Source organism: Nicotiana tabacum, chromosome 7 (genome assembly GCF_000715075.1).
Source record: "Nicotiana tabacum cultivar K326 chromosome 7, ASM71507v2, whole genome shotgun sequence".
Lineage (NCBI taxonomy): Eukaryota > Viridiplantae > Streptophyta > Magnoliopsida > Solanales > Solanaceae > Nicotiana > Nicotiana tabacum.
The window spans coordinates 150,675,710-150,735,625 of record NC_134086.1 but is presented as its reverse complement, the minus strand read 5'-3'; the positions used below and the strand labels follow the sequence as shown (position 1 = coordinate 150,735,625).

Below are 59,916 nucleotides of genomic sequence, written 5' to 3'. Positions count from 1 at the left end.
GAAATAGAAGAAGAATTAGCACCAAAACAGCAAGATAATGGTAATCAATGGCAGATTGCTAATGGAAGGTCTGCATCAAAAAAACAAATGAGAGCCAAAGGGGGAGAGGAAGTCAACATAGGCAATGCATTTAAAATACTTATTGACACTGCCCAGAGAATAATGTTATTCTCTGAAGAACAAGAGATGAGAAGCAGGAGGAGCAGACAAGGCAGTGAAGATAATCCCAAAACTAAAAATATAGCATGACGAACATTATAACATGGAATGTAAGGGGCATGAATAAGGTGTATAAGCAAAAACTACTAAAAAAATTCTGTAAGGAGAATAATGTAGCAATGATAGCAGTTCTGGAAAATAAGAGTTAAAGAAAGTAAGGTTGATACAATAATGAGGAAAATATTTGGAGACTGGAAGTGGACAACAAATTATGAAGTAGCACAAGGTGGGAGAATCTGGATTGTCTGGGATCAGGCAAGAGTGGAGTTTGAAGTCAAACAAATGCATGATCAATACATAGCAGGGCAGATAACTATAAGGCAATGTAACCGTAACTTTTTGTTTGTTGCAGTATATGGTAAACATAACATCCAAGATAAAAAGAGTATGTGGAATGAGCTCAAGGGGATAATGAATGGAGTAAAGTGGCCAAGTGTTCTAATGGGGGATTTCAATAGTATAATGTCCATTGAAGATAGAGTACAAGGTAACCCAGTACAAGATGTGGAAGTGAAAGACTTTAAATTTTTTGTAGAGGAGGCTGGATTGTCTGAAATGAGAACAATAGGGAGATACTACACATGGACAAATAACACAGTGCACAGTAGAATTGATAGAATCTTAGTCAATGCAGAATGGATACAAAAGTGGCCTCAAATGGAGGGGATCATCAAACAACCTGAATTTTCTGATCACTGCCCATTGATGATAACTATGGCTGAAGATATTGTACAGGTAAAGAGGCCTTTCAAGTTTTTTAACTGTCTAGCTAACCACCAGAAGTTTGAGGAAATAGTGAAGCACTGCTGGAGGAGGGAACATAGGGGCAACAAGATGCAAAAGGTTTGGTACAAGCTTAAAGCAATGAAAGGTGAACTGAAGAAGTTAAACAATCAGGAATACAGGAGTGTGAGGGATAAAATAAAAGAAGCAAAAAACAAACTGACACAGTTACAACAAACTATGCAATCTCCAAAGAATGATAGTGTAGTCATTGATGAAGAAAAGAAGACTAAATGGAGCTGGCTAAATGGATGGAAGTAGAGGAAAACATACTGAAACAAAAGGCTAGAGTCAAGTGGCTAAAAGAGGGGGACTCCAACACAACATATTTTCATGCTTGTGTGAAAAACAGACAGGCAGGGAATCATATTGGAAGACTTACAAATAATGAAGGGCATATACTGCAAAACACAAAGGAGGTTGAAGAGGAAATCCTACAGTTTTATAAAACATTACTAGGTACAGCAGCATCTGCTTTACCAGTAGTGAATCCAGATATAATAAGGAGTGGGAATATGCTGGGTAGGGAACAACAATTGCAGATAATACAGCCAGTCACAAAGGAAGAAGTACCAATAGCTTTGAAGGGTATAGATGATAGCAAGGCACCAGGGTGTGATGAATATAACGCCTATTTTTTCAAGAAGACATGGAGCATAACAGGAGAGGATATCACATCAGCAGTACTGGAATTCTTTGAAAGTATAGATTTGTGCAAAGCCATAAACTGCACTACTATTATTTTGATCCCTAAAGTGAAGAACCCAACAAATATCAAGGAGTTTAGGCCTATTTCCTGCTGTACAGTGCTATATAAGATAATTTCCAAGATCCTAACAACAAGATTACAGGAAGTCATGCCAGAATTAATAGACAAATGCCAAACTGATTTTGTCCCTGGGAGAATGATAGTTGATAACATCATCATGAGCCATGAGCTGGTTAAAGGCTATGAAAGGAAAAACGTATCACCAAGGTGTATGCTGAAAATCGATATGCATAAAGCTTATGATTATGTGGAGTGGATATATATAGAGCAAATGATGAAGTTACTGGGATTCCCTGAAAAGTTTGTAAGGTGGATAATGAAATGCATCAGTACTGTGCACTATACAATAATCATCAATGGGCAACCAACAAAACCTTTTGAAGCAAGGAGAGGGCTTAGGCAGGGTGACCCATTATCTCCTATACTATTTGTGATGGCAATGGAATACTTGAGCAGACTATTGAAAAACTTAAAGGGGAACAAAGAATTCAAGTACCACCCTAAGTGTGCTAAAGTCAATCTGGTACACTTAGGTTTTACTGATGATTTGTTACTTTTTTGCAGGGGAGATATACAATCAGTCAAGGAAATGCATCAACAATTCAAAACCTTTTCTGAGGCATCAGGACTAACTGCAAACTAACACAAGAGTTGCATATACTTTGGAGGAGTCGATCTTGTGAACCAAGGGACGATTATCGATATACTGGGATACATCAAGGGAGAGTTACCTTTCAGATACTTAGGGGTACCTTTAAGCACAAAAAAGCTATCAATTATCCAATGTGAACCTTTGATTGACAGGATGCTGAACAAAATACAATGTTGGGCAACAAAATTCCTGTCATATGCAGGGAGAGTTGTGCTTATAAAGAGTGATTTGACTGCAATTCAAAATTTCTGGGCTCAGATCTTTATATTGCCAAAGAAGATTATTCAGTTCATTGAAACAATATGTAGAAGGTTTCTATGGTCACGGAACGCAGAGCCTACTAGAAAGGCATTGATAGCTTGGGAGAAACTGTGTTGTCCAAGAGTTGCAGGTGGTTTGAACTTCACTAATGTGGAACTATGGAACAAAGCTGCCATTTTGCAAATTATTATGGAACATATGCAAGCAGAAAGAAAAGTTATGGATGCAATGGGCAAATGCTTACTACATAAAAGGGAATACAATATGTGAAGAAAGAAGTATTTTGAAAATGCTGGCTACACTGAACAAGAGGTGCAGAGGATAGATAGTTTCTCAATCAAACAAATGTATAAAGTCATGCAGGGGTAGTTTCAGAAGGTAAGTTGGAGGAAAGTAATATGCAATAACTATGGGCAGCCAAAATTGATATTCATATTGAGACTTGCAATTCTGGAAAGACTAGCAACAAAGGAAAGATTAGCAAGATGGGGAGTAAATATAGAGACCACATGTGCATTATGTCAACAAGGGATTGAAACAATCCAACATCTATTCTTTGAATGTGAAATGACCGGAACAATATGGCAACAACTGCTACATTGGCAAGGAATACAGAGGAAGAAGCTGAAATGGCAAGAAGAGTGACATGGATACAAAGAGTAGCAAAAGGAAGAAGTGGATGAGCAGCTCTATCCAGTGACTCTAGCTGCTGCAGTTTACTATATATGGCAGGAAAGAAACAATGTCATTTTCAAACAAGAAAAGAGAACAGCAGCAAGCATAGTCAGGAAGATCATTCAGAAAATCCACTTAAGAGTCACCATGTTTCCTAGGTTAGAAAGGACTATGACCAAAGCAAACTGGAACCCGGATACAATGGAACAGTGATAGTAGATAGGAAAGTATGAAACTAGAAGTGTAGAAAGACCCAAACTGGGGCTGCATGTCCAGTGGGGTGTTTGTTCGTTTGATTCTTGTACATACTTTACTTGGTAAATAAAGTCAATTAATTACCAAAAAAAAAAAATTGTTCCAACTTTGAAAACTTAAAAACCCATCAGTTGGAGTTCGACTTTTTTTACCTAGTTCTTCAAATTAGTTACTAAATCTAAAAGTGAAAAGAATATAAGAAGCTCGCTTCACAAGCATGTTCAATAAGTTCAGTTACGCCAAAAGTTGTACATGTTCTCTACCACTTATCATTGTCCCGTGCATGAATGGAGAATGTATCAAAATCTCATCAATATTTAAGCTGCATTCCCCTTCAAATATAAGACGAACCTCCTTAATTAATTAGTTTCCATCGGAATTGGCTATTTCAATTCAAAATAATTTAATTACCACTCTCTTCAATAACTAAACATGAAAGGTTTAAACAATTCAAAGCATTCGCTAAACTTCATCGATTTTTTTTTTATCAATATAAGATAAGTGGAAAACATAGCCATGTACTTCTAATGAAATATTTTAAAGATTCATTGATTTTGTTTTTGATGTTGGACATGAAAGTAAGGGAGGTTTAGATTTCATTGAAGTATATATATTAGTGTACAAAAGAAATTATCAACTCTATAATCTCATGCAAAAGAAAAGAAAAGAAAAATAAAGAAGGAGACGCAAGCAAAAGACCTATTAGCATAAAGACAGTTTGTCGATATACCAAATAAGTGTTTCACATTGAAATTGAGCTTACAATGTCACACTGGTTTTGTTCATTTTTTCCCCCGTTATTACATAAGATAGTGAAAAATATAGTTAGAGTCTCATAAATAGAATTTTCAGTTGATCCCCTTCAATGTTTAGTTTTAAAATTTACCAGACTTGGTTTCACGTTTTTAATATCGCTATATACCAAACAATACAATCACAGCAACTTTCGGGAGAGTCAGAAAAGATTTTACACGAGACATCATCCTTACCAACCAATAATAGAGTTGAGGAGATGTAGGCACGAAGCAAACATCTATAATTGTTAAATTATACTCGTAGTTTTTTGATTTATGAGACAATTTTATTCATGATCATTGAACTTTTGTGTTTGTTATCCAAAAGTCATTTTTCTTTTTTTGGTTAAGTAAAAATCATTTAATTTTTTGTTCATTACACAAAAGTCACTTTACTTTCTTTTGTTATACAAAAATCATTTTACTTTGCTCTAGTTATCACAAAAGCCACATTTTTACTTGAAAAGTCTATTATGTCCTTGATATTATATAAACCTTCATATTTATGTAATACCTTCTATATTATATACTATATAATATATTTTTAACTATGTATTTTATTTATAAATAAAATAACTTAATATTATTTTATTTATTATTTTTATAATATATTCGTATATTTAATTTTTTCTTAACGTTAATTTTTAAAATATATTAGTAGCATTATAAAACAACTTTTTTTTCAGCAATTCTTTTTCTTTTGAATTTAATTGACCGACAAAAGTTGGTCGGCCTTCAAAATACCGACCACGTGTTAATGGTCGCATTTTGGACGGTTATTGGCCATTACCGACCACCTTTGATCGATTTTTTTGGACGGTTTTTTCCGAATTTCTAGTAATATAATTTCTCAAATAACCAATTACCCAAGTAAATCCCCAAGAAAATATCCCTAGCTCAATTCACATGTAGTACCTAGGGATTTTCCTTCAGATTAACATATGATTTTTTTCTCATTTTCTTGTTTGTTTACCTGCGAATTTTCTCACGGAAATGTACTTGCCGATTTATTTCTCTAATATATATTAAAGTTACTGACAAATTTAATAACGCTACTAATATATTTTGAAAATTAACGTTAAGAAAAAGAATATATTATAAAAATAATGTTAAGTTATTTTATTTATAAATAAAATACATAGTTAAAAATATATTATATAGTATATAATATAGAAGGTATTACATAAATATGAAGGTTTATATAATATCAAGGGCATAATAGACTTTTCAAGTATAAATATGACTTTTGTGATAACTAGAACAAAGTAAAATGATTTTTGTGTAACAAAAGAAAGAAAAGTGACTTGTGTAATGAACACAAAGTTGGATGATTTTTACGTAACAAAAAAAAATGACTTTTAGGTAACAAACACAAAAGTTCAATAACCGTGGATAAAATTAACTCTTGATTTCTTTATTTTTTATTGTTAAAACTAAAGGATAATACGAAGACGTAACTAGACAGAATAAATTTAATTGTTAAATAATAGAAGGAAGCTGGACTTGGGAAGCATTACCAAAATTTGCCTTCTCCTTCTCTCTCTGTCTTCAGCTATAAGTCGTGTAGCAAATAGCAATACACTATGTTGATATTTGTTGAATTGTCTGATCAGCTACTCATTTAAAATCTTTAAACTATTAGAGATGGAATACTATGTGTATTTAACTATGGGGCCTGATTTTTTTCCCTTGGTCTGGGAAGATTTTTTGTTAAATAGTGGTAGTGAGACATGAATGCGAGACCTTTGTCTGCTGTGATCACCTTATATATAAGCTTAAACCGTTTGGAGGAACACTTATATTTTGTTCATCTATATTAACGAGCTGAAATAATCATGTTAATTTCTTCCAATTGAGTCTCTTGTATTTCCCTAGTCTTTGGGAATTTCATTATTCATCTAAATAGCAGGCCCTAATGGGATAAATTGCGTATTATAACAACTCTTCTGTCCTTTTATGCATAACGCATGCAATAGCAACGAGTTAACGAGGAATTCAATGCAAACCTGAAACGGTACCATTCAAGTGTAACTTTTCAGTCACTAAACTCCATTGCGAAAAAAGAAACTAGGAAAAAAAATACAAAATTCGTGATCACGAGTACCAGTATGAGCTTCTGAAAGTATTGTTCAATGTTGAAATATCAGCAGTCTTACTACAGCTAATTTATTGACTCTAGATGTATAACTTATTTGACAATTGGAGCTATAATTTAATAAGCCCCTGGTAACAAACAAATCATGAATGATATGTCGGGTAATAAGAAAAGCAACAAGCTAAGATCATAACCAGAAAACTCAGTAGAAAAAGAGTGAGCCCTTTCCAGTAACCCGTCTGGTAATAGATGTTGTTGGAGGATCAATGGTTAAATGAGCTGCATGGAAGAATGAACTGATGTACAAAATTCCTGCTAATATAGAAACGAAATAGAGGAGAAAGAAGAAGGGTCAGGTTTCTGGCCCGTTACAACTCAGAGTGCCTGTTCTTCTCTATCTCATTTTGGAACTTCTCGAAAACTTCTTCAAAAGGAGGGTCGCCTGGTCTTCGAAATAGTTGGTCCCCTATTTTAATCTCATATGCTTCTTCATGTTCTAGCAAAAACTCTTTTAACTGCAAAATGAACAAAGAAAATCTCACAAACTCCAGCATGCAGAATCTCATGTTTTATCACATAACTGAAGACACTTTCAATTATAGGAGAGAGCTAAACTGGCTCAAAACATGCATCAAGCATTTGGAGGGGTAAAATTTAAAGCAAACTGACCAAATACTTAAGGAGAAAAAAAAAGGGATTTGCATGTACAGATACCACATTAAGCAAAAGTTGAGCATCAAGTCAGAGAATATTGCAAAAGAAAGTAACCATGACAAACAGCTATAATACAGCACAGATTGTGATCATCCAACAATTAGCAACATTGTCACATTAATGTTACCATCCAAACAATGAGAAAAATGCTTCCTTTAATTCATTCTGTTTTCTTGATAATCATAATAAGAACACCAGAAAATTGCAGGATTGAAATTCCATAGCAGATTTGGAAGTAATAATAAGCAAACCACATGTTACATTTTGCATTGAAGAGTACCCCCTTTGAACAAAAGAAAAGGTTTTATTGGCATCATGCGATGAAATTGAATAAATGCAGGACGAACCTCAAGTTGCTTGATATAATCTCTAAAATGGAGTAATTTAATATCTTTAAAGCTATTCTCTAATGGACTAATTGATGTTTTCACCCTAACCCTCTCATGTTACACAATTTTTATGTGCTTACTGAGTTTCGAGGAGAAAGAGCTAATAGTTACAGAGAGTTCAGTGTTGACGTGAACCAGGTGTAACAAAGGGAAAGTGTGATCTTTTTCTTACACTACCTCACATTGTTCTCCTTTCCCTTTTTGTTTCTCTGAAGCTTCACTTTTCCTTTTACTCTTTTCAAATTCTCGAAATCGACCGATAGAGCTCCTCAAGTGATTGAGAAAATAAACGAAAAATTTTAGGGCTACATTTTGGAAATAGTCTGGGAAACTTGAGATACCTAAAATCAGTCTATTCTTCATATGTGCTGTGTATTAAGAGTGATTCTCTTCCATCATATTCTTAAGTGGTTAATGTTGAAAAACAGAACAACAGTTTACGAAACTTCCTAATAGTTTCAGCCTTTTGAACAAGCTCTTTTCTGGAAGCACCAATAGGCAAATTCAGCAGTTACAGAAGAAGACATCTGATTTAGGAAGTAAAACAAACCTGTTTTGTGTCTTGACCTTTTTCCATGGTGAACATGATCGTGCTCAAATCAACACCTATGAACTTTGTCTCAATAGCTCCAGTTCTTGCCAGATTGGTCCACCTCTTGGCGATATCAGAAACCGTATCCTGAAAATGATTTTAATCTAGACAAATAAGTTCTACTACCATGTACAACAATATGCAACAAGAGAATTAACATTGACATATCAATAACTAAAAAGTTGAGGAATCATTTTCAATTGGTGAGACAATTTTGTCTAGTTTGAGATTTGAATTAGCTCAGTCATAAAGCTCCTACCTTCTAGGTACAAGTTTTGATCCTTACCATGTCTTTCCCTTTACCTCCCACACAAAAAATCAATTAATCAATTGTATGGCTAATCCCAAACTTGTAGCGGCTAAGAAATCCTCTATATCTAGTCTCTGTATGAACGCATCTTTCATCAAATATTGTAGAATTTGTCTATTAAGGTAATTTAAAGGCTCTGTGGAACTAGAGATTCTCAATCGAGATCTCACATTTATTCCCTAAGCTACTCGGACTAGGGTGTGGGCACGGATCTGAGTGTCGGATTCGGCAAAAATTCTAGATTTTAAGATTCGGGGGTACAGATCCAGGTATAGATACGAGTGCGGGGATTCGGCTAAAAAAATTCAAAATTATAAAAAATAGAGCTATAAGTCCTAACTCAGAACACGACCCCGTGAAATCTCGATTTTTCTGGAACACAAAGCAACAAATATGAGACAAAAGTACAACAATATTGAAGGTATGCCATTTTGCATGTCTTAAATTTGTTTTATTTTTAATTTTGAGAAATCAAAATCTCAATTTTTCCCCAAATTTGTCAATGGACTTAGGTCAAAGTATCCGAAGTTAGTTGATTGAATCGGGGACGTATCCCGCTCCCGCACTTGCTCCCGTCCTGTGTTGAGACGGGTGCGGCACCAAAAATGAAGAGTCCGCCCAACTTAGCTTATCCCTGCATCAACATACAAGTTTCTAACCAGACACAATATAATATACGTGTAACAACAACTAAACCTAAATTAGGTACATGATAATAACAAATGTTGTGTCCTAATCTTAACTAATTGGTATCGCCGATATACAGATCTTTTAATTTCTTTGTGTCCTATTCTTAGCTAAGTACTCCATCATTGATGCCGAGATATTGTAGCTCTTTTGAGAAAGACCACCTTTTTCTAACCAAAAAGTCTAAATAGAAAAGAAAGGTCTCAGATCAACCATATTCAACAGCCAGTTAAATGCGTTCAATTTTAGCAAAGCGATTAATTTACTATACCATATTCTGAAACAAATAAGGATATATCAAAGCAGTAAGCAGTAATTAAATAATCAATTAACAAAGCATTCAAATTACGGTAAAAAGAGATACCGGAGTCCGACGAGTTCCAAGTTGGAGCTTAACGAATCCGAAAACGGGTCCTAGAACCCGCTTCATCATTTCAGCTTGGATATCCTTTGGGCTCATTTTGCTTACATCATTCGGCGGCGGATCGAATTTGGAGTTGGCGATTTCCTTCTTGTTGCCCCATTGTTCGTCCTCCTCGTTGTCTACGACGTCGTTAAGGTCGTCAGAAACGTGGATCCTGCGTTGTAATCCCTCTGCGAAACGGTGAAACCTTAGGGTTCCAGTGGTAACCAAGAATAGCAACAAGCAGATCGTGTAACAACATCTACGCAATTCCTTTAACATTGTACCACAGCTAATTAGGTGCTTGCATGTGTATACATTTGGGAATGGATTGCTGGACGTGAAGTGTGCATGTTAGATTTTAGATGTAAAATATTACTACGTCAAAGTTTTGTTAATGGCAATTGTGTCGAATTTCTCTGATTTGATTTTTACCCATACAATTATCACGACGGCTCAACTAATTTATCGAATGAAATGCTACAACACAATAATATATTATTAGAATTTGAACTTGGAACGTCCAATTGTTATAGTTATGTATGTATCAACCGCTTTACGCCTCCCCTTAGGACTTGGTAGGATTAATACATTACTTCATTTTGCAAGTCAAATTACAACTATTAGATTATAATTCGAATTAGAGTTTTTCTTTAATTATAACAAGACCTCCTTTTCTTTAACTTGATTGGATAGGTGATCCTTTGAACTTTGTTACGTATGTGAATACGTGACCATATGAAGGGATAAAATTTGGAGGGTGTGTTGCAATTTACAGGTTACAAAAGTTACATGAAAGATCTTTCTCTTACAAACACATACCATTTCTATTGAAATTAATCTCACCTTAATCATTTCAACAACTATAGTTTCATGATTTCATCGAAAGAGGGACAAGCAGGCACACATATTATTTCGATTGAGCTTAATGCCTTATTAATACTCCATAAAATAAGGTAACAGTTTAAAAAGTTTAAAGATATCGGCAAATGGCGAGGATTAGTAGCCAACCACTTAAAGGATCAAATCCCCAATTCAAAGGTGGATTCAGCAATGACCTCGGTTTCAATACAATTTGGTATTTTGCGACTGAATCTTATATATATACGAAAAACAAGCAGAGACAAAGTTTGATATATATTTTAAAATTTAAAATCACTACTTAGAACCTACAACGTCTAAATTTTAAATTTATTTGTGAGAATACACTTCGGAGTTAGAACAAGCCCCTGATTGGAACTTGAAAGTTTAAGATTGACTTCATAAAAATTTAAAAATAAAATGAAAGGACATTGAGATCATATATTATTAGAGGGGTCTGTACGAGGATGCTTACTTTTGAGGTTGAAGACAAATACATTAGTTTGGACGGCCGCTTGCTGCTATGTTTGTTCATTTTAAGGAAATCTTTCATTGCATCACATGGGATTCCTTTGATCTAGCCTGTTTTCTGGTGAAAAATCAAACGTATACAAAAATAAAATAAAAATAAAATGGCAAGTGTAATGACATTTCACATTTATGGATTTATAAAATGTTGTATCTACTTTTTTATACATTGAGATTGTAAGTTGTAGCATGATCTTTCTTCTTCTTTTTTTATGAGCTAAAGGTTTTGATTAAAAGGAATATCAGAAATCTGAAAATAATGTCCTCCACCCATCAATTTATGAGCAAAAATTGAGGTTGGTTATTTTACCTTGATGGAGAAGAAGTTGGTAAATTTTTGTTTTTAATTCATGTTAGAATCTCATTAAATTGATGTGAGACAGCATTTCTATTTTACATTCGTCTTATACCGACGTGGCATTGATCATGATAAAATATGATAGCATTACATTGATATATAGTAAAATAGAAGGGTATGTGATGAAATACATACAAATTTCTAATTAGTTGTATCATTGTTGTTCAATTTAATTATCCGGAATTTATTGAATCGACTATTTGAAACATTGAAGAATTAATTCAAATAGCCGCCCACTCAACCGGGTAAACTAAAATAGTCGTTGAAGGTATAATATATACATAATTTATGCATTATATGTGTATAATCATGTATAATAAATTTATAATCTATGTATATGATTAGAAAAGTACACAATAAATATAGCGTATAAAAATATTGATGCTAAATAGGTCAGAGTAAAACATTCATTACCTGAAAGTTTTCATTTTCATGTCAGATCTTTGATTGACGATAGAGGAATCCTAGTCAACCTTTAGTTACTTTAACTATGTCATTCGCAGGTGACACCACTGGTTTATTATATGGTAGTACCGGCATTAATATTTTAAATAAAATGAAGGATGAATATTAGTGAGATCATCTGTGTCCCCAATTTTCTTTCGTTATGACTTTTGTATGCAATCAAACAAAATCAGATTCTAGATTTAAACTTTGTGGGTTCAAATTCGTAATTCTAACATTATTTAACATATTTAATAATTTGTTAGGAAAAAATATAGGGTATGAACGAAACCTATAAATTCAAATGAATCCATATCTCTATACTAAATACGTCCCCGATTTTTTAAGCGGAAAAAAAACGTCCCCTGGTAAAATCCACGGTCCATTTCCAATTCTTGGTGTTGAATAAATGGCTTTTTTTTTCTTGCCTTATCCAAATGGCACCAATTTAGATCAAGTCATTTTTGCCCCAGAACAATTGACATGAACTGGCATTCGGCTGGGGAAATCCAAATGGACTGAATTTGAACATGGAAAATGTAAATAGTTTTAAATGGACCACCTCCAACAGCGACTGTGACAATTCCCTTTTTTGGTTCTAACTATATGTGGCTTATTCAATCTCTTAAAATTCTCTACATTTAAACTACAAAATGGGACTTCTTTTTCTCTCTCTTTTTGCGTAAAATGGGACTTGGGACGATAAAACTAGAAATTTGCCTTTGAGCATGCAGAAGAGGTGCATGCACTGATTGATTGCAATTCAGCCGCCATAGGTGTCCCACATCTGTATATGATCTACCATTCTACTTCCTTTTTTTTGGTTTCCTACTCAGTGTCAGTTATCCTCGTTGGAGCCTGCTTATATTCGGATTCGCATCGCGTATGGCCCCATTCGGGGGAAGCGCTACCTACTAAGAATTTTTTATACCCAGGGCTCCAATCCGAGATCTTTTGTTAAGGGAAGAGCAGTCTCATCCACTGGACCACTTACTCTTGGTGGTATCTACCATTCTACTTTGCTTGCATTTTGAGAATAAAAGTGATTTCTTTACTTTATTTAAGCACTCCTAAATTGTATCTTTTTTTGTTTTCTTCTTTTCTCTTTAACTCTAGGAAAGTGAATTTTAAAATCAAGTTAGTACATGAAAATAGTGAGTACTCATTGGATCATTTTCTTCATTGTTCTCAGATTTTACCATATATAATGTGTGCCATCTTGAGACTATTCCTTTTTATCTTTTATAATTCTACGAAAGCAAAAGCCCTCAACAAAGACATCCCATTTTAAAGTTCATTTTTATTAAGGATGTGACATAGTGGTATGAAGTAGGAGGAAACTCTAGAGATTAGGATTCAAATTTTAATAGAGAAAAAAATATTTGATGATTTTTTTTACCTGTCTAAGTCGTGATTGGTAAAGTTATATGAATATGTGTTAATGAAAAATAGCAGGTATCCAATATAATATTCATAGTCGAGATGCTCTCATACACTACCATTATAAGAAGGGAAAATTTCACATAAGAACAACCGAGCTCCATGCTTTTCAATTTTATAGCCTATATTTCAATTTACAACCAACTAGCCCAAAAATAATAGGCTAAGATTCAACATCCAACTCCAATAGGTTCTAGAAATTACTATTTAATTTTTAAAGAAGATTGCTCAAGCTTTTAAGTTCATTTTCGAATCAGTAACTGTGACTCAAATATTAGTTCAACAAACCAAATCTATTTAGATGGTGAAAATTAAATTTTTAACAAGCTTAAACATGTGGGTTTAAATTTCTAATTTGATTTTGTGAGAAATTTGGAGTGGGTGTTATTTAGACTTGTTAGAAATAGTATAAGGATGTTGTAAATAAAATTTAAAGTCATTTAATATAGATTTGGATTGGTTTTGAACAAGAATTGCAACTGAAAATCGTGAAAGAAGTTCGTCTACAGACGTGTGTATAAAGGTGTATAAAAGTGTATAATAGTGTATAAGATGTGTTTATACACTCATATACACTATTATACGAGATCATACATAATTATACAAAAAACTGACTTCGTCTTCTTCCTTGCGTCTTTTCTAAAATTTTACTCAAATCTACTCCAAATCACTTCAAATTTAAATCTTGAACTCCTTTTGATATTTTCAATCAATTGGAACAACAACCAATCCAAACAACTAACAAACTCAAAAAATCCTATTTTCGAAAGCAAAGCTTTGAATAACCTTCAATGGTGGACTTCTACTCTTCAATTTTCTTACATTGCAACCAGATGACACAGGGTAAGAAGCAACAATGGCGGACGACCCCTTGAAGTATATGTAGAAAATGTGAGAAGAATAGAGAGTGAAAGCAATGATTGTGAGAACACACATTTAACTCCATAGCTTTTAGAAGCAATGGATGTAAGAACACAGGTTTTGAATTTGCTAGTGCTTTCAAAATATGTACAATATGGGCTAAGTTGGGCAAAACTTAAAAACATAGGCCATTTTTTGTTATAATGTAAAGTCATGTGTATTTTCTTGTAATTCTTTCTTATAACAACTAATTTATACTGTATTAAAAGCACGAAGGTCCTTAACGAAATGTCGTTCGCTTTTTTTACCCTTTAAAAATAAACTTTACATTGGACAAAATTGTAATTATAGTTTAATTATTTACCTAATATGTAGGACATTAAGATAAGCTAAATTTTATTTATTAAATATTTTTCCTTTAAGGTATCTAAAAACACCTAATATTTAGGAATCTAAATTGAGTAAAATTTTACTTATAAATATTTTTTCTTATTTAAATCGTGTAAGAATTTTCCTCAAATTTGACTCTTTCATGTTTACAAGTTTTAACACTTTTAGAATTATAAAAGAAGACTTTTGCAAGTTTTGGCTTCGTTTTAATTTTTGTAGGAATCATTAGCATTTTTCAATGTTAATCCAAATTTTTACATGTGCACAACGAGTTTAAGTTGACTTATAAATTTGCTATTTTTAATATAAATCTTTTAATCATTAATGATGGATAACATGTAAGTTATATTTTATGTCAGATATTATATCATTCAAATTATATTTATAACGTTAAAACTTTAAAATTAACTAACATTTTGCTATTAATCTTTATTTATTTGGATTATTCGGAGGGAGTTCTAATATTTAGAAATTCAACATCAAACAAAATTTTAACTTATATAACTTATTTTCTTATCTGAATTGCGTAAAATAATCTTTCGTCAAATTCATATCCTAAGAAGTAAAGAAAAAATTTAAATTCAATTCCTTATTTATCAAGATCTAATAACAATCGTGAATATTGAATATCACCAAACTAAGTTGCACACACTTTAATAATTTTCCTTTAGATCAAAGAATAATCGAGAATATCAAGATATATTATCTTCTCTTTAAGTTGAAAAATTCGATCAAAATTATTATATCATCAGTTCAAATGAGAAAAGTGAGTTTGGATATAAACGACAAAGAAGGAAACCAAAAATAATAAAGTCAACAAAGAATAAGTAAAAAAATTATCGTTTGGATATAATATCGTTCGCTTTTTTCCTTTTATTTGTTAATTTCATAATGGACTAAATTGTTATTTAGGTTATTTTTCTAATATTTAGGAATTTGAAATCTTAATTTTTAGGAGTTTGAAATTTTAAAAATAGGTTGATCATTAATGCATTCTATATTTTAACTAAGTAAAAACTACTAATATATTTTAACTAAGTAAAAATTACTAATATGTAGCAAATCAAAATATATATAAATCCCTAGCCCAATATTTTGAACTTTATAAATATTTCTAAAATATAATACTTACCAAGTTGCCCCATTTATACCAACCACTTAATTTTCTCTTCATCTTCTAATTTCATAATGCTTATGAATGTTCTTTATAATGTTTGGTGATGAAAAGTTAGTATACTCCCTAATTTTAATGATGTAAAGGTTAAACCTCAAGGTCTTTAAAAGTATATCCTTCTCAAACCCATGAAAGAAAACGGTGAATAAGAAGATTTGTTGAAAAAGAGAATTAACTAATATAACTCTTAAGGTACATGCTAATTTTATCATCATTAATAATCTGGAACTTGTAGTAAAAAAATTTAGACTTTAAATGAGAGATAAAGAGACGTGATTGACAAGAGTCAATAACACTAATAATTCTGCAAATATGATGATCCAAAGTAAAATATTAGATAGATATTTTACCCTTTAAAAATAATTTTTTATTGGATAAAATTATAACTATAGTTAAAAATATAAAATTCTTGACGATTTCATACTAAAATATGAATAAAAATAAACGATTTTTTAAATAAATACTTGAGTTTTTAGAATTAATAGCAAAATAAATTCATTTCACTTCTTTTAAAACTATTCATATACGAAAAATTATTTTTCAAGTTGATAAAACTCATATGGTACATAAATTTATTTTTATAAGAAAAATATTGGTAAAAAGAGAAATTAGAGATAGAGCAAACTTGAAGCGACAAGGATAAAACATTAGAAGACAAAACATATTCTAAATGAGTTGTAATTTTTCATGATTCACTATAAAGAATGGTAACTCCCTATATTTTTTATACATTACTTCTTGTAAAATATTAACTCAACATTGGCGGAAGCTAACGAGAAAAAAATAATAGTAAGACATTTGAGGACTAATGTGATGACAGATTACTTTTTCTAATTTGTATTTTACAACTCAAATATATTATGTTGTATATATAAGAAAGATAGAGAGAGATTTTCTCAAAATCATATATTCACGAATATAGTATACACGCACAAAGCGCGTACCCTAAGACTAGTAAAATAAAAGTGTATGCCTTTCGGCGAACGGCAATGATACAGATGGCTTTATTTCTCTATATTTTTCAACACAAACGGCTTATTTAATTACTACTCCGTCAAGTCCACCTTAATTAATTTTTTGTTTTTTTTTTTGCCCACAATATTTGATTTATTCAAATATCAAGAAAGAAATAACTTTTTTTCTTTCAAAGTTATCCTTGAAGTAAAGAGTCTAGGAGTATTTGTTATATTTTTAATGAACAAATTAAGGTTAATATTGTCATCTTCGTTGTTAATTAATGATAAAAGGTGAATTCGTTAATATGTGTGAAAATAACTAAAAAAATCAATTAAAATGGAACCCAGGAGATTATTTTTTAATTCATTTGCTAAACTCATTCACATGGATGAGTCGATGACAATGGTGATACACATACATAGTTGTGAAATCATTCGCCAAATGGCATTTATGCCAAAAGAAAAACAAGTTACTCCCTCCGGTCCAAAATAAGTAATTTTTTGGCCTTTTTCTTGTGGTCCAAAATAAATGATTTTTTCAGATTTCAAGAATGAATTAATTATTTTTTTCCTATATTGTCCTTGGAGTAAAAAATAGAGGATATATTAATGACAAAAGGTTTCGCATTAATGAAATCTTGAAAATCGTTAATAACATTACTCCTACGTATTCCCTTAGATCACTAGTAGAATTACAAATTTACGAAGGAATCAAACCATTATTTAATTATAATTTCTTGTTTAATTATAATTAATGTTGAGCATTAAGGTTGTAGGTTAGGGGAAAGTTGTGAATATTTTTAAAGCACACTAGAGTGAAACTAGCCAGTTAGGAGTTAGTCTGAGGATGCTACTGCTCGTCTACTGATGCAGGGCTTTATCTATTGGTTATTACTATACCTTCCATCTATTTCGTATTTCGCATCTCTTATATTGCTGTTATTTTATTATGAGTCTATTGATGGTACTAATATATCGTCTCTTGTTACTTTCTTGAGCCGAGGGTCTCCTGAAAACAACTTCTCTGTCCCTCGGGGTAGGGGTAAGGTCTGCGTACATATTACCCTCCCCAGACCCCACTTGTAAAATTAACTGGCCGTTGTTATTGTTGTTTAATTATAATTTTCCACTACATTCTTTAAATATTTTTACTAGAACAACTGTGATTTTGTAGCTTTTTTTTTTATGTGAATTTCTAAATATATAAATTCTATTAGATTTGGTTAATCAAAGTCCATTTCGTTATCAAACTTAACCTGTATATATTCTGTGTTTTGTCATTCTTTCTAGACGGAGTAGTAGCACAAATTACACAGGAACAATATCATGTGAGCTAGCATCCAACAATTGAAGGTCGTAATGAAATGACTTTATCCTTAACTAGAAATTTCGAGTTTGAGTATTGAATATTTAATCGCTTTTGTTAGAGAGCATTTTAGTCTCGATGTGAGATTTTCTGGAGTGAATTCAAATTTAGTTAGGACTCAATACGAATACCGAACACCAAATGAAAACCAAAAAAATATCATGTGAGCTTGCATGTCTTTTTACAACTTGGCAATTTTGGTTGCTAGCTTATTTCATTTTTTTTTTATTCTGTCCTTAATACTAATTTTTTATATACCTAAAAGATTGTGGGAGAGAGGGTGAAAAAATAAAATAAAAAATAAAAAAAATACAGCAAAGAAGTCCGATTTGATAATCCAAAGGTTAGACAAATCTTTTCGTTATAAAAAGGGTGTCATATCTTTCAACTGTGAGGTACACAAAAAAAGCTAAGCTATATATCATAGCTTTAATTTTGTGAAAGGTTTCAAGTGCAATTTCTCAGAGCTGTTGAGAATTCATCAATGGCGGCTTTAAGCAGATTGCTGAAGAGATCAAGATACTGTAATAGTAATGTTGATTTCATCACCAGATTGTTCTCTACTCAGCCTTTAGTTCATACTCCCAAATTACAGCTTCCTGTTACTAACATCAAGACTGAAGTTTCTCAAGTTAGTGCAATTAATTAATTCCTTCTCTCTTTCTCCCTATTTTTCTACATTTATGCTCTACCTTTCGTCAATTATGCTTAGTATTCTTTCTCTGTCTTTGTCTTCTTATTTAATTTTTTGAAATGTTTATCTCTTTCTGGATTTTATGTATTTATATAGAGATTTAGCTGAAATTAGTTACTGGTTTCTGGCTGTGGCATTTGAGTTTCCTTTCTTGTGCTTGTATATATCTAAGTGACGTCTCATAACTCAGTGCTGAAAAGTTAACCTTCCGATCATTTATATTTTGATCAATTTATATATAGTTTAATTATTTTAATAAAACAAAAAATAATTCTGATTTGTAACTTTAGTCGATCATCTTTTTCTTTTCTGTATGAGAAATAATGACCATGAAAAGGGTGGGTAAGGTAAAAGTGAATCATTAAACTAACGATATTTTCGAGGAGCCCTTGGTTGTACTATTTGAATTGCTTGTTTTTATTTTCTATTTTTTTTTATTTTTCATTTTCCTTATAATATTCTTTAACTTTAAACCTTTGGGACTTAATTTTTCTTTCTATTGGTAAGATGTTGCAGTTTGATTCGGTACGGAGTGTAAGAAAAGAAAAGAACATTTTTGAAACTTATGGTCTTATGAGCTCAAGGGGTAAACGTTTTGTGGATATGGATATAAAAGCTTCTCATTGAGAAAAATGAAGAGTGTAAAGTCGCGGCCGCGCTCCATTTTGTGCGGTCCGTGCGACGCCTACCGCGGCCGCGGCCGCTTTTGTGCGGTCCGCACAGCACTCAACGCAGGCGCACTAATTTTTGTGCGGACCGCGTGAGTGAGTTCTGGGGCCTACAACCCCTGTAGACCTGCTACAGCTATGATTTTTTGCAAATTATTTCCAATTTTAGAAATCTGTTATTCTTTTTGGAACGGATTAATAAAGAAAATGTGTCGTCTAAATTTAAACAGTGAGAGTATTAGACAAATTATGAAATAAGGATGTATTTCTAGTTTGCTCAAGTTCTTATTACATGAAGGTTTTCCTTTTCAAATAGAGAACCGTGGATTAAGGAAAACAACGTAAAATATTGAGTTAGTCTGATTTGATGGGAACTATAATTGGGATCAAATTATTCTACGTTATTTGAGATTTGATAGTTGTCAAGCTTCAAGATTGACCGAAGACTAAACTATTGGATTAGGTTGACACTTTTGTCAGTATGTTTTGTAGGCACTGAAAAATCAAAGGGATGGGATATAAACAGCCTACCCTAATGCAAGCTTCTTGATTTTTAGTTCTATAAATAAATTTTGCTTTATGAAGTTGGGATGATACTCCCTTCACAATAAATTTATACATTTATGTCGGTTTTGAAATATAATAAGATAATTTTTGGTTGAAGTTGAAAAAGAAAGTACCTGAAAATGAAGTAGAAAAAAAGTAATTGAAAGTTGAAGTTGTATTTGAACATAAATTTCAGTTGAAAAGAAAGTTGAAGTTTTGTGATTGAAAATCATTATTTCACTTGAAATACTCCTCGAGGGAGCTTTAATTTAATATTTCATTTGTATTTGAAATACAAATTATATTGAGCTTCAGTCTGAAGCTCAATGATTTGTAAATAGTGATGGCCAAACTTAAGCTTGCAAATATTGATTTCAGTTTACAAGTGAAGTCATGATCAAACACTCCCCAAATGCTTATGTGATAAATTGACATAGTATTAAATTTCAAATTTCAGCTAATTGGGAAAACACCAATGGTTTATCTTAACAAAGTGACAGAAGGATGTGGAGCTCACATAGCTGTGAAACAAGAGATGTTTCAACCTACTTCTAGCATCAAAGACAGGTATCTTATCTTCTTCATACTTTTCTCCTGTCTATGTTGAGTATTTGTTCGTAACTGGAATGGATCTCATTTGTCTAAAAACTGTATTCTTGTTTGTACATCACTTCTTTGCTTCCACTCTGTATTAAGAAAAAACAATTCTCTTGTATTTGCACCAGACCAGCATTGGCGATGATCGATGATGCAGAAAAAAAAGGCTTAATATCACCTGAAAAGGTAAGTAAATGCAATTCTATCCGGATACTAGCAGGAGTATAAGAACTTGGGACACCGCATTTTTCTCTTATCGTAACATATGATTGTATAAATATTTGTCAGTGCGTAGATTTTAAACTTGACGACTAGTATATGTTATCTTTGACCTACTTCTTGATTATATTTAGATGACATTGATTGAGCCAACATCGGGAAATATGGGGATCAGTATGGCATTTATGGCAGCAATGAAAGGCTACAAAATGGTTTTGACAATGCCGTCATACACAAGCTTAGAGAGGAGAGTGACAATGAGAGCATTTGGAGCCGATTTAGTCCTCACTGATCCAACCAAAGGAATGGGAGGCACTGTTAAGAAAGCTTATGACCTTTTGGAATCTACGCCTAATGCCTTCATGCTTCAACAGTTTTCTAATCCTGCAAACACTCAGGTATTTTGAAGAAACCTTATTTAATCCTATGTTCTTTGTTTCACTATAGGATTCTCAGCTGTTTCACGTTGAAAACAGATTCATTTTGAGACGACTGGTCCTGAGATATGGGAAGAAACTCAGGGTAATGTTGACATTTTTGTCATGGGAATCGGAAGTGGAGGCACGGTCTCTGGTGTTGGACAATATCTGAAATCCAGAAATCCTAACGTCAAGGTAAATCTATACTATCAATGTACTTCTGATTGGCTATGTTCCAGAATGAGTTAAGAAATTTAACTTATATATGCTGGGGAGTGTAAATAATTTTACACTGTCGATGTATTTTAATTTGTTTTATCAAGTAATCTGCCCTTATTAGTTTTTATACACGTCAATACATAGAAGTTAAACTCATAAGTTAACATAACTTCAAGACTATATTTTCTTCTCGTTTGCTAGATATATGGAGTTGAGCCAACTGAAAGCAATATACTGAATGGTGGAAAACCAGGTAATTTTACTTTCATCTTTCAATTTGTCTGTGACATCCTAGTATTTATGAAGTACTCAAATTACTGCATGCTTTTATAAAATTGATAATAATCTTTAAATGACCACCAATACAGGTCCTCATCACATAACAGGGAATGGGGTTGGATTCAAGCCGGATATCCTGGACATGGATATAATGGAGGAAGTTCTGATGGTATGTTAAATTCTTTGTTAATCTGTTTTCTTCTGAAACTGGAAATATCAACAGAATTATGTGATTACCATGTATTCCATTGAATAACAGCTAAGTCATTCATGTAATTGTACATGATCTGTACTTGCTCATGTATTGCAGGTTTCTAGTGATGACGCCGTAAACATGGCTAGGGAGTTGGCAGTCAAGGAAGGGCTCATGGTAAAGTTCAAGATAAATGCATCTTTCTTTTAAAAACCTAGAGCTAAACAACTTGATCAGTACCAACTTGATCTTGTTGCCCCTGAAAACAAACATGCATGAACTGTTTGATTAAGTATGTGTCCGGATAGTCCAAAGTCCCGATCACTCTCATTTTGATAAAAGTATGATAGATCTTTCCATTCTAAACTACATAGTAGTATTCATCTATAGAGTAAATCTATGGTGATTCCTTTATATCATGTAATGAAAAAGCTTATCTCAATTGTATAGGTTGGAATATCGTCTGGAGCTAATACGGTAGCAGCTCTTCAACTTGCTCAAAAACCAGAAAACAAAGGCAAACTCATAGTGGTATGAATATGTCTCAATACTTTTTCTTTGCACATTTTTCAGAATTTATTACTTTGTTGTAGATGTAACTTATTCATTTTCAATTTCAGACTATACATGCAAGTTTTGGAGAGAGGTACTTGTCATCAGTTCTGTATCAAGATCTGAGGAAAGAGGCAGAGAACATGCAACCTGTTTCAGTTGATTAATGTTGCAATTTTACTTATGATGATTATATAGTTGAAGGCTCTGCAAGAAAAATGTATTATTTTTCTAAATAATGTTTATGCTTGATAATTGTTGATGATTCACCTTCCTGAATCCAGAATCCTGCTTATGCTCTGCTCTTGTTGTTGCTGTGTCATAGTATAGAAATCAGTTGGCAGTTAGTTTTAAAAAAAAATTATGAGGACTGAAAAGCAGGACAACTATGTCCTCAATCTTCCTTAGTTATGAATCTTATAGGCAAACAAATCCAGTATTGGTCATTTTTCCACTAAACATGTTAGAATTGACATGGAGTATCACTTGGCTATGGATAATCTTAAGCTGTCTGATACGGGCTGGCCCGGTCCAACCTAGCCCAGTTCATGCGGCTTTGGCAATTGATGGGCTAGGTTGGGCCGGCCCAATGTTTCGACGGGTCTTAAAATGATCAACCTAGTCCAGCCCCGCTTTGTGTCACGTTTTAACTTGTGCCCACTTTGCAAAAAAAAATTGCAAGCTTACCCGCTTTTTCGCATAACTTCAGCATACGGGGCTGAAGTAGCAAAGACAATCACGTAAAACTTCAGCATTCTAGTAGCCGGGCTTGAAGTTTTTATTTTTGTAACTGGCGATCTAGAGCTGGAGTTTTTGTTTTGTAACTAACGAACTTCAGCTCTAGAGCTAGAGCTGAAGTTTTTGTTTTTGTAATTGACGAACTTCAGCTCTAGAGCTCAAGTTTTTTGTTTTTGTAACTGGCGAAGTTTTTGTTTGTAACTGGCGAACTTCAGCTCTAGAGCAATCTTTATTTAAACAACTTTTGCTTAGGTTTGGCTTCTCTACATTACTTAGGGTTTAGCTTCCACACAAACTTCTGCAAAGTATAGTTCCAAACTATAACTATATCAGCTAAATATTAATATCCAAAATGAGTTAGAATTTGAAGGGTCGTGTTGTTAGATTATGGCACATTCCAGGCCGCGAGAAACCAAAAAATTCTAATTTAATTGAATTAATTATTCAAGATGAAAAGGTGCATACTATTTTACATATTATTTTTTTCGAGTTGTGATGTATTTTCTTCAACTTATACGCCTTACTAACTTAAATTTCTTTTCAATTTTTTTATTGTAGGAAGATCGAATTCATGCAACTATTGGGATTTTCGTACTTTCACTACAAGCATTAGGAAATGTAAGGTGTCTTACACATAATTAGGTTTTCAATTTTCCAAAATGTTAGTGACAGGGGTTCACCAGAAATTCTTGAGTTTTTACCCATATTTTTTTGTAGTGATAAACCTCAATACAGAGGACAACTTCTGAAAAATGCACTGCAATATGTCATGAGCATTTGCTACAAAAATGTTCCCTTAGGCACGTGCTACATATTAAGCAAATTGTATAGCATCATTATTTTTTGTGGAACATTCGGAAGCACCAAAATTAGCAGTGATTTTTTAAGAAAAATAGTGTACATCTTCTCAGCTCAAACACGAATAAACATACAAAAACTCCAAAATTTTACAGCTCATCCTACTGGTAACTTAAACTTTTTCATAAGACTAATTTGCTGTAAATTTGGAGCAGAAGTACAACTGCCGAACTGTTCAATTAAAAAAAATTGACCTTATAACTAAAGCAGCATTGCTTCTGGAGATAAATACTAGTTTGTTTTGTAACTTGAAGAAGAAAACGAAGGAGGAGGAGAAAGGGGGCTGAAATTATTTAAAAAGTGGGTACAAGTTAAAAGTTTAAAAAATAAATAGGTATAGGTTAAATGGGGGCGACCAAATAAGGCGCCCCGTGCAATTTTTACAGTCTTACGTGGGTCACGGGCCCCCACGGGCCGGCCCCTCATTTTTAAAAATTATTTTTTATATTTTCAAAAAATTCAAATTTTAACCTAAAATGCACTATGTATATATATATACAGACACACACACTTACAAGTCTAAAAATATACTTGATGGATGGAAAACTCTACAAAACTTAATAACTTTTGACATTATTCCAATAGATTACTATAAAACACAAAAAAGGAGAATAATATTTCATTCATTAAAAGTCAATACTCAAAATAAACTACTCAAAAATCTTTTCAAGGTACTCATGGCATATCTAACACCAACAAATTATCTTCATCAAGTACTTTTGAATAATCTTTTGAAACAAAGATGTCTTAACATCTTCATTTTCATCTAAATCTATAATTATATGTAATGTTAATTAGTTAAACAATAAGAAATAACTAAAAAATTAAGAACAAAAAGTATTCAAATTAAGATAAAAAATATTACCAGTTTGAGATTAAGCTACCTTTCTTATTATTTTTAGTTTTTATTTTTTTTATATTTTTAATTAAATACGCTTATTAAGCCCACGGGCCAACCCAGCCCAGCCTCAGTCAAGTCTCATGGACCACATGCTTAATTGGGTCGGACTTAAAAGCCTCGTTTTTAAATGGGTTCCAAAAAATTTAGCCCAGCCATATTAAATTATGGGTTGGGTTGGGTCGGCCCAATGGGCCAAGCCAATGTTGACAGCTCTAGATAATCCAAAGCGACTGGAACATATGCGATACTTTTTTCTACAATCAGACTTTTCTATAACAACATCTTTATATAACAGTCATTCACTATAAAAGCCAAGTTTTCCTCATAACCCATTTTTTAAGTTATATTTTACCTCTCTATAATAACTTTTTACCTATAACAACAACAACCATATTTATATCAGAATGATCTTTGTAAAATGACTCCTCTATAATGGCCATATAGAATCTTTAAGATTACTATAACAATTCTAAAAATATGCACACAATCGTTTCCATTAAACAAAGTTTCTATCTTGCATAAGATTTAAAGATTTGCATATGATATCTTTTCCATTGGGCAAATTCTAAAAAAATATTTAGGTAGAAAATTTAACTGTCAAGCTTTTAGATTGTCTTCAAGGGAAAATTATTAGATACCTTTTTGCTGAAATGGACACGAATCTTCGCCAATTCAAGTATTATATCACTAGTAAGAGAATAAAATCTACGAAATAAGCTACAATTATAAAGTTCTTCCATCAATCTTGAAATTAATTATTTTTTAGGTAGCTTTTATATGTCTACCTTATAGCTTAAATCTTTATACTTTTAGTTATGAATTTATTAATAATGTATTAGCTTTCTTCAATATTTAACTAGTGAAATATGCATATCTTTTGATATTTTAAATTTGAATAATTTTCTTATCTTTTATATGTAACATTAAAAAGAAAAAATAATTGATTTTTGGATAATTTTGATCTATAACAGCCAATTTAAACGTCAAATGATGTTATAAGTGTATAACAACCATCACTATAAAAGCCAAAAAATATCTGAACAAACGAGGTTATTATAAAGAGGGTTGACTGTATATATGGGGGGAGGGGGGGGAAGTACACGGTTAGCCACCAATATCACATGTATTTACTTTTAAGCCAATGTTTAAAATGTCTTTAGTCTTTAGCCACTGCTTTAATAAACTTTAACTGCTCGAACGAAAATATCCTTCTGCTAATGTCTTTTGAACATAACTTCAAGACTTCACGACTACATGTCCTTAACTTTTGAACTTGGAACTCTAAGTTCTGGACTTCAGGACTACATGTCCTTAACTTTTGAACTTAACTTCAGGACTACATGTCCTTAACTTTTGAACTTGTAATTGTAAGTTCAGGACCAAGTGTCCTTAACTTTTGAGCTTGTTAGACTAAGTTCAGGACCTATTGTGCTTAACTTTTGGGCTTCTTAGCCTAAGTTCGGGACCTATTGTCCTTAACTTTTGAGCTTGTTAGTCTAAGTTCAGGACTTCAGGACCTAATGTCCTTAACTTTTGAACTTGTAAATGTAAGTTTAGGACCTATTGTCCTTAACTTTTGGGCTTCTTAGCCTAAGTTCATGACTTATTGTCCTTAACTTTTGAGCTTGTTAGTCTAAGTTCGGGACTTCACGACCTATTGTCCTTAACTTTTGAACTTGTAACTGTAAGTTTAGGACCTATTGTCCTTAACTTTTGAGCTTGTTAGTCTAAGTTCAGGACTTCACGACCTATTGTCCTTAACTTTTGAACTTGTAACTGTAAGTTCACGACCTATTGTCCTTAACTTTTGAGCTTGTTAGTCTAAGTTCAGGACCAAGTGTCCTTAACTTTTGAACTTGTAATTCTAAGTTCAAGACCAAGTATCCTTAACTTTTGAACTTGTAACTGTAAGTTCAGGATTCATAACGTAGCAGATAACCAAACGCTATTTGTATATTTTCACAAAAAAAATAAAAAAAATAATAATTGCAATTTACCTATAAGATTGATGTCAAATGAAATGCAAAAAATTCTTCCAAAATCATCGTAGTTTGTTATTGATTGTTCCAATAAATAAAACCAAAAATGGTAGTAACCTATACTACAAATTTTAAGAATGTATATCTGTATCGATACTCTGAACCAAAGCACTTCTATCCAATAAATGAACCCATAACGAGATCAACATTGCTGAATGAACGTAACATCGTTTATGTCTTTTGATATTTCTTAATTCTCGTCGATATAGAAGCAACTTGGTATTAGTTATGTTGTGGCGTGATGAATATAAAATATTCATATATTATATACTTAAAATTATACTATTTTCAATAAAGTATTTATATAATATTTCGATTCTCTATATTTTCTAACAATGTTTTGCAGGAGATAAGAATGCTATTAATTAAGCAAGAAAATGACAGAAACAAGAATGTCGTAACATATTCACTCCACAATGCAAGAAGATCACGACGCATCTTCTTCGTGACGTATCTTCCTCGAGATACATCTTCCTCAAGATGCATCTTCCTCAAGACATATTCTCCTCAAGATGCATCTTCCTCACTTGAGATCACAACACTTCAAGAAGAAATGTACTTCTATAAATAGAAGGCAACTCTCTGTGTATGAAGCATCGCGGAAAAAGGAACAAAAGAGCCACTTTATTTTCTAAAACTTTGGTCACTTATTCTTTCTTGTTCTTCTTTCGTTACTTATAATTTTCAGATTTCCTAGTAGTATTAGCAATATAGGCCATATTATAGAAGTCCTTTCTTTTTCAAATACTCGATAATGGAGTAGTGTCTTTTTGTTGGGATAGTTGATAAAGCTTGATATATATATATATAATAGTTTTCTCAATCTTATTACATACTTATTACATATAGTAGGTGCTGGGGTGTTAGATTTTAAATAGTTTTCTCAATCTAGCATTCCAAATCTTGATTTTTGCTTACTTCAATTTTAATTCTCACAGAGGAATTGTTATAAGCAATATCATTGATTTTGTAGTAAAAATATTCTCACGAAATTTTTACTACCTCTTAGCACAATTCAGGCAAGACACATATTTCGGTCTTATCGTCATTAGTCGTAAGTCAGTTAATAATATAACCTCAAGGAGTATTATTAATTGTTTACTTTCTAGTGAGCAAAACATAATTGTATTAGCAATAAACAATTATTCATTAGTGAAATATATGCAGAAATTGAGATTTCATTATAAAAATATCGTCAAGTGAATTCAATGATTTCCAACACTTTTTAAATATAAATTTTCCACAAGTTGTTTTTGTTTAAGTAATTTACAAATTTAAAATCCTACTCTTTTCATCAATTTGGTTCTCTCAAATAGTAGCTAAAACATTACAAGTTTGTAGCATAGTTTTTCCAATCTTTGTGGGACGATATCTTAAACTATATTAGAATTTGACTAAGCACGAGCAGGAAAATCATATACACATTGGCCTCGTCAAATTTTTGGCGCCATTGCCGGGGATTGGCATAAATCTACTTCAAATTAAATATTTTATTACTAATTTGAGAATTATTATTATATGTATTGGTATCCTTATTTTTTTTAGTATTATCATCACCTACTAAATATTTCTATAACTATTACTATTATATCCATTCTAACGTTTTTTTTCGTAGTAATATAAAAGTTTTTTTTCTCGTTCTTTCTCATTGTTGTAACTATTATCTACTGTTTTTATTATTAACATGTGTAGATATGATTAATGTGTATATCTTAACTCTTATGATATTATCAGCAACTTCACGTCATAGCACTTTCATCATAATATACTATTTGTACTAACTATCTTTTCCTTTAATATTGATAATTATTATCACTAAGTGTACTATTCACTACTACGACTTTTCTTTTACTATTTTCTTTTAGTGATACTGTTATTGTAGGAATTAAGTTTAATTGTCTTTAAAAAAAACTTTAATTTTCTTTACTTCAAAAAAATAAAAATAAAAATCACTTAGTTTATGACCCGCTCTTCTACAAAAGAGTTGGCACATTACAATCCTGAAATTGAAAGATCTCTTCGATTACGCAGGAAAGAACAAACATCATCTTCTCAAAGCGAAGCTTGCGAAGGAATGGAAAACTAGGGAGTAGAAGATATCAATCCACCCGAAGTACCACATGTCCATTTAGAAGATCAATTTGATGAAGTGGCGCCAAGACCAGCAAACAGAATCCTAACGGATTATGCTAGACCTGATCGCTTCAACTGTGAATCTAGTGTTAGAAACCCCCAGTAGCAGCCAACAACTTTGAAATTAGGACCGGCCTAATTCAAACAATTCAACAATCTTGTATCTTTACAGGAGATTCAAGTGAAGGTCCACATAGTCATTTAATTGATTTTCCGGAACTTGTTGAAACTGCTAAGTATAATGGAGTTCCTCCTGAAGCTATCAAGTTAAGGCTATTTTCTTTTTCTTTAAAAGGAGATGCCAAGACGTGGTTGCGAAGTTTACCTCAGGGGTCAATTACCACGTGGGACTAGATGACTCAGAAGTTTTTGAATAAATATTTTTATCCTGCTAAAACAATAAAGTTAAGGCAAGAAATATTTAATTTCTTATGGATTGATACTGAGCAGTTTATCAAGATTGGGAAAGATTAAAAGCAATGTTAAAAAAATGCCGGCACCATGATATTCCTGAACACATGCAGTTGTATATTTTTTATCACGGGTTATAACCCTCTTCTACAAATGTGATTTGATGCAGCTGCAGGAGGTTCTGTAATGGGAAAAACAATAGAAGAAGCACTGCAGTTATTGAATGAAATTTCTGAAAATGTCATTCAATGGCTATCTGAGCGTGTAATCATCAAAAAGACCGCTACGGTAAATCAAGTTGATGCTTTAAACACACTAACACAACAGATTGTTTCTTTGGCACAAAAATTTGAATCTTTTCAGGCGAATACAAAACAATCAAGCCAGTCTGAGGCTTGTGATATGTGTGGAGGAAACCATCTGAATCATGAATGCCAAGCAATAAATCAAAATGATAAACATATCAATGTAATCGGTTACAAGCAGCACCCCTTTGGAAGTCTAATGGCACATAAACATCCAGGATTTCAATGGAGCAATCCAAATAGTGTCGAGAACTCTCAGAGCTTCCAGAAGCCACAGGTATAAGGTCCACCTGGTTACCAAAATCAAAACCATGGGCAATCAAATTTCAGACCTTATCAGCAAGCAACTCCATATCAGCAAATGCCTCAGCAAATACATCCAAGTCATGATGGCCTTTTGTACAAATACATTAAGGTCGCTGATAAAAAAATGGAAAGCCAAAATTCAGCCCTTAAAAATTTGGAAATCCAGCTGAGCCAATTGGCAACTCTTATGTCAGAAAAAATTCAAGGCCCCTTACCAAGCAATACGGAGAAAAACCCAAAGGAACACCCTAAGGTTATCACCTTACGATCAGGTAAGGAGCTTGATGAACCCAATAAAGTCAGAGAAGAAAAGAACCAGTCAGAACAACAGGTAAACAAGGGTAAGAATGTTGAAACACCCTCTAAACCATTAGAAGATAAAGAAGTCAAGAAAAAAGAAGAGAAAAATATTGAAAAAATGATTCCTCCCCCTGTGACAATTCATTTTCCACAAAAAATGAAAAGAGAAAAGCTTGATGGCGAATTTGCAAAGTTTTTAGAAATTTTGAAACAAATTCATATTAATATTCCTTTCACTGATGCTTTGATGCAAATGTCTTCATATGCAAAAATTTTAAAAGAAATTTTGTCAAGTAAAAAGAAATTGGAAGAAATTTTTGTAGTAACGCTTACTGAAAAATGCAGTGCTATACTTCAAAATAAGCTACTACAAAAATTTGGTGATATTGGCAGTTTTACAATTCCATGCACTTTGGGAGGAGTGTATTTTGAAAAAGCACTCTGCGATTCTGGAGCTTCAATAAATTTGATGCCACTTTCTATCTTTAGAAAATTGGATCTTGGTGAAATGAAGGACATAAGTGTTTCTCTTCAATTTGCAGATCAAAGTACTAAGAAACCTAAGAGAATAATTGAAAATGTGTTTATAAGAGTAGATAAGTTTGTTTTCCCTATAGATTTTATAGTACTTGAAATGAAAGAATGTCCTGATGAACCAATTATTTTGGGTAGACTATTTCTTGCTACAGGTAGAGCAATTATAGATGTCCACCAAGGACAGTTAATTCTAAGAGTTGATGAAGAAAGGTCATTTTTGACATGCAAAAGATGCTAAGATTTTCAGGAGATGAATCATCATCTTCATGTTTTTCAATTGACATGATTAGTTATCTTATAGATGAATATAGAGATGATCAATTAACTCCAGACCCAATGGAAAGATGTTTGGCCAAATCAGGCATCATACAAGATGATGATTCCATCATCAGAAAAGAAGCTGAAATATTGGAAAAAGATTCTGAGGATCAGGAGATGCAACGAGAAGAAGTTCAACCAAAAATTGAACTCAAAATTCTCCCATCTCATTTAAAATATGCTTATCTTGAAAAAGAACAATGTCCAGTGATTATTTCATCTTCTTTGACTCAGAACAAGAAGAACGATTAATTGAAATCTTGAAAACACACAAAGGAGCCTTAGGGTGGACTATATCAGATATCAAAAGGATTAGTCTAGTTGTTTGTACTCACAGAATCCTTATGGAGGATAGTTACAAGACAATAGTCCAACTCCAAAGGAGATTGAATCCAGCAATGCAGGAAGTGGTAAAAAAGGAGATTGTAAAACTTTTGGCAGCAGGTATCATTAATCCTATTTTAGACAGTCCTTGAGTAAGTCCTGTTCAGGTAGTGCCAAAGAAAGGAGATATGACAGTTATTAAAAATAAAAATAATGAATTCATACCTAACAGGACTGTCACAGGATGGAGAGTCTATATTGATTACAGACGTCTCAATGATGTTGCTAGAAAAGATCATTTTCCTTTGCCATTTATTGATCAAATGTTGGAAAGAATTGCAGGATATGGGGTTTATTGTTTTCTTGATGGCTATTCAGGGTGTAACCAGATACCAATTGCACCAGAAGATCAAGATAAGACAACTTTCACACGTCCTCATGGAACATATGCTTATAGGAGAATGCCATTTGGTTTGTGCAATGCCCCTGCTACATTTCAGTGTTGCATGTCAGCAATTTTATCTGACATGACCGAGAAATTTCTCGAGATTTTTATGGATGATTTTACACTCTTTGGAAAAACATTTGAGGATTGTCTTTATCACTTGACTTTAGTTCTTAAGAGATGTGAAGAGACAAACTTGATTCTTAATTGGGGAAAATATCATTTTATGGTTATTGAAGGAATTGTTTTAGGACATAAAATCACTGCTAAAGGTATAGAAGTTGATAAGACTAAAATTGATCTTATAGCAGGATTACCCCCTCCCACAACTATTAAAGGCATTAGAAGTTTTCTAGGTCATGCAGGTTTTTACAGACGGTTCATAAAAGATTTTTCAAAAATTTCAAAACCGCTGACTAACCTCTTAATGAAAGATACTAAATTTAATTTTTCAGCTGATTGCCTAGATGTATTTGAGACCCTTAAGAAAAAGTTATCAACTGCCCCTGTAGTCGTGTCCCCTGACTGAAATTAACCTTTTGAGGTTATGTGTGATGCTAGTGATATAGCAGTAGGAGTTGTTTTAGGCCAGAGAAAGAATAAGATTTTCCGTCCCATTTACTATGCTAGTAGAACAATGAATGAGGCTCAACTTAATTATGCCACAACAGAGAAAGAGTTACTAGCAGTAGTATTTGCATTTGATAAATTTCGTACATATTTGATAGGAACTAAGGTCACAGTTTTCACTAATCATGCAACTTTGAAATACCTCTTAGCAAAGAAAGATGCTAGACCTAGATTGTTAAGATGGATTTTACGTATGCAAGAATTTGATCTTGAGATAAAAGATAAAAAGGGAACGGAGAATCAGGTAGCTGATCATTTGTCTAGATTAGAAAATTCTCCCCTTGAGTTTAGTGAGATAATGGAAGAATTTCCTGATGAACATATTTTTTTAATCGACTCAGTAGTGACTCAACCACCCTGGTGTACAGATATTGCAAACTACTTGGTTGGAAAGTGGACGTCCCAAGATCTCTCATACCAACAAAGGAAAAAAATTATAACTGATGCTAAGTATTATTTGTGGAACGAACCTTACTTGTTTAAATTTTGTGCAGATAATATCATTAGAAGATGTGTACCTGAAGAAGAGATGACTAAAATTTTATATCACTGCCATGATGGAGCAGTTGGAGGTCATTATGCAGCAAATCGAATAGCTTTTAAGGTTTTGGAAGCTGGATTCTTCTGGCCGACACTCTTTAAAGATGCCCGAACATACGTTGCACAATGTGATAGGTGTCAGAGAACAGGTAACATCACTAAAAGAGATGAAATGTCATTGCAATCGATACAGGTATGTGAAATATTTGATGTTTGGGGAATAGATTTCATGGGACCTTTTCCTTCTTCTCAATCTTTTGAATATATTCTTGTAGCTGTGGATTGTGTGTCAAGATAGGTTGAATCGATACCCACAAGAAAGAATGATGCTCGTACAGTGTGCAATTTTCTCAAGAAAAATATTTTTACTAGATTTGGCACACCGCGAGTCATCATTAGTGACCAAGGAACTCATTTTATGAATAGGCAATTCTCTACTTTGCTATCAAAATATGGTGTGACTCACAAAACAGGAACACCATATCATGCTCAATCTCAAGGACAAGTTGAAGTTTCGAACCGCGAGTTAAAAAGAATTCTTGAGAAGACAGTTGGAATTTCTAGAAAAGACTGGTCTTTAAAATTAGATGATGCATTATGGATTTACCGAATATCATTCAAAACGCCAATTGGAACATCCCCATATAGACTAGTATTTGGTAAAGCTTGTCATTTGCCGGTTGAATTAGAACATAAAGTTTTTTGGGCATTGAAAGTGCTAAACTTTGATTTGACCTTTGCGGGTAAAAATAGATTTTTTCAGGTTAATGAATTAGAAGAGTTGAGGTTGGAAGCCTATGAAAATGTCAGAATTTTCAAAAAAAAAACAAAAGTATGGCATGACAAGTTGATCCGACAAAAGAGTTTCAAAATTGGGGATAAGGTACTTTTTTACAATAGCCGACTCAGGCTATTCCCTGGAAAATTAAAGTCCAGATGGACAGGTCCTTACAATGTTACAAATGTTACTTCATATGGTGCTATTGAGATTTAGCAGATCAGTGGTGGAGATAAGTTTAAAGTAAATGGTCACAGTCTAAAATTATATTTTGGAGGGCAATTTGAGAAACAACCATCAGTTACTCTAATTGAATAAGGAATCATGTAGAAAATAAGTCGAGCTGGCGACATTAAACTCATAACTATATTTTCCTACCCGTAGCCATTGAGGGTGAAGCAATGGAGTCTTATAAGTCCCGTATAAATTTGCATAAATTGCTTAGTCAGTTGATCTGGTTAATATCTAGGTTATTGTACAACCAGAACATTTTATAAAGGCCTCTACAAAAACAGAGTCACATATGCAAGAGTAATTCCATGATGATCAGTATGCCTAAGTGACTGGTTGGTTAATCGTTTAATTATGCAAATTAATTACTGACTCAGGTAATTTTTTGGTTTATATTTAAACCAAGACCAAATGACTGATAAGGTCTTAAATTAGTCAGTCTAGTACACATGGAATATGTGTGATCATAGTTTCTTACAAGCTTTCTTCCGTGATTGTAAATTTGAAAGCCAAAAAGATTTTTTTTTGTTTTTTTACATGTAATATATATATATATATATGTGTGTGTGTGTGTGTGTATGTGTGTGTGTGTTTTAAAATTGTACATATAAAAAATTATTAGTGGTAACAAAATAATAGAATTATTAGTATTTGGCATTAGCCTGTTGGTTATAAAACTTACCCTTGGTAAATACAAATAAACTCATCTTTTATTTTATTCTTAATTGTTGTTCTTGTATAATATTAAAGTTTTCAAATAATTATTCGCATGGTTTCAAACATATTTTTTCATTTATGCCATATAACTTCCATGTTTGTATTTGTGTTTTTGTGATGGCAATAATAAATCTCCTAATCTGAGAAATAGTTGGAATTGAGAAGCATTATGATCTCAACAGGTAGAATCAATAAAACTTTGCTAGATCTTGCCTCAAATGTCTATCAAGGCGAAATTATAGACAACATTGAGTTTTAAATGAAATTAGGCTTTCCTTGATTCACTTTTTAGCCTCTCTGTTTCTACCACTACACACGCATATATATTTCCCTTTAGCACCCAACTTTGAGCCTTATTAATAAGAGAGAAAAAAAGAGAAAGGATAAACCAACTCTTCTTAATACACCATATTGGTTTAACCAAAGAAAAAAGATTTCTTCCAGCTATAATTGAGTAGAAATGGCTATTTAAGCAAGGGATGAAGGAATACTTTTGGAGTAAAGTTTGTATTCAGAGAAAGGTGAATTGATTTGTATATAAAGTTTAAAAAAAATGATGTGAATATCCTTCTTAAAAAAAATTGACGTGAATATACTTATGGAATAAATTCTTGGTGTAAGAAGTTAGAACTTATGGAGAATATTTCTGTTGAAAGGAATGTTGACTTAATTGGTGTTAATAATGGGACAGAAGACATCTCTAGAGTTTTTTTCTTCTTTGTATTAAATTGTACTAGTTCCTTTGGTAAAATAATTGGCTCACATTATAAAGCTGGAAAGAACACAGTCACTATAAATATTTCATTTACCCTTACCCGCACTAAGCCTCACAATAAAAGCCTGAAAAACTCCTAAAAAAGATTTTTAAAAAATCAATGTTGATTCTACATTAGTGGAGACTGACATGAAGGGCAAGGTTATGGATAAAGTTTGAGAAACTCAAGGATTGTGATCATAATGTTATCAAACTCAAAAAGTTCGTCAAAGGAGGAGAGAAATTTTTTGTCAAACAAAAGCAGAAGTAAAAATAAGATAAAGATTTGGTGACTTGAAAAACTTATAGGTTTTGAATGTTATGTGAATTTTTATTTTCTTACTTTTCTAGTCTACAAGAAATAATAATTACTAATAAAATAATTCTCCCTTAAGGACGAGCAATGATTCAAGTATGAGGGAGTTTGATGAGTATAAAATATTCATATATTATATACTTAAAACTATACTATTTTAAATAAAGTATTTATATAATATTTCGATTCTCTATATTTTCTAACAATGTTTTGCAGTAGATAAGAATGCTATTAATTAAGCAAGAAAATGACAGAAATAAGAAGGTCGTAACATATTCACTCCACAATGCAAGAAGATCACGACGCATCTTCTTCATGACGTATCTTCCTCGAGATACATCTTCCTCAAGATGCATCTTCCTCAACACACATCTTCCTCAAGACATATTCTCCTCAAGATGCATCTTCCTCACTTGAGATCACAACACTTCAAGAAGAAATGTACTTCTATAAATAGAAGGCAACTCTATGTGTATGAAGCATCGAGGAAAAAGGAACAAAAGAGCCACTTTTTTTTCTAAAGCTTTGTTCATTTATTCTTTCTTGTTCTTCTTTCATTACTTATAATTTTCAGATTTCCTAGTAGTATTAGCAATATAGGTCATATTATAGAAGTCCTTTCTTTTTCAAATACTCGATAATGTAGTAGTGTTTTTTTGTTGGGATAGTTGATGAAGCTTGATATATATATATTTATAATAGTTTTCTCAATCTTATTACATACTTGGTCTGAGGTTCTCTAGCTCCACTTTTATATTGTGCTGAGGTGTTAGATTTTAAATAGTTTTCTCAATCTAGCATTCCAAATCTTGATTTTTGCTTACTTCAATTTTAATTCTCACAGAGGAATTGTTATAAGCAATATCATTGATTTTGTAGTAAAAATATTCTCACGAAGTTTTTACTACCTCTTAGCACAATTCAGGCAAGACACATATTTCGGTCTTATCGTCACTAGTCGTAAGTCAGTTAATAATATAACCTCAAGGAGTATTATTAATTGTTTAGTTTCTAGTGAGCAAAACATAATTGTATTAGCAATAAGCAATTATTCATTAGTGAATATGTAGAAATTGAGATTTCATTATAAAAATATCGTCAAGTGAATTCAATGATTCCTAATACTTTTTAAATATAAATTTTCCACAAGTTGTTTTTGTTTAAGTAATTTACAAATTCAAAATCCTACTCTTTTCATCAATTTGGTTCTCTCAAATAGTAGCTAAAATATTACAAGTTTGTAGCATAGATTTTCCAATTTATGTGGGACAATATCTTAAACTATATTAGAATTTGACTAAGCACGGACAGGAAAATCCTATACACATTGGCCTCGTCATGGCATCACCCAGAGAATGTGGAACTTGAGAAGGTGAAAGTTGTTCACTACTGTGCGTGGGGTCAAAGCCATGGAGGTTCACTGTCAAGGAAAAGAACATGGACAAAAAAGAGATAGAAGAAAGGGTAATACTGTCTTTTCATATTAATTCTAATAGATTAGTGGCTACTTTTGCTCAGCATTAAAAATCCTGGATAAAAACTAAATACCTTTTTAAAAAGTGGCTATCCCACGCAATTTTTACTTTATATGGGGCTTATGGCACCTGTTAAAAATTCTAATATAAAGGGGTTGGCCATGGTCCCTTAGCGGATATTCCATAAAATTGGAACAATGAAGTGAATTTGGACAAATCAGAAAAATTGTCTATAGATTTTACCTGAAGATTTTACCTGAAGGGGAGCTTTTGAGCAACATTAAAGTTGTTTTTGTGTGACCTATAGATCATGAGTTTGAGTCGTGGAATCGGCTACTGATACTTGCATTAGGGTAGACTGCCTATATCACATCCATTAGGGTGCGGCTCTTCCCCAAACCCTATGTGAATGAGGATAATTCGTACACCGGACTTTAAAAAAAATGTTTTAACTATAAAATATAAAAATAAAGGGTAGCCGTAGACAAGTAGTACAAACCTACATGCTCAAATATTTTTTACTTTTTCTTTTTGGCTTAAATTGGCACTTGGGAGTTAGGACAGCAAAACTAGGAATTTCCCTTTACCCCATCCCATGCTGGCTCTCGGATTGATTTTCAGCCATCATGGGTCTCGCCCCCATGCCCCTGCATTTTTGAGAATGAAATAAAATTCTAAAAAGCAGGTCGCCTTTAGCAACAGCGACTACATGAAAATATATTTTAAAAAATTCGGACTCCCCGAATTATTACGGTCCTTTGCCTACCATTGCTACTACCATACACAATCATCTGCCTTCAGTGCATCTTATATTCTTCTAGGTCGCCTCTATGATAGCCAAAGAAAAATTAAATCCGGCAAATGAAACTCTTCCTTTTGGATTTTTTTTTGTGAGAATTCGGATTAGTCGGATCGAGTGGAATCATTTGTAGGCAGAGGCGGATGCAGTGTGAGAGTTACGAGTTCAATTGAACCCATAACTTTCGACGCAAAGTAGAAATTTATTTGTAAAAGTTCATTAAAATTGCAAAAATAATAGATTTGAACCCATAACTTTAAATATATAATGGGTTCAATGTTAAAAATCTTAAAAATTGAACCCATAGTATACTATATAATGGAATAATTTGTAGGTCAAAGCTAGAGAATTAATGTTTGGATGGCCTGATCTGCTTAAATTCTAGTGTACTTGTCACGTCCTTAGTTGTTAACTAAGTACACGTGCGGCACTTGACAACTCGCTCACGATCTTGCACAATTTGCTCACGTTCTTGCTGTCAAGTCAGCCTTACTACACTCAAGATCGCTAAGAGAATAGAAGAAAGAACACAGGAGAATTGTTAAAGGAAACTTTGTATTAGAGAGAACTTGAATTGTTTGCTTGATGAATTACAAATGAATAGTCCCCTTTATATACTAGTCTCCTATGAGCTAGTGTGTAAATATTAATTATTACACAAGTCCTTGATATTTACAAGATAAGGGCTTTTTCTAGAATTCTCTACAAGCCTAGAAGATTCCAAGGACTTTCCTAGCAAATCCATAAGGATCTAGGTTCTTCCTAAGGAAATATCCATACCTCTCTAGAATCTTCTCACAAATGCTAGCCTTCTCCTTATGTAAGCTTCCACATGGCATTAATATATGCCAAATGGCGCCTATGTGGCATGATGACATGGCGGGCCATCACACTCCCCCCACCCAATATTGCGACGATCGCGGCGCAATGCTGCTGCATAAACTCTCGGATCTTATCTTTGAATTGCCACAAGTCTTCATATCGTTCCCACGTAGCCTCCTCCGGTGATTGCCCTTTCCAATGGATTAGGAACATAACGGTGGCTTTTTGTCCTTGTTTTCGTTTGGCCTGGTAATCTATGATAGCCTCAATATCCCGATCATGCGAGGCGGTGATAGTCATTGGCGCCCGACTTGATTGGCCCCTACTCGGATCATCCTTATCTTCATGATATGGTTTAAGCATGCTGGCATGGAAGACAGGGTAGATCTTAAGATACGATGTCATGTCAACCTTGTATGAGATCTTGCCTGTAAGCACGTGATTTTTGCCCTATATGAGAAATACACAGAAAAGAAAAAAGGAAAAAAAACGGGAGAGAGAAACAAATCTGAAAAATAAGAGAGAGAAAAGGGCTGAACATTTAAGAGATAGAAAATTCCGAAAAATATTTAAGCTTTCAAATATATAAAAAAAAACTAAAAAAAAATATTCTGCTTTCTTTCATTGTTTGAAATCAGAATTAATTGTTGTTTCATCAAAGCTTGAAGCTTTTGTTTTTGGGATTACTACTCCACCGGTCTGTTACTGGGTTGTTACTGTTGCTGGGCAGTTGTTGTTGCTGTATTGTTATTACTGTTGCTGATTCTCATCTTCATTTTCTTTTGCTTCCAATATCAGGTACACAACTGACACGCTGGTTATTGTAATCCGAAATATGAAGCATGAATACATATGAAGAATGAAAATTTGAAGTTTTAATTTCGTTTTTATTTCTTTGTTCCTTTTGTTGATTGTATTTAAGTTATTTCATGAATTACTAAATAATAATTGGAATAAGAAAAAATAACATAAGTTAGTCTTTAATGAATCAGTTCGGCAAAACAGGTTAATTCACTAGTTATGAAGGCTTCAAGATTATAGGTTGATCATGAACAAGTAGCTAAATTTAGCTAAGACACGAATTTAAATTAAACATCGTAAATTAGGCATTAAGGCATGACTTGAGCTTAAGCAAGATTAAGAGAACGTTTAAGTCTAATAAACTTTCTAATAAGCTTTAGTAATTATGGTTAAATCTAGTTGCAAATGTTTGTGAATAATTAATCTCAATAATTTTTTTTTAAAAAAAAATAACAATGCTGAGTTTTAATCTAGCTATATTTGTTTATTTTGAATATTAGTTGTTGAATTTTTATTTTATTTATAATTTCGAAATTAAGAGTGAAATTCCTTTTTCATCAATATTTGTATTAATCAAGCAATTAGCATGTCATGTCTTCTTAAATAATAAAAGCTAGTAATAAATTAGGATTTTCTTTCTTTATTTTAGAGACTCATTTTTATAGAAAAATGTAGTCGTTTTAAGATTTGTCCAAATAAATGAGATGAGCCTCGCTTAATGAAATGTATAGATTGCGGGGCCCTCAATAAATGTACATTTAATCGCTTAGAATTAGGGAGGAGCCGTTTTAGCAAATTTCACGGCCCTACCCAAAATAATGATACGCTAGACTCTTTAGGCGCGATTTAATTAATTTTACCTTTTTAAACTCGGATGCGCATTTCATGCGACCCAAATCTAAATCCTAAAACATTGAATAAAAATGTGTTCCGGATTGCGGGTGCATTTCATGTGACGTAATCCAAAGACATGTTTTAAACGATGTTCACAATTTTTTTAAAAAATAATAATAATAATAATAATAATAGTAAAGAGTTAAAATTTGCACATCAGTTCATAATTGTATTAAAATCAGATAAATAAGCCAAATATGACAGTTGAGCGATCGTGCTAGAACCACGGAACTCGGGAATGCCTAACACCTTCTCCCGGGTTAACAGAATTCCTTATCCGGATTTCTGGTACGCAGACTGTAATATGGAGTCATTCTTTTCCTCGATTCGGGATTAAATTGGTGACTTGGGACACCCTAAATCTCCCAAGTGGCGACTCTGAAATAAATAAATAAATCCCGTTTCGATTGTCCTTTAATTGGAAAAAACTCTTTGTACCCTCGCGGGGGCGGAAAAAGGAGGTGTGACAGCTCTGGCGACTCTGCTGGGGACGTATGACCCAGAACCACTGGTTCAGGGTTAGAAATTCGAGCTTAGATAAATTGTTATATTTGGCTTTATCTGATTTTTACATGTGTTTGAGCCTAATGTGCTAAATGATGCTTTTACCGCTTTGATATTATGTGAACTGTATATAAATTGTGTCGAAACCCATCCTCTCTCTGAGTCTTCTGAATCATGAAGAAGGGTGTACTTCGTACGACTTCTTTTCTGTATAGTGTCAAGTCCCAATTTAGAACGAGGTTTGGATAAGTCGCAAAGCCGGTGAAGCTTCTGTATTCCCGGATTGCCGCCTCCTCCTCGGCTCGAGCTGTCCGCTCGGGTAAGCCAGGTCTAGAACAAACACCCAGGTTCTGAACCTAGTATAACAAAGCCACATGCCGGATCCCTAGTAGGAGCGTTTGTTTGCATCACGTGCATTTGACTTTGGAGGCCCAACACAGGGGTTGGGTCTGTCTAGGACAGGTGTACCAAAAATGAAAATGACCATCCTGATGCATCTTACTTGCTACTACTTGTGCATTTATTTGATTCGGACTTGTGTGCTGACTGACTTGTGAATATCAGGAATAATATTTTGAAATTGAAAAAAAAACGAAATAGCGGTTAGGGAATTGATTGTTTATTTTTGAAAAGAAAACAAATGCCCAAATACTGTCAAAACTCTGCCGAAATTTTAAGAAAATGAAAAAAAATGTCTTTTTAGTTTGTTTTATTAAAAGCTAAGAAAAAAAAAGGTCGTTGTTCTGTTTTTGTTTTTCAAAAAAAAAAATATATAAATAGAAAAAATATATAGTTTGTCTTGCCATGAAAATGAAAATAAAAAAGAGTCTTATTTTTAAAATGGTTTTTTTTATTATTTATTTGCTTATGAAAATGCAAAAAAAAAAAAAAAGTCTTTCATTATTTGTCGCAAATATATATATATATATATATATATATATATATATATATATATATCCGAAAAGTTTTTTTTATTTCCAAAAGATATATATATCTTTATTTGTTGCAAAGAATATTTGTCTTGCCAAGAAAATTCAAAATAAAATTCCAAAAGATATGTCTTGCAAAAAATAATATAAATTTCTTTATTTTCCATTGTTGATAAAACAAAAAATAAAAAAAAATTCTTTTAAAAAATAAAATTCCGAAAATATTTTGATTCTTCTTTCAAAATTGAAAAGAAAATTCAAAATTCAAAAATATTTTTTAGAAGCATTTCTTTTATCAAAAGTAAAATTCCAAAAATATTTTTTTTTCTTTAGAATAAAAAAAAAACAAATGGAAATTCGAAAAAAAAACTTCCTTTTACTTTTGAAATTCTCAAAGTTCAAATCAAAAGAAAAGGAATTCTTACAAGTCTTTCTTTCAAAAAGAAAATCAATCAAAAAATACTTCCTTTCTTATTTTGAAGCAGTTCTTTCACAAATTCCGATTAAAAAAAAATGTGTTAGTTCATTTACTTATTCATGATCTGCCCGAACTACGCGGGTTTGATTCTCACCGGATGTGAGATACGTAGGCAACCCTCATCGGGTCCAACCCCACCTTTTGCTAAAAAGCCAAAAACAAATAAATAATAATAAAAGAATAATATGTCAAATTTTAATTTTGTCATAAAGAAGTCGGGTGACGTTGTTTTATCAAGACATAGCCGAATGTTCCCGAGAGGGACGCCGGAAGGCTGACTTTGCATAAACATCCACTTTTGGGTCATATTTAAGATTTGGTCCAGTTGACCCACACAGCCTTAAAAATCTTCGTCCCTGAGACGTTGAAAGGCCGTGTTTGCAGTATTGAGTTTTCTAATTTGAAAATCGATAAAAAGAGTCATAAATAAGTCAGGTGATGCTGTTTTGTCATAAATAGCCTAATATTCCCGAAAGGGACGCCGGAAGGCTGACTTTGCATAAACAGCCACCTTTTGGGTCATGTTTAGGAGTTTGGTCCAGTTGACCCGCACAGCCTTAAAAATCTTCGTCCCCGAGGCGCTGAAGGGCCGTGTTTGCAACTCCACGTTTTCATTGTAATTTGAAGAAAAAAAAAAGAGTCAACAGTTAGGTGAATACCGTTCGGATTTTTGGTCAAAATAAGCCGACCCAGCTTCGGCCGCGTCTTAAACCGTTCTTGCCGAAATAGCCTTAGAGTATCTTTCAGTTGTCGAAAGGTTATTTTCGTAAAAGAACGGACAAGTTTGTAAAAGTGTCATAAAATAATCCTCTTCGGCCTCGAATTCATGTGGAATTTGGAAGGGGCCACACGTTTGCAAAAATAACCGTTCGGTTGCATTTGTCAAACAGAGAAAGGGGGTCAGTCTTTTGTTTTTGAGTTTGTAAATCTTTTGATTAAAATATGCGATTTGTTTGATTTTCAAGTTTGCAGGTCATCTTCAAACCTTTGAAACCTAGTTTGTTTTAAAATTGAAAAATGTGTATTATTGTTTAGCTTTTATTGGTCCGAACTACGCAAGGTCTGATTCATGCGGGGTCATGATACGTAGGCAATCCCCATAAGATTCGACCGCTTTTAATAAAGAAAGAAAGAAAGAAAAAAGAGAAAAAGAAAATACAAAATAAAATAAAATACAGGGTTTCCCAAAGTGCTTTAAAAGGGGACAAATGAGCAAGCCGGGATGACGCATGTTGTTTGAAGCAAAGCATGTAGAAACGGTTAACTGCCTAGGAACATTACATCCTCTATGTGTTGTGATCAAATCTGTTAAAATCTAACGCTAACAAAGCTTGTTGTTGTCTGAAACCAGACAAGTTAGTTGTTAAAGAACTCTGGCAACACACTCCTATCAAACCAGATCCAAAGGACCGGTAGCAACAAGCATGACTACTTCAGAGAATAGTAATGAGGAAGAAAGGCCGATGAGCCAGTTGTTAAAAGAAGCGATGGAAAAGATTGAAAGGATGGGACTAAAGATGAATGCAATTCAGCTAGCCCTAGCCAAAACACAAAAGAGCCCTGAGACACTGGGGGACATGCCGGAATACCCTCACTCCGGCCCTTCAACAAGCCATCCGAATCCCCGTTATCATCAAGAAAGAAGCCCTCATGATTCCCAAGCTCCACCGCCCCATCAACCTCTCCCAATACCAAATGTTCCGACTTATATGGGACCCACATCAGCCACCCTGCAAAGATCAAACAGCGAGCCATTACTTCAGGCTCCCGATACGCAATACTATCCCCCTGAGCCTACATTTCATGCCCCCGAACCACATGCCTACAATCCACATTTGGAGGCATCGACCGAAATTGAAAAGCCGGTTAAAGCCCCAGAACAAGATGAGGTATTGAGGAAATTCAAAAGCCTGGAGCAGTCCTTCAGGAACCTGCATGGATTGGGCAACCAGGTCAGCATGGCCTACAAAGATCTATGCCCTTTTCCGGATGTCCAACTCCCGGCTGGGTTCAAGATGCCTAAGTTTGATTTATATGAAGGGCACGGTGATCCCATGGCACATTTGCGGGGATTCTGTAGTAAAATGAGAGGGGCAGGCGGTAAAGATGAACTGTTGATAGCCTATTTTGGCCAAAGTCTGAGCGGATCGGCACTAGAATGGTATACCAGGCAAGATTCCAGCAAATGGTATACCTGGGATGATCTGGCACAGGCTTTCGCGGGTCATTTTCAATACAATCTCGAGATAGTCCCTGACCATCTCACGTTGTTGAGGACCGGGAAGAAGCCCGGGGAAAGTTTCCGCGAGTTCGGGTTCCGCTGGAGAGAGCAAGCAGCCAGAGTCGATCCTCCCATGAGAGAGGGAGAGATGGTGGACTACTTCTTACAAACCTTGGAGGCAACTTACTTTGGTCATCTAGTGACGACAGTTGGTAAATCTTTCAATGAAGTAGTTAAAATGGGCGGTATGATCGAAGAGGGACTCAAGTCCAACAAAATCCTGAGTTATTCGGCAATCAAAGCAACCACTCAGGCCATCCAGAGCGGCACTGAGGGTGTACTGGGGAAGGAGAAGAAAGAAGATGTCACGACTGTTGAGTCGGGAGTATGGTTCGGATCTAGAGGCCCGTCACCCTACTATAGCCAACCACGACCCTACCACCAAGATTACCCTCGCACTCCATATAGCCCTCCACAATATTATTACCCACTGCCAGATCCCCATTTTTCCGTTCATCATGCACAAACCTATACCCACTCTCCAGCACACGCACAATGGCGTGCACCGGCTCCCCAAAATACATACCCACCTCCACCAAACATATATCCACTTCCGAGGGCCTATAGAAATCCTCCAGGGTCAGGTTTCCGGGGGAATCAAGCTTTTAAGAATGAGAGGAAGCAGAAATATACTCCGCTGGGAGAATCCTATACTACCGTGTTCCACAAATTGAGGCAGTTAGGCCTATTGAATCCTATTGAGCCCAAATTACCAAATCCCCTTCCTGAAAATCTTGACCCTTTAGCAAGTTGTGAATATTGTTCGGGGGCTCCCGGACACGATACTGAGAGATGTTGGAAGTTGAAGAATGTCGTGCAAGAGCTCATCAACACAAATAGGATCGAGGTTCAGGTTCCAGAGCCGCCAAACATTAATGACGATCCGTGCCGGTGAAAATAGTTCCAAAAAAAAAATCAACAATTGGACGGCTACTCCTCTTCCTATCCGAAGGGAGTCTTGGTAGTGGGCTCTGATTTTTCTTTCTTGTTTTGGATTATTGCAGAGTTGTAATCCAGTTTTTTTTTAGTGTGAAACTCTGTTATCCCGTATTTTTATAAAGTGAAAGCTTCTCTTCTTATTTTGTTTTGAGTCTATTTTTCTTCCTTTTCTCTTTCTAAACAATGCTCTTTATACTGATTCCAATGACATGGCATGCATAATGGATCTTCAACTTAGTCTAAAAATCAATCTGATTTCGAACTGATTATACAAAAGGTCAATCACGATGACGAATTGGGATACGATGATAACAAAGCCTTCAAAGAGACAAACAGAGAGTTTAAGCTAGTTAGAAGAGAAATCCAAGCCCAACTTAAATGACGCATAAGACATCAATTTAGGGGATGCAGACGATATCAGGAAATTTAAAGAGGGACAACAAGTGTTGAAACGGATCCTCCCACATCAGGCCAAAACAAAATGGCAAATTTGTCCCGAATTGGCAGTGGCCGTCTATTGTGACCAAGATGTTATCCAGTTGCACTTCATGTCAGACAGATGTCGAGGGAAGATGCATCGACATGGCTATTAATTGTTGTTTGTTTGTTTATACTTGGCATTTATCGGAGAATGAAATGACGGAGGCAATCTTTTCTTCTATCCAAACATTTTAACCTTTGCTTCCCCTTTTGAGCCTTATTTATTCTTTCATACCTCTCTTTTGGAATCAATAATGAAAATAAGAAAAAAAAAGAGAAGAAAATATAATGATAATAAAAACAAAAGAAAAGTCAAAAAAAAAGGAAAAAAAAAGAAAAAAAGAAAAGAAAAAGGGAGTTGTGAACTACGTTTGACCTGATTCCTTAAAGAAGGATACGTAGGCGCCTCACGGCTCGGTCATAGTGTAACCAAAAAATAAGAATCCCCAAGCAAGAAACTGGGGCAGAAGTTATGTTTGTAATGTTGGGAAAGAAGTTCGATTCCAAGAGTTGTAATGGTTTTTACCCATCAGAATTATTTTGAACCCTTTTGATGCCCTCCTTTTCTTTTAGCCATAAACAAAAAAAAAACCCATGTTGATGTCCAAAAAAGACCTCCCGATCAGAATCCGAGGAAAGCCAAGTTTAAGCAAATAAAAGCAGAGAAAGTCGGCAACGAATTGATAAACTAAAGAATCCCCAACAAAGAGTCATATCGGCACCATAAGGCGACGAGAATTGAGAGAAATGAGAGAGTCTCATCAGTGAAAACCCCTCGAAGGGCACTATGAGGCGACAAGGATATAAAGGGGGCTAGCAAGATAAGATTGACAAAAAAATGGGCCGCATCCGCCGAAAGTTGGGCTTCTGCACATCCCCAGCAAAGAGTCATGTCGGTAACACTCCAATCTCCTGCTTAGAAAATAAAATGAGAAGAGTCTTATCGGTGAAAACCTTCACAGGCACCATAAGGCGACGAGAATTGAGAGAAATGAGAGAGCCTCATCAGTGAAAACCCCTCGAAGGGCACTATGAGGCGACAAGGATATAAAGGGGGCTAGCAAGATAAGATCCGCATCCGGCGAAAGTTGGGCTTCTGCACATCCCCAGCAAAGTAAGGCCGTCAGAAAAATTGATCGATATGAATAGACTGAGTTGGTTAATCCAGAAATGCATGACATGATCATTGGGATTGATTGTACCATTCGGATAAGTTCTTTATTTTTTCTTTCTCCAACATTTGTTCAGAAAGACTTTTTCTTTCATCTTTTTAAAGTCATCACTTTTTATTTTGGGTTTATAGTGTTTTTCTCCAGTAGTTTGTTTTTTAGAAGGATTTTGTTTTTCAGAGCTTACTACTAATTGCCAAAATGCTGCGAAGCAAAAGGCGAACAGGACATGCCAAAGATAATACAATGAAACGAAAAAGACATTTGTTGCAAGACCGAATGATGAGTTGGCCTAAATGTCAAGGGGGTATAGTGAAAAAGGGGTCGAGATGCAAGAGCATCCTTGGCCGATCATCGACCAAATTCCAAAAAAGGTCGGACAATGTGGAGCAAGGAAAGAAGAGGAAAAACCACCCCCAACGGGAATGTGTTCACCAGCAGGGACATGATCCCCAACAGTAATATCATCCCCAATAAATAGTATCATCCCCAGCAAGTTCTGATAGTGTAATGGAACGCCGAAAAAAAAAAGAAAAAAAAAGGGAAAGCAACCATGTTTTTTTCTTTTAAAACTAACAAAATCTTTCTTTGATTTGAAGCAGGGAAAAGAAATGTCACAGATGGCGGAAGAACATGCCATAAAGAAGATCATCAAACCGGGGCAGAAAATTTTCTCATCGCGAAAAGTTTCTCAAAAAGACAGGCGCCCACCTGAATAACGAGAGGAATACTTTTTGTCTATGCATTTATATTTCAGGCACCCACCTGTATAACAAGGGAATACATTCCATGCCTTTACCAATAGAAGATACACTTCCTAGGTCTAGTTTTGCCAATAGGAGACGCACTTCCTAAGTTTTACCCATAGGAGACGCATTTCCTCCTAAGTTTAATTTTACCCATAGGAGACGCATTTCCTCCTAAGTTTAATTTTACCTATAGGAGACGCATTTCCTCTTAAGTTTAGTTTTACCAGTCCTAAGTTGTTGTTGAAATCAGGAGCCCGCATGAAGAGAGGAATGACGTTTATTTTAAAAGTTGAAGTTGGGAGCCCGCCCGAATAATAGTGGCATACATTTCAGTCTTTACATTTCCAGTATTGAAGTTGGGAGCCCGCCCATATAATAGAGGAATACATTCAGTCTTTTCATTTCAGGTGTTGAAATTGGGAGCCCGCCCATAATAACAGAGGAATACATTCCAGTCTTTATTTTCAAGTGTTGAAGTTGGGAGCCCGCCCATAATAACAGAGGCATATATTTCAGTCTTTATATTTCCAGAGTTGAAGTTGGGAGCCCGCCCAGATAACAGAGGCATACATTCAGTCTTTATTTTCAAGTGTTGAAGTTGGGAGCCCGCCCATAATAACAGAGGCATACATTCAGTCTTTACTTTTCAAGAGTTGAAGTTGGGAGCCCGCCCATAATAACAGAGGCATACATTCAGTCTTTACTTTTCAAGAGTTGAAGTTGGGAGCCCGCCCATAATAACAGAGGAATACATTCAGTCTTTACTTTCAAGCGTTGAAGTTGGGAGCCCGCCCAGATAACAGAGGCATAAATTCAGTCTTTCATTTCAAGTGTTGAAATTGGGAGCCCGCCCATAATAACAGAGGAATACATTCAGTCTTTATTTTCGAGCATTGAAGTTGGGAGCCCGCCCATAATAACAGAGGAATACATTCAGTCTTTACTTTCAAGCATTGAAGTTGGGAGCCCGCCCAGATAACAGAGGCATAAATTCAGTCTTTATCTTCAAGTGTTGAAGTTGGGAGCCCGCCCATAATAACAGAGGCATACATTCAGTCTTTATATTTCAAGCGTTGAAGTTGGGAGCCCGCCCAGATAACAGAGGCATACATTCAGCATTAATTTTCAAGTATTAAAGTTGGGTGCCCGCCCATACAACAGAGGCATAGGTTTCAAGATCAAGTCAGAGGACAATAAAACAGAGGGTTACAGCAGGAATCCCCTACAGGAAACAATAAAAATCCCCAGCACCGGGAAGCAGAAGGTTGCAACAAAAGATCCCAGCACAAATTCAGGCGCATGAGTCAAAAGGAAGAAAAGAGGCGTTTTGAAAGAAGCAGCTGGTGAACATTAAATCATGCCCAGCATAACAAGTCTGATGAAGAAAGCCGTACCCACCAGAGGAACCGCCAAAAAGCTTAATGAAGAAAGCCATGTAGACCGAGCAAAATGATGAAAACTGGTATTCAGAAAAGCAAATGGCCAGTATCATTCCAAAATTCAAGGAAGAAAAGCACCGGATGAAACACAAGCCGACAAGAAAGCAAGGCAACAAGAACAAATTTCAATCTAGCCTGGCTTCTTGTTTTATTTTAAAGCACGGTGTAATAAGGAGATCGGTAAGCAGTGATAACAGCATGCAACAACAGTAACATTGCAGTCCCACGGTAGTCCCAGCTACCAAAACTTCCCGAACTACATTAACCTGATTCCCCTTTAGCCAGGGATATGTAGGAAACCTTTGAAGCAAAGGTTCGGTTAAATCTTTTTCAAAAAATGCTTCACACGGAGTACTCGGACGGGCAAAAATCGCTCGCTTTATCTTTGCACGAAAACCCTTCGTGTCTCCGGGCAAAGAGGGGCAGCTGTAAGCACGTGATTTTTGCCCTATATGAGAAATACACAGAAAAGAAAAAAGGAAAAAAAAGGGGAGAGAGAAACAAATCTGAAAAATAAGAGAGAGAAAAGGGCTGAACATTTAAGAGATAGAAAATTCCGAAAAATATTTAAGCTTTCAAATATAAAAAAAAAAACTAAAAAAAATATTCTGCTTTCTTTCATTGTTTGAAATCAGAATTAATTGTTGTTTCATCAAAGCTTGAAGCTTTTGTTTTTGGGATTACTACTCCACCGGTCTGTTACTGGGTTGTTACTGTTGCTGGGCAGTTGTTGTTGCTGTATTGTTATTACTGTTGCTGATTCTCATCTTCATTTTCTTTTGCTTCCAATATCAGGTACACAACTGACACGCTGGTTATTGTAATCCGAAATATAAAGCATGAATACATATGAAGAATGAAAATTTGAAGTTTTAATTTCATTTTTATTTCTTTGTTCCTTTTGTTGATTGTATTTAAGCTATTTCATGAATTACTAAATAATAATTGGAATAAGAAAAAATAACATAAGTTAGTCTTTAATGAATCAGTTCGGCAAAACAGGTTAATTCACTAGTTATGAAGGCTTCAAGATTATAGGTTGATCATGAACAAGTAGCTAAATTTAGCTAAGACACGAATTTAAATTAAACATCGTAAATTAGGCATTAAGGCATGACTTGAGCTTAAGCAAGATTAAGAGAACGTTTAAGTCTAATAAACTTTCTAATAAGCTTTAGTAATTATGGTTAAATCTAGTTGCAAATGTTTGTGAATAATTAATCTCAATAATTTTTTTTTTTAAAAAAAATAACAATGCTGAGTTTTAGTCTAGCTATATTTGTTTATTTTGAATATTAGTTGTTGAATTTTTATTTTATTTATAATTTCGAAATTAAGAGTGAAATTCCCTTTTCATCAATATTTGTATTAATCAAGCAATTAGCATGTCATGTCTTCTTAAATAATAAAAGCTAGTAATAAATTAGGATTTTCTTTCTTTATTTTAGAGACTCATTTTTATAGAAAAATGTAGTCGTTTTAAGATTTGTCCAAATAAATGAGATGAGCCTCGCTTAATGAAATGTATAGATTGCGGGGCCCTCAATAAATGTACATTTAATCGCTTAGAATTAGGGAGGAGCCGTTTTAGCAAATTTCACGGCCCTACCCAAAATAATGATACGCTAGACTCTTTAGGCGCGATTTAATTAATTTTACCTTTTTAAACTCGGATGCGCATTTCATGCGACCCAAATCTAAATCCTAAAACATTGAATAAAAATGTGTTCCGGATTGCGGGTGCATTTCATGTGACGTAATCCAAAGACATGTTTTAAACGATGTTCACAATTTTTTTTTAAAATAATAATAATAATAATAATAAAGTGGTAAAGAGTTAAAATTGGCACATCGGTTCATAATTGTATTAAAATCAGATAAATAAGCCAAATATGACAGTTGAGCGATCGTGCTAGAACCACGGAACTCGGGAATGCCTAACACCTTCTCCCGGGTTAACAGAATTCCTTATCCGGATTTCTGGTACGCAGACTGTAATATGGAGTCATTCTTTTCCTCGATTCGGGATTAAATTGGTGACTTGGGACACCCTAAATCTCCCAAGTGGCGACTCTGAAATAAATAAATAAATCCCGTTTCGATTGTCCTTTAATTGGAAAAAACTCCTTGTACCCTCGCGGGGGCGGAAAAAGGAGGTGTGACATTGCCTACCTTGGCGACGATCTTAAATGGCCCCTTATACTTGCGAATCAGATTTCGATGCTTGCCCCGTAGTACCTTGAACTTTCTTGGGTTAAACTTCACCATGACCATGTCCCAACTCTATAGTATGTGGAACGCCGCTTATGGTCCGCAAACTTCTTCATCTTCTTAGCTGCCTTATCCAAGTAGGACTTAGCAGTGTCGAGCTGCTCCTCCCATCCTTTGGCCATATGATAAGCCCCCAAACTCTTTCCCTCGAACGCGGCTGGTAAGGAATGCGGAGTTTGTGGTTGTTGTCCTGTGGCTAGCTCAAATAGTGTCTATCCCGTGGACTCATTCCGCTGCAAGTTATAAGAGAATTGGGCAATATCTATGAGCCTTGACCAATCTTTCTGATGCGCGCTTACATAATGCCTCAAGTAGCATTCTAGTAAGGCATTGACTCGTTCCGTTTGTCCATCTGTCTGTGGGTGGAAACTAGTAGAAAAGTGCAGCTCCGTACCAAATATATCAAACAACTCTCTCCAAAAGTTTCCAGTAAAGCGGGGGTCTCGATCACTGATTATATGCCTTGGTAAGCCCCAATACTTCACCACGTTCTTAAAAAATAGCTTGGCGGCTTCCTTGGCTGTGCAACCTGGTAAGGTAGGCATGAAGATGGCATATTTGGAAAATCTATCCACGACCACCATAATAGTATTATAACTGTCGGACCTTGGTAGGCAAGTGATAAAGTCCATAGGCACGCTCTCCCATGGACGCTCTGCAACTGGTAGTGGCTCCAAAAGTCCTCCGGGCTGTTATTGCTCAACCTTGTCCTGCTGACATACAAGACAAGTCTGCACATAACATTCTATATCACCTCGCATGCGTGGCCAATAGTAGACTGACTCAACCAAGGCCCTGGTGCGACGTTGGCCTGGATGACCAGCCCACATTGTATCATGACTCTCCCTTATGATCCACCGTCTAATGTCTCCAAACTTAGGCACGTAGACCCGCTGACCCGTGGTAAGCAATATGCCGTCTTCTACCCAAAAATGTCTTGTTTTGCCCTGGTTGGCTAACTCGATAAGTTGTTTGGCTGCTGGATCATGTTGCATGCCTTCTTTTATAGCCTCCCAAATATCCCATCTCGCTGAAATGATTGCAGCAAGCTCGGCTTTCCGGCTCAAGGCATCGGCTACAACGTTACCTTTGCCCGGTTTATACTCCAGGGCATAAACAAACTCGGCCAAGAAATCCTGCCACCTAGCCTGCTTTGGTGTGAGCTTCTTGTGTCTGAAAGTAGATAGTAGCTATATTATCAGTCTTGACCACGAACCTCGACCCGAGCAGATAATGTCTCCATGTACAAAGGCAATGCACAATGGCAGTCATTTCCTTCTCTTGCACCGTGTAACGCCGCTCCGTCTCATTTAACTTGCGGTTCTCAAATGCTATGGGATGCTTATCCTGCATCAGGAAACCCCCAATGGCGAAGTCTGAGGCATCTGTGTGCACCTCAAATGTCTTGGAAAAGTCAGGTAATGCCAAGACTGGCTCCTCTATTACAGCTGCCTTAAGGCATTCAAATGCCTTTTGACAATGCTCCGTCCAAACCCATGGCTTGTTCTTCTTTAGCAACTCAGTCAATGGTGCGGCCTTTGTTGAGTATCCACTGATGAACCATTGTTAGTAGTTAACAAGGCCAAGGAAGGATCTCAACTCAGTTACCTTTATGAGTGCCTCCCACTCCTGGATAGCACGTACCTTAGCATCATCCATGCGTAGCTCGTCATTGCTAATGACATGGCCCAATAAGTGCACCTTTGATTGTGCAAACTCGCACTTCTCTCTCTTGATGTATAGCTCGTTCTCCCGCAAGACTTGAAAAACCTTCCTTAAGTGCTCCATGTGTTCCTCCAAGGTGTTGTTGTAGATGACTATGTCATCTAGGTAGACTACCACGAACTGATCAAGGTAGGGATGAAAAATCTTGTTCATAAGGGTGCAAAATGTGGCCGGTGCATTAGTTAAGCCGAAGGGAATCACCAACCACTCAAAGTCTCCATATCTCGTCACACATGCTATCTTTGGCTCATCCCCTTCCGCAATGCGAACCTAGTAGTAGCCCTTTCGAAGATCCACCTTGGTAAAGTACTTGGCTTGCCCAAGTCTATCGAACAAGTCAGTAATGAGCGGTATCGGGTTCTTATTCTTCACGGTGACCTTATTAAGTTCTCGGTAGTCTATGCATAAACGCAACGATCCATCCTTCTTCTTCTGGAACAATACTGGTGCGCCAAAAGGTGCCTTTGATGGGCGAATGTGACCAGCATCTAGCAGTTCCTTCAATTGTTTCCCGAGCTCCTCTAGCAAATTCAGGTAAATATTCCATTGATTGAAGCTTTAAAGGAGATGCCTGGATACGCAAAAATGATGAAAGATTTAATGTCCCAGAAATTTGACTTCCAAGACTTGGCTACGGTGTCACTTACTCAGACGTGCAGTGCAGTGGTAACTAGACCTGTTGCTGAAAAGCTCTATGATCCAGGGAGTTTTACTATTCCATGTACTATTGGAAACTTTGCTTTTGCGAAAGCACTCTGTGATTTAGGGGCCAACATTAATCTTATGCCCCTTGTCATTTACAAGAGGTTGGGCATTGGGAGAGCTAGACCCACCTCTATGTTGTTGCAGCTGGCTGACAGGACTGTGAAGCGTCCATTTGGGATCCTTGATGATGTACTTATTCAGGTGGGGAAGTTTGTGTTCCCTGCTGATTTTGTGATACTCGATTGCAAAGTGGATGAAGAAATTCCTATCATCTTAGGAAGACCATTCTTGGCCACAGGGAGAGCTCTTATTGATTGTGAGACCGAGGAGCTTAAGATGAGGCTCAATGACGAAGAGATTATATTCAATGTGCAGAAATCTATGAGGCGACCAAGTGAGTTTGCCAATTGCTCTCTTATTGACGCCGTAAATGTAATCGTACAGTCTGATGATGAAGTGTTGACGGTTGAGGATCCCCTCGCTGCATGTTTGACAAATTTGGAGGAAGTGAATGGTGAAGACTTGGCGGAATGAGTGTTGGCACTGGAAGGTAGAGGGTTCTGGGAAAGAGAACTAGAGTTTGAGCCCCTACACTTAGAAAAGAGAGAGACTCCTCCAGCTAAGCCATCCATTGAAGAACCACCAAAGCTGGAACTAAAGCCATTGCCAGCCCACCTCATGTATGAATTTCTGGGACCTGAATCCATTCTACCCGTTATTATCTCATCGGGTTTGTTAGATGTGCAGGTCCAACAGCTTCTACATGTATTGAAGGAATGCAAAACTGCTATTGGGTGGACTATGGCAGACATCAAGGGGATCAGCCTCGCTTACTGCTTGCATAAAATTCTACTGGAAGAAGGGCACAAACCTTCCAGGGAACATCAGAGGAGGCTGAACCCAAACATGAAGGAAGTGGTGAAGAAGGAGGTGATAAAGTGGTTAGATCCGGGAATTATTTTCCCAATCTCTGACAGCAGTTGGGTGAGGCCAGTTCAATGTGTGCCTAAGAAGGGTGACATGACGGTAGTAAAGAATGATAACAATGAACTAATTTCAACGAGAACCGTCACAAGCTGGAGAATTTGCATGGATTATCAAAAGTTGAATCTAGCCACCCGGAAAGACCACTTCCCACTTCCCTTCATTGATCAAATGCTGGATAGATTAGCAGGGAGGTCACACTTTTGTTTTCTGGATGGGTACTCAGGGTACAACCATATTTCCATTGCACCTGAGGACCGAGAGAAGACCTCCTTCACATGCCCTTATGGAATTTACGCCTTCAGGAGAATGCCCTTTGGCCTATGCAATACACCCGCCACATTCCAACGGTGCATGATGGCCATATTTACTGACATGGTTGAGGATATAATGGAGGTGTTCATGGATGACTTCTCAGTGGTGGGGAATTCATTTGAGGAGTGCCTGGTGAATCTGACGCGTGTGCTGAAAAGGTACATCGAGACTAATCTGGTGCTAAATTGGGAAAAGTGTCATTTCATGGTATAAGAAGGCATAGTCTTGGGGCACCGAGTATCAAGCAAGGGAATAGAGGTAGATCGAGAAAAGGTTGATGTAATAGTAAAGTTGCCTCCACCAACTTCGGTCAAAGCAATCAGGAGTTTCCTTGGACATGCCGGTTTCTACCGGCGGTTCATAAAAGACTTCTCCAAAATCGTCAATCCTCTCTGTAAGTTATTAGAGAAAGATCAACTGTTTGTATTTTCTGATGATTGCAGGGTAGCATTTGAGGAGCTGAAGCAGAGGCTGGTCACAACACCCATCATTGTTGCCCCCAACTGGGAACCGTTTGAACTAATGTGTGACGCTAGTGACTGCGCAGTGAGGGCAGTGCTGGGCCAGCGGAAAGATAAATTGATGCACCCAATCTACTATGCTAGTAGAACGTTGAGTGGAGCCCAGTTGAACTATACGGTGACTGAAAAGGAGATGCTAGTTGTGGTGTTCGCATTCGACAAGTTTCGGTCCTACCTGATAGGATCAAAGATAATTGTATACACTGACCATGCTGCTCTCAGGTACTTAATAGAAAAGAAAGACTCTAAGCCATGCCTGATTCGTTGGGTGTTGCTTCTGCAAGAGTTTGATCTTGAAATACGTGACCGCAAGGGCACTGAGAATCAAGTCGTTGATCACCTATCACGACTTGAGGGATCTAAAAATGCAATTGAAGTTGAGGAAATTCTGGAAACTTTTCCAGACGAGCAACTGCTCGCCACCACTCATCAGGAAGTGCCATGCTATGCGGACTTGGCCAATTACCTAACTAGTGGTATAGTTCCTCACGACCTTTCATCGGCCCAGAGGAAACGATTTTTTCGTGAAAGTCGCTTGTACTATTGGGATGAGCCCTATCTCTTTAGAATATTCCTGGATAACATGATCCGGAGATGCGTCTCCGAGATAGAACAATCTTCTATTTTGCAGGCTTGTCATGCATCGGCTTATGGTGGACACTTTGGAGGGATCAGGACAACAACAAAGGTGCTAGAGGCCGGATTTTTCTGGCCGACTGTGTTTAAAGATGCTCACTCATGGGTGAAGGGTTGTAATGAATGTCAACGCACCGGGAACATTTCCCGGCGCCACGAGATGCCCATGAACCCAATTCAGGAGATAGAAGTGTTCGACGTCTGGGGGATTGATTTCATGGGTCCCTTCGTCAGCTCCTATGGCAATAAATACATCCTTGTTGGTGTAGACTATGTGTCCAAGTGGGTGGAAGTTGTAGCATTGCCCACCAATGATGCGAAAGTGGTGGTGGGATTTCTAAAGAAGAATATATTCACCCGCTTTGGGACACCACGAGCGATTATTAGTGACGGAGGCACTCACTTCTGCAATAGAGCCTTCGAGAAGTTGCTTATAAAATACGATGTGCGCCACAAGGTAGCTACTCCTTACCACCCGTAGACTAGTGGACAGGTTGAGGTATCCAACAGGGAAATCAAGAGTGTGTTAAGGAAAACTGTAAATGCCACAAGAACTGATTGGGCAAGGAAGCTAGATGATGCACTCTGGGCTTACAGAACAGCTTTCAAGACACCAATTGGTATGTCACCATACAAGTTAGTGTTTGGGAAGGCCTGTCACCTACCTGTAGAACTTGAGCATAAAGCGTGGTGGGCATTGAAGCAACTAAACTTAGATATGGAAGCTGCGGGCACGTCAAGAGTCACAGAATTGCATGAGCTCGAGGAATTCAGGTATCTTGCTTTTGAGAGCACAAGGATGTACAAAGAGAGAATGAAGAAGCTACACGATCAAAACATTGTTGAGCGAAAATTCAAACCTGAGGACATGGTATTGCTATACAACTCAAGACTGAGGTTGTTCCCGAGCAAGCTGAAGTCACGATGGTCTGGACCATTTCGGGTAGTTGAAGTTTTCCCGTCAGGAGCGGTTGAAGTTGCCACTGAGAATGACTCTCGTACATTTAGAGTCAATGGTCAGATATTAAAGTTGTATGTGGGTATGAGCGAGCTTAAGGAAGGGTCTGCACTACACCTGACTAAACCACAGAGGTCGAGCGAGCCTTAAATGCGCTCATCCTGCGTCGTGCCGCGACGTTAAATCAGGCGCTCCGTGGGAGGCAACTCACAAAATTGTTGTAAGTATAACATAAAAAAAAAGACGTCAGAATCAGAGACGCGGTCAGACCGCGGTTCCACCGCGACCGCGGTCAAACCGCGGTACTGCGGTCAAACCGCGGTACTAACCCTTCTCTGAACCCAGGCCATCGCGGTTCCACCGCGATCGCGGTAAAACCGCGGCCATGGACACTCTCTGAAACCAGACCATCGCGGTTCCACCGTGACCGCGGTCAAACCTCAGTAAGGACGACCCTCTGATCCTGGTCTACCGCGTTTCCACCGCGACCGTGGTAGAACCACGGCAGACGCAGACGGGGTTCAGGTCAGATTTTTTAATTTTTTTTTAATTTTTTCTTTCCCTTTTACCCAAAATACCCCCCACCTACCACTACCCCCCCCCCATCCGCCCAATACACTAAAACAAACGCCCCCCCTTTTTTTTCTCATTCTCTTCTTCTCCATCTTCTCTCTTCCATTCTTATCCTCCCAAAACCCCATTATCACACTCCTTTGCCTCCACCTTCATCACCCACTTCCACCCAACCACACAAGTATTCTATTTTTCTCTCTCTATTTAATCTTCTATTTTTGTGTAATCTAGAATATTTTTATTTAGTTTAAACCTAGGTAGGCTTAGTGTAATTTGTTGTCACTTTTTGCTTCGTTCATGATTTTCGTTGTTGTATGATACTGTTGTGAACTTGGTTGGTGTTAAGGTGCTTGGGCCTTCGTGGTATCCGTGATGTTTTGGTCTAAAAATCAAATTTTTTGGGAATAGTTGTTGTTAGGCACCATGTGGGCCGAAATTTTGGAGTTGTTGTAATATTGAGGGGCGGGTTATACCCACCCCTAATTGTGGGGTGTTGTACTTGATAATTGGGGGTGGTGTTTATATTTGGAAAGATATGTACAGGAGTAAGTGTGGGGTGGTGTTGGCAGAATGTGGTAAGTAGTTCTGTTGTGAGGCCTCTATGGAGGTTATGACCTTCCCCACCCCGCTTGTGCGGCTAGTTGTCAAGAAGAATTAAATGGGGGTATTGTTTTGGTGCCATAGGGTGGCGAAGTCTGAGTACCCATCTGACTGGCACTAATTAGGATGAAGTTGATTTTTTTTCTTTTTCTTCTGACTCTCTGCAGGTACTATGGCCCGTAAAAGGCAAAGGAGAGGGGCGGGCACATCCCAACAGCCGACATATGACGAGTCCAGGTTTGAATTGGAACGAGCTGAGGACAATTTTAATGCCAAGGCTGGAAAGAACTTCATTCATGAGATTCAAATTGACCGGGCAGCCCTCCGCGTGGAACATGAGGACATGTATAAAGAAATTTGGAGGAGGGAAATGGAATTCCTCTTTGATGCTCCCGGCCCGGTGAACCGGATGATTGTTAGAGAGTTCTACGCGAACTGCCCTGCACATATGCTGCGGGAGGTGATTGTGCGAGGCATAGTGGTAGATGCCTTTATTGTAACTGTCCAACAGGTATTGCAGCTGCCCCGGTTCACGGGCGACGTTGACTTCTACCATGACAGACCAGGTGTCACGTGGGAGATTATGACTGATGTGCTTTGTGCCGGGGGGCACCCCACCTGGATCTAAGACCAAACCACCCTGAACTCCAACTCTTTCACGCATTTGGCTAAGTGTTGGTTGACTGTCATCTGCAGCCGGTTCATGCCTTCCAGCAACACCACTTATATGAACTTCAACAGAGCATTATTGACATGGTGCTTCGTGACGAAGAAAGAGTTTGATGTAGCCCGGGTAATTAGTGACGAAATAGTCCTGCGGGGACCACTGCTGTCAAATGGGTTTTACTTCCCTTCCTTGGTGACTGCACTGTGCTTGCGGAGGGGGGTCCCCACTAGTCTTACCGATGGAGAGTTGGCACCTGAGG

The 59,916-nt window shown here is 35.6% G+C and overlaps 4 protein-coding genes across 4 annotated transcripts; 3 read left to right on the top strand and 1 right to left on the bottom strand.

Annotated features, from left to right (window-relative positions):
• Positions 1 to 6,428: 6,428 nt before the first annotated feature.
• On the bottom strand, positions 6,429 to 10,099 carry LOC107787091 (uncharacterized). The gene is made up of 3 exons (XM_016608610.2): positions 9,560 to 10,099; positions 8,157 to 8,285; positions 6,429 to 7,018 (listed from the first exon to the last, which is right to left on the bottom strand). The coding sequence occupies exons 1-3, from the start codon at positions 9,878 to 9,880 to the stop codon at positions 6,872 to 6,874; spliced, it is 597 nt and encodes a 198-aa protein (XP_016464096.1). The 5' UTR covers positions 9,881 to 10,099; the 3' UTR covers positions 6,429 to 6,871.
• An 8,115-nt stretch (positions 10,100 to 18,214) lies between these two features.
• Positions 18,215 to 22,662, top strand: LOC107787097 (bifunctional L-3-cyanoalanine synthase/cysteine synthase 2, mitochondrial). Its single transcript, XM_016608617.2, has 10 exons — positions 18,215 to 18,607; positions 20,342 to 20,451; positions 20,610 to 20,667; positions 20,835 to 21,098; positions 21,177 to 21,314; positions 21,540 to 21,591; positions 21,707 to 21,786; positions 21,928 to 21,987; positions 22,261 to 22,341; positions 22,431 to 22,662. Exons 1-10 carry the CDS (start codon positions 18,461 to 18,463, stop codon positions 22,527 to 22,529), a joined length of 1,089 nt encoding a protein of 362 aa, XP_016464103.1. The 5' UTR covers positions 18,215 to 18,460; the 3' UTR covers positions 22,530 to 22,662.
• A 6,966-nt stretch (positions 22,663 to 29,628) lies between these two features.
• Positions 29,629 to 31,460, top strand: LOC107787090 (uncharacterized). Its single transcript, XM_075218703.1, has 3 exons — positions 29,629 to 30,024; positions 30,106 to 31,042; positions 31,138 to 31,460. Exons 1-3 carry the CDS (start codon positions 29,629 to 29,631, stop codon positions 31,458 to 31,460), a joined length of 1,656 nt encoding a protein of 551 aa, XP_075074804.1.
• Positions 31,461 to 54,283: 22,823 nt separating this feature from the next.
• On the top strand, positions 54,284 to 54,937 carry LOC142162356 (uncharacterized). Its single transcript, XM_075218702.1, has 2 exons — positions 54,284 to 54,772; positions 54,848 to 54,937. The coding sequence occupies exons 1-2, from the start codon at positions 54,284 to 54,286 to the stop codon at positions 54,935 to 54,937; spliced, it is 579 nt and encodes a 192-aa protein (XP_075074803.1).
• Positions 54,938 to 59,916: the final 4,979 nt, after the last annotated feature.

Excerpts from the sequence above, each read along its gene's own strand:
- LOC107787091 (XM_016608610.2), bottom strand. The coding sequence starts at position 9,880 with ATGTTAAAGGAATTGCGTAGATGTTGTTACACGATCTGCTTGTTGCTA. Across the intron at positions 8,286-9,559 it reads TTGGAACTCGTCGGACTCCG|GATACGGTTTCTGATATCGC; the intron begins GTATCTCTTTTT and ends AATCATTTTCAG. Across the intron at positions 7,019-8,156 it reads AAGGTCAAGACACAAAACAG|TTAAAAGAGTTTTTGCTAGA; the intron begins GTTTGTTTTACT and ends TTCATTTTGCAG.
- LOC107787097 (XM_016608617.2), top strand. The coding sequence starts at position 18,461 with ATGGCGGCTTTAAGCAGATTGCTGAAGAGATCAAGATACTGTAATAGT. Across the intron at positions 21,099-21,176 it reads CTAATCCTGCAAACACTCAG|ATTCATTTTGAGACGACTGG; the intron begins GTATTTTGAAGA and ends CGTTGAAAACAG. Across the intron at positions 21,988-22,260 it reads CAGTCAAGGAAGGGCTCATG|GTTGGAATATCGTCTGGAGC; the intron begins GTAAAGTTCAAG and ends TCAATTGTATAG.
- LOC107787090 (XM_075218703.1), top strand. The coding sequence starts at position 29,629 with ATGGGAAAAACAATAGAAGAAGCACTGCAGTTATTGAATGAAATTTCT. Across the intron at positions 30,025-30,105 it reads AGAGCTTCCAGAAGCCACAG|CAAATGCCTCAGCAAATACA; the intron begins GTATAAGGTCCA and ends ACTCCATATCAG. Across the intron at positions 31,043-31,137 it reads TAGACTATTTCTTGCTACAG|GAGATGAATCATCATCTTCA; the intron begins GTAGAGCAATTA and ends TAAGATTTTCAG.
- LOC142162356 (XM_075218702.1), top strand. The coding sequence starts at position 54,284 with ATGATGAAAGATTTAATGTCCCAGAAATTTGACTTCCAAGACTTGGCT. Across the intron at positions 54,773-54,847 it reads ACGAAGAGATTATATTCAAT|TCTGATGATGAAGTGTTGAC; the intron begins GTGCAGAAATCT and ends GTAATCGTACAG.